The following is a 72,089-nucleotide window of genomic DNA, read 5'->3' on the forward strand; positions in this document are numbered from 1 at the left end:
TAGAACTTGTGAAATATATATCGAAAGGCTTGGTAGTAATGTTATTGTTTTGTGGACTGTTTTGCGTTGCTGTTGGGCTGCGTATTTTACTACTGTTTTGTGGAGTTTTGGAGGAGGAAGGGTGTGGAGAAATACCATATATATGTAGGGTTGTGGTATGATAGTTATTCGTAACATTTCCGGTTCGTTTGACACGACTACGGTGGTCGTCGTAGGTATGGAGTGATTAGGCTGTGCGTGGACTATTTTGGGAGGCTCAATATGTTTATTATTGATGTTGTTTGGGCTGTTTGGTGATTGTTTTGAATGGTGTAAAGTCATATATATAGGGGAGGTGCTGTCCGTTTCATCGTAAAATAGGTTGTGGTCGATACATAATAGTTATGACGCTTAAATGATAACGATAATATCGTTTCTCTTATTGTAGACTAAGGAGTTTTGACAATTTCATAGCTTGAGATTGGGGCAGTATATACAAGGTATGTGAGGCTATCCCTTTACTTGTTTTGCACGACTCTGATTGTACATAATGTAATGAACGAGCTTCCAAGATACTCTACTCTTAGAAGGTAGCAGTACTTACATTGTTTTCCCTCTTATGGAACGATTGATGTTAATGTTGTTTCTCTTATTCTTATGTTATCAATGTTGTTGGTACTTCCTGATTCTTATAAGGTTCATAGTGAAGAGTTAATCCTAATAACGTGTGCAGAGGATGCCGATCTTATGTCACTCCGAAAGGTTTAGAATGTGATTCCATGAGTCGAGCATGCATTATATATATGTATCTATTTTACTCTACCGAGCCACGCTATAGTTGGCCGGGTACGACACCTATTGTGCAACCACTGACCAGTTGGGTTTTACCGAGCTCCACGTGGCCGGGTACGATTCTACAGAGCCTTATGATGGCCGGGTACGTTTTTTACCGAGCCTATTATGGCCGGGTACGATATGATGATGATGATGCCCATAGAGGCGAATGTTTTAAAGGTTTATGTATTTATACATATGTATCATGCATTTCATGTCAGTAGCCCTCAGAGGTACTAAGATGTTACAGGTTGTATATTCTCTATCCTTGCTTACATTACTGATCGTATTTATGGTTCCCTGCCTTACATACTCAGTACTTTATTCGTACTGACGTCCTTTTATTTGTGGACGCTGCATGTCGTGCTGCAGGTCCTGATAGACAGGCAGGTGCAGCTCCCCCACCACAGTAGGCTGTCCAGTTCAGCGGTGATTGGCGAGATCCCTTCTCCGGACTTGCCTTGGTCTTGGTATGCATTTTTGTTATAGACATTATGGGTATGTCGGGGCCCTGTTTCGGCTATGTTGCAGCACTTATGTTCCTTTAGAGGCTCATAGACAGGTGTCGACTCATGTATAGTTTGGTATGCCTTGTCGGCTAGTTTTTGTTGTATAGTCTTTCATAGTATCGTGGTAGCTCATACCTTATATATAGTTTCTTGATTGTCTGGTCATCCCATATTATATATGTTCATGCCATCAGTTTTTATTATTGGTTGTCCATGATCCATGTCTACCATTTATATTGATCTCGTCAGCCGTAAAAGATAATAAAGAAGGTTAGATAAAATGTACGTTGGTATTCGGCAAGTATGGTCGGGTGCTAGTCATGGCCCTCCAGTTTGGGTCGTGACAATTACGTGTGCAGATCCAGGTGTTTCTGGACACGGTAGTCGTTGATATCATGCACAGTTAATCTCTGGAGACTACGAGGTAGTTGTCATCCTTGTTTCTCCTTCCTTATCTTTATTTATTTCTATTTTATCCAAACTTTCATAGACATTCCTTTTCTAAACTGGTGATGTATAGATGCTCATGAGCTCAGTGACACCCCGATTTGGGAGTTGTTTTCTGCATTTTCTTTTAGATTTTAATTTCACGTATAGCAGTTATCGGAAATTGCATAAGAACACTAAGAAATATTGCAGACTAACATTGAATAATCAGTGAGACAAGAGTCTGAAGGAATTAACCAAGTGTAAATCATACTAAAATAAGCTCACCGTTATCTTTCGTTGTCTACGTGTATCGTCTTCAAAGCCACAATTTCCCATGTTCTAATTTATTTAGCCATGTACACTTGATTGCAAGGTAAAAGCTATGTGTCACACCTCCTTTTTCCGCACCCGCGAGGGCGCAAGGGAGTTTTTTCCAATTAAAGGACAATCAGAACGGGATTTGTTTATTTATTTCAGAGTCGCCACTTGGGAGATTTAGGGTGTCCCAAGTCACCAATTTTAATCCTGAATCGAGGAAAAGAATGACTCCATATTACAGTCTGCGCACCAGAAATCCGGATAAGGAATTCTGTTAACCCGGGAGAAGGTGTTAGGCATTCCCGAGTTTCGTGGTTCTAGCACGATCGCTCAACTGTTATATTCGGCTTATTTATCTGATTTTATACGAATATGAACTTATGTGCAAATTTTAACTTTTAACCGCTTTTATCATTATTATTATCATTTTTACAAGGAATTGCAACGTTGTGAAAATGTATCTCGAACCGCGTTATAATCAATGTACCCGTGGTCGTCGACACACTTTGACTCCGTTGAGATTTGGATTTGGGTCACATCAATGTGCACCCGAGTTTAAGGAAATTAAATTATTAAAGGCGCGCCTAAAGCGACTAGCGTATCATTTACTTTGGGTAAGGCCGTGGAATTTTACTAAACGGTCCATCCCGAAATCTAAGCAATTTTTAAGGCAAATATTTATTGAGGGCCCCACAATTTTGTATTTTTATTTGGCGAGGCTCATCTCATTCTATTTTAAAAGGAATTTGCGACGTCATGGACATGCATCTCGAACCACGTCACAATCAATGTACCCGTGATTAGAAACACATTTCGGATCCGTCGAGATTTGGATTTGGGTCACATAAATGCACACCCGAATTTAAGAAGGTAAAACTATTAAGTACGCGCTTAAAGAGGCTATCGCGTTATTATTCCGGGAAGGTCGTGAGATTTGCTAAACGACCCACCTTAGGGACTGAATGCTTCAACATATATATATTTAACAAGGGCCCCGCAATTTGTGCGTTTTTCTTTATTTTTGTCGAGGCTCATCTCGTCCTTATTTTAAAAGGATATCCTATAGCAACTACGTTTCTTGTTGCGTTTGTCTCTACTAATTGAAAACAGTAGATAGCCCTAATTAATTACATGCTTGCAAGTTATCTATACAGAGTTCCGAGTGCTTGCACAAAATCAGAAACACGGCCACGTACACAGTCGGCTGAGCAAAAATTAAGGGCCCAAATCCAGCCCATGCGTGATGGACCAGACCTGGGCCATTGTTCGTTCGATGCAGGCCTGCTTGGTCTGTTTCGACCCGGGCTCGACCTTCGTGAGGTTGAGATTGCAGTCTCCGCGTTCTTTGTCTTAAAACATGATTTACCAGTTATATGAAGCGGTTTATCAGAAAGGAAAGAACTTAATTAATAGAGTACGATTTTCATACTTGGCCTACATTAAAGGACATATTACAAAGTAAAACTAAGTCTGAGATACAACCTATTTCATTGGGAATATTTTCACCTATCAGCATACATATGTAAACTATCATTCAGCTAATCTATATTGATATACACTGGGCATACAGGCTACTTCTATTGTCAACACAGGAATGAAAATTATTATACAGTACATGATATCTAATGTAACAATCTATGTATGAAAGTCAACTTCAGGTCTTTTCTTTTTGTATTCATGCTCAATGTTCCAATTACATTTGACAGTGCATTGGTTGTGTACCTGGTATAGAGGACAAAGAAGAAAGGAATGATCAGCTGGGCAGTATGCAATAAATACAGCAACAGCAGATACACAGCAACAACACAGCAACAAACCAACAACCACAAGTGTTTTCCACAGTCCGCAGACAACCAGCAACAGTTTCCAGAACAAAGAAAACCAACAGATGGTCGAGCACCAAACAAGTAATCCCAGAAAAGAGTAATGAAACAACAGAAGTAACAGAGTGTTCGATGCAGCAACACCAGCAGTCCAACAATCACAAGCAGCTCAATCAGTGCAAACAACAGAACTTGGCCAAGACAGCTTGACCAATATGAACTCTTATGTAGCTTTCAGACAGTGTTTGGTTACAGTGTTTACTGGAAATTTCCTTATGTTTTCAGTTTTCTTTAAACTCACAAGACCTCTCTCAAGACTAAAATTTCCAGCCCCTTTTAAGTTCTGAAAATGGCCTATTTATAAGCCAAACCACCAGTGCAGTCAAGCTGCCTGGATTCTGCCAATTTTGCAGACTGCCCATACCCTTTAAACCCATGCCTAAGCATCTTTTGATGCCAGCCATTTGTTCCCCACGCCTGGCTTATTCTTTAATCAAGAGTTATGGGCTCATTTTAGTATTCATTTTAAACCCCATACTCTTGTGTCTTGTTCCCCATTGGTATTAGTTTAATCCCAAATTAGTACCCTACTTGTCAGCTCATTTAAACTAAGTTTTCTGTTCTTTTCAAACCCCAGACTCCCCCTGTTAAACCCTGATTATTACTGCCCTAAACCCATAGTAGCATCAGGGCATTTTGAACTTCTGAAAGTTCAATTTCAGAATTGCCCTAGCCTGATTCTTTTAATTGTTTACAATGCAGTTACAAACAGATAATGTCCAACATTCAATTCACAATACAGGTTCGTTAAGTCATGTGAGGTTGTACGCATTAGCATATCTGAACATTCAGTCGTAGGAAGTTAATCGACGACATTTATCAAGTCGACTATATTAATTACAACAGGTAACAATCAGTCGTTCATATAAACAATACGTACATGGACCCAAAGGGCTTCGGACAACTTTTGTGCAATTATTGGGAACCTATATAAGTTATTTATGCGACGACTATCCTAACCGGACATGCTTATCACAGGATACATTCAAATCATACACAGAAAACAATCGACCAAATAAAAAGGTCTTTGACAGAGATGGAAGAAATTAAGAAAACTATCAGAAAATAACAAACAATCACAACAAATCATGCTAACGACTTAATTAGCAGTTGAATAAACAAAAGGGAAAAGAAAAACTTACCGAAAAATGTTTAAACCAAACTGACCCAAATCTTACTCAACTTTGACCATTTGAGGCCGAACAAACTTTAACCAGGGTGTTCTCACATGAGAACACCTTGGTTAAGGTCTATTAGACCTCAAACCCCTGTCAAGACTGGCCGGATTCCACAGGTTCATGTGTTCTAGGGTCTGGATTTTCAGATCTGGTTTTTTAGAAGTTGTGGGTAGATTCGGACCAAACCAAGCTTGGTTTGGTCACGAGGGAAGTCATGGGAGTGTCTGGTACGAAGATGGTGAGGTTTGGTATAGATCGAGTTTTGTCTCGAATCTTCAAATCCAGATTCGAGACGATGGGGGGTGATTCGAGGTACATGGTTAGTGGATTCGTGTTCAGGGTGGTTGGATGTTTCAGGGGTGTGAAGGGGGTGGTCACCGGCGTTCATGCCGCCGGGTTCTGGTGAAAGGGAAACTAGGGCGGCTGCTAGGGTTTGGGGGTTTCAGGGCTTGGGGAAGGAGATGAGTGAAGGGTGGGGTTCGGATAGGGGGCGTGGGGTACGATAGAAAGCTTATATACGATCTAGGGGTTTAGATCCTGGCCGTTGGATCAAATGAGATCTATGTCCAGGATCTATTCACTTAGGGAAGACGGTGTCGTTTTGGGTTTGATAGTGGGTGAGACCGGGTGAGGCTGGATCGGGTCAAAGTTTGACGGGTTTAGGGGGAATGGCCTAGGTCCGTTGGATCAAGGGGTTGGACGGCTTAGATTAATCTGCCTGAAACGACGTCGTCGAAGTGAAGTGATCAACCTGATCAGGACCGTTTGTTTGAGTCAGATCAACGGTTCTGATAAGGACGCTGATACGGCGTCGTTTGAATCAGTGTTTGGGCAGGCCTGACTTGGACTGGGTCCTTGTGCCGGTTTTGGGCCTATTTTTATTTCATTTCCTGGGCCCAAATCACTCTTTTCTTTGTTCTCTTATTTTAAAACAAAAATGAAATAACAAAATAAATAATAAAACAAATGAAATTAAAACAAACAACCATGTGACACTTCAACACAATTATCACACCAAATTAAAATATTTAAGTAAGTTAAATCACAACCTAGAACGAACGATGCATATATATTTTTTTGAATTTTCGTTCTTTTTAATGACCGAATTATGATTTTAATTACCCTGACATACATGCTTTGTATTTTGATCGGTAAGATTAAATGCAAAATGGACAGACCTACAAATGACTAACAACACATGTCACGGAAAACTCGAAACATTGTACAGCGAAGTCATTTGTCACTATTTTTATTTGCTTTTGGAGCGATTGTCCGTGAAGCAAAAATCTCGTGCTTACACTATGCAACATTAACAGTTAGTACATATAATGATAAATTTCACGATTAGCTTATATTGACAAATTAAGAGATAATAATCTACCAAAATAACATTCGAAACTACGAATCGAACACCAAAACACATAGAAACTATAATGAAACTCAAGAAATTCTAAAATCACAACCACTCGTTCGATTCCTACCAAATAGTGGCGGATGCAGGATCTCTAGGAAGGGGGTTCAGAAATTTTTTATGTAGCTAGTAGGAATTGAACCTATGGCCTTATGAAGGTTTTGAACCCCCTTGACCACTAAACTACACTTTTGGGTTGTGTTAAGAAAGTTCAAAACTTAATATATAGAAGTAACAAACAGATTTTGCCTTATATATACAGTGTAATTTTTCGGCGGAAGGGGGTTCCCTAAATCTGCCACTGCTACCAAACTAACTCGGAATGACACCAAACTTAGCACATAAGTTTCAAACGATAAAATGGATCTATTCTAAGCCTGAAATCAAAATCCAAACCCGATATCCATAAAATCAACCCACAGTGAAGCTTAGGAAAATTCTAAACCTTCAAATTGCCAACTTTCGGCAAAAAGAGCCAATTCATCCTAGGGACCTCCGATTCAATTCCGGGCATATGCCTAAGTCCAAAAGCACTATTCGAATCTATTAGAACCATCAAAATATCGTTCCAGGGTCGTTTTCACAAAAAGTCAAACCTCGGCCAACACTTCTAACCTAAGCTTCCAAATCAAGAACCAAGTATTCTAAATCAACCAAAAACCTTCCCGAAACCAAATCAACCATCCCCAAAGTCAAATAACCACAAATACACATACGAGAAACTTCAAAAGAGAAAACATGAAAAAAAAATACATAAAACGACCGATCGGGTCATCACACTACAAAAAGAGCAAAACATTTTGAAAATCTTGTCTTACATGTTGAGTTTCTAGATTTTTTTTTTCCCGAGCAACCAACATTCAACACTCATATCTACTTGGTCCAATATCAATTTTTTTACAATATAGCGCTGAAAAATTATCTAAAGAAAAATTTGACTTTTCCTAAATTTTAACCTTGGAAAAAATACATATATAACATGCTCTAATACCAGTGAAGGAAGAACTTGGTGACTTATGTAGAATTAAATACACCTTCTTCTATGGTCGGTTGTTTGTTGTCATTCGGAGTGGCAAATGAGCGGGTCGGGTCGGATATGGTTCGAATCGTGGTTCGGATCGAAAACGGGTAATGAAAAAATGGATAATTTATCCGACTCTATCCATATTTAATATGGATAAAAAACGGGTTAACCGGCGGGTAATATGGATAACCATATTATCCATGACTTCTTGCATATGATCACTTTTGGGAAAATTCTTAGTCTCATAATTTGATGAACCCCCAATTTGAGGCTTTACAAATATAAAAGCTAGACCCATTGATTATCCATTGGTTATCTATTTTCTAAATGTATAATATGATTCTTATCCATATTTGACCCATTTTTAAAAAGTTCATTATCCAACCCATTTTTAGTGGATAATATGAGTGGTTAACTGTTTTCTCTTAACTATGTATCTTTGTGATTTTTTTCGCAAGATCACTTGTAGAGTCTTTTAAAATTTTCACACAAACACTCTTTAATCTAGAGAATCTCACTCCTAAATTTAATGTATGAATATCCTCCAGTTACTCCCTTTTATAAAAGAATTATGTGACTCTGACATTTTTAACTCCCACTTTATTAAAAACTAGTGTAGTTACAACTTACTTATTCATGAACTTGGTAAATTATGAATTACCAATCATAATTTGTGTATATGATAGATGCATTAAATCATATAAACTTAATTTGATTAAATAATAAACTATAATATATATATAAATTAAATAATACAATTAAGTACTCTCTCCATTTTGTTTTAACTGACATAGTTCAAAGTACGAGGGCCAAACTAACGAAAATTTGAGCATAATATCTTCAAATTTCTAAAAAATTAATTTAACATATTTAAAAAATATAAGAAAATTACTATAAAGTATAATAATTAATAATTTAAAATCTTTTGTCACATAAACTGGAAACTGGGGAGGAAATGGACTATAGCCTATAGGTCATCACACGGTAAGGTGCAAGATGAATGGATACAAGCAGGAATGGAAGCCAACTAAGACAGCCGACAACCAGCCTAGATTTGGAAATATTCTTACCACGCTGTCACCGTGGCTTATTTGTAGATAATTCCCCTGAAACCCAAATCCACCGACGGCCTATCTTCCCCCTTCCCTTCTTCTTTCTGCCGGAGATAGGAAAAATACGACAAGAAAATGCAGAGGTCACGAGATCAACGGTCAAGATCCTCTAGATCCACAACCATTCACGGGTTCGCTCAATCTGGGGATCTACTTGCCTTTCAAAAGCTGCTTTCCGGAAACCCTTCTCTTCTCAATGAACGTAACCCAGTTGTACGATCTCCTTCCTTACCTTTTTCTTCTTCTTTTTATTTTTATTTTTTTTTGTCATTGTTTCTGTTTTTTTTTTTAATTTTGTGTATGAATTCGCTTGCATAAATGAAAATGTGTGTTTGCGGATCCAGTTTTGGGCCAAACAAAATGTGGGTTCTTGGGAACTACTCTGTTATACAATCTGGTTTGTGGTTTATGCGTTCATTTGCCAATTCCCCATATCCGATTATGTACACTAACAAAAATAACATATCCAATATAATCCCATATAGTGTAGTCTGGGAAGGGTAGTGTGTATGCAAACCTTATCCCTACCTGGGGAGATAGAGAGTCCAATAGACCCTCAGCTCCGATTATGTACCCTAATATGCAACAATATTTCTGACTGTATGGCCCGTAATATACTCCAACACAGTATCTGCTTTTAATGTTATGTATAAAACGCGTTAAAGCACTTGGGAACTGTCTCCTCCACAACAGTTTATTTCCTTGGGAAGATGCTTACCGAATTAGTTAACAAGAGAGTATATTGGAAAGGGAAAATTAGTCAAATCACAACTTTGTCATTAATAATAAATACTCGTCCGTTTCAATTTATATGAACTTATTTGACCGGCATGAAGTTTAAGAAAAAAGAGACAGACTTTTGAACTTATGGTGTAAAATGAGGCACATTATTTTGTGTGACTATAAATTATTGCATAAAGATAAATTGTTGCCAAATATCAAAAGGGGCACGAACTAAAAAGAGAATAGGTTTACATAAATTGAAACGGAGGGAATATGTTAAATGAATTGTTATTAAAAGAACAAGGGAGGTTATCATATTATGGTAAACTGTAAGAAAGGTTAGTGTTATGAAGCCAAACGTGGGAGATGTCTGGGAAATTATCCCTAAAGAAATGGTCTGATGATGGCAATAGGCACGTGAAAAAGTGTATATCTCTTATTCAATTTCTCCGAGTTCATTATCTGCAGTGCCAATGATCAGACATCAAAGTGGCAGTCCACTTCACTAACAACTAGAATTTTAGCAGATTGATCTTGTTCACCTTTTGGATTGATGGGTAGTTTTTTTCTCAGCATTAGCACTAAAGTAGGGATGACAATTTGAGCCCAAACCCATCTAACTCGCCCAACTAGCCCAAAGATTAATGGGTTGGACTACAAACATTTTAGCTCATGGGTCAATTTGGGTTGAACCCAAGTTAACCCATTATTTTTTATAGCCCATTCTGACCCATTTAACAACCCAAATACAACCCATGAAACTCACCCAAAACAAAGGATCTCAACCAAACTTATCTAGAAATTTACTTAGTTGCCCCAATTTTATTTATTTATTTATTATTTATTTTTTGTATTTTTAATTTTCTGTTCTTTTGTTTTTCTACACCACCCACCCTACCCCCATCCCCCATCTAACCCAACTAGCCTAGAGATTAATGGGTTGGACTACAAACATTTTAGCTCATTGGTCAATTTGGTTTGAGCCCAAGTTAACCCATTATTTTTATATCCCATTCTGACCCATTTAACAACCCATGAAACTCATTCAAAACAAAGGATCTCAATCCAACTTATCTAGAAATTTACTTAGTTGCCCCAATTTTATTTATTTATTTATTTATTTATTTTTAATTTTCTGTTATTTTGTTTTTCTACCCCCCACCCAAAACTGCCCAAAAAATTTTTTACTTTTTTTTTTGTATTTTCAATTTTTTTGTTTTTCTGCGCCACCCAACCCCCCTCCCCCCGCGCAAAACCCCTAAAAAAATTTCACTTTTTTTTTTGTATTTTTAATTTTTTTTTAAATTTTTCTACACCACCCACCCTACCCCTACCCTCCCACCCCCCCCCCCCCCCCGGCGCAAACCCCCTCAAATTTTTTTTTTCTTTTTTTTTGTATTTTTTATTTTTCTGCATCAGCCCCCCCCCCCCCCCCCCCCCCCCCCCCCCCGCGCGCGAAACACTTTCATTTTTTTTTTACTTTTTTTTATAATTTCAATTTTCTGTTTTATATTTTTTCGTTTTTCTGCACCACCCACCCCCACCCATAAAATATTTTTCAACTTACACATTTTAAGGTAAAAGGTTTTTTTTATGCAAGATGAACATGATTCTAAAACATGGGTCAAATTGGGCGTGTTGGGTTATGACCCATTGTTTAGCCCATCTTAACCCAAATACAGTTTGGGCTGGGTTGGGCAATGACCCATTTATTACCTAACCCATCTTGACCCGCCCAAATTCAGTCCAACTCGCCCATTTGCCACCCCTACACTGAAGTTATGGATACGACCTATTCAGTTAGATAAAGCATGCTGTAAAAAATGTACTACTGAATTCTAGAGTAGAATGTCTTTTTCCAGAAATAGAAATATCTTGGCTAGCTATGAACCATTGATTTCCTCAACTACGCAGCATTAGTAGTCCTATCATTGCTACCTCTACCTGAATTGCCTGTAAAAATCATAGGAACACTAGGTCACCACTGTTATATAGGTATGCTTGTTGGAAAAAGAGTGATTGTTTGGTTGTTATAACCAAAAAGAGAAAATGAAAAAGTGAAAAACTCAGAATTAATTATGTTAAGATTTTAATGTAGATGTGTTATCTTTTGGTGGCTCTGTGACTCTTATAGCCTGTTTGGCCAAGCTGGAGAAAATTGCTTCTCTCCAAAAGTGCTTTTGAAAAAAGTACTTTTGGAGAGAAGCAGTTTGTGTTTGACTAATCAGTCTGAAAAGCACTTTTGAGAAATAATTTGTGTTTGGCCAAGCTTTTTAGAAATTGCTTTTATGTGTCAAATTACGAATAATGACATGAATAGATTTACTTCATAATTAATATTATAAGTAAATAAATAATATCAAAATTTTGTTATTACATGCAATAATTAAAAAAAATTCATTTTATTTAAGTAAAATATGAAAATAAAATTAAAAGGTACTTAATTCTTTTAATATAAGTTAAATATATTAAAATTCCTTCAACAAATATAAAAGCATTCACCCCTAAAGTCACTATATATTAGAAAGTTTTCCTAAAAATAAGAAGAAATATTTATAAATTAATATCCTAAGTATTAGGTTTAAGGGTTATTTTGGTATATACTATATTTTGTTAAGGGTATATTAGGTAAGAAGAAAAGCCAAAACTGCTTCTGCTTCTGCTTTTGAAAAGAAGCTACTTTTTTCTGCTTCTCTCAAACTGCTTCTGCTTCTTCCCAAAAACACTTTTTTTTCCCAAATAAGCTTGGCCAAACACCTCAAATTAGGAAAAAAAAGTGCTTTTGGGAAAACAAGCACTTTTTTTCTCTTGAGAAGCTTGGCCAAACAGGCTATTAATGTCTATGCTACCAAGTTTTTCTAAATGAGTATATTGATTTTTCTTCCAGATGTGGACCATCTGTTAGTCTTTAATATCTGGTCTCCTACACCCTTTTGACATTTTGATTGCGGAGGTGGAGATATTTCTTGTTTTGGAGGTGCTTTTGCGTCTAAAGTAGATGACTATTGTTCTCTTGATTGGAAAAAAAGATTACTGGTATGATATATTTGAATTATTATATTGTCAATGTGACTTCGTCTCTGATATCTAATCCTCTTTAAAGAGGATAATATATTATCTTTGACTTTTAATCTTCTGGGCTTTTAAGTTTTCATATAAATGTCCTAGAATGAAAGAATAAAACAAGGGGATTCATGTTTCAAAACAGTTACAAGGGTAACTATATGTAACTTTTATTTGATCATAGTCTTTTGTCAGAGCAAGATTACCCAAGTTTTTGCGGAAAGCACTTTCTTTATGTAATTTCCAATTTATCGGGGGTGCAGATGGTGCAGACACCACTTCATGTTGCTGCTGGTTACAATAATGTTGAAATACTCAAGTTTTTGCTTGGTTGGTCTGGGCCAGAAAAGTTGGAGATGGAAGCCAAGAATATGGTATGTGCATCATTCTATTAATTGAGTATTTTTCACTTTACTGCTTATTGTTTCTGCTTGTGGAGCCGGGGGTCTTATCGGAAACAACGTCTCTACCTTCACAGGGTAGGGGGTAAGGTTTGCGTACACTCTACCCTCCCCAGACCGCTGTGTGGATTACACAGGGTTTGTTGTTATTGTTGTGGAGTATTTTTCACATTGTCAGTTGTAACAAATGGACTTATTTTGTGTATTGCAGTATGGAGAGACCCCATTGCACATGGCAGCCAAGAATGGTAGTAATGAAGCTGTAAAGATGCTTCTTGCTCATGGTGCTCTCGTTGAAGCGAAAGCAAATGTGTGTATTCGTACTGCTTTGGTTATGATTGAGCTTGAACATGGCTTTTTTTTTTCTTTTTCTATTATTTGATTTCTCACTTTTCTGTGGCTGTCTTGCAGAATGGGATGAGTCCATTGCATCTTGCTGTTTGGCACTCTCTACGAGCTGAAGACTGTTCCACAGTCAAGACATTGTTAGAGCATGATGCTAATTGTAGTGCTGAAGACAATGTATTATAGAGTATTTTTCAATGATTTTGAGTTCTTTTTATGACCGTTACTAATTGTAGGTATATGGAATGCAGGAGGGCATGACTCCAATAAATCATCTCTCTCAAGGACCGGGCAATGAAAAATTGCACGAACTTCTTAATTGGCATCTTGAGGAACAAAGGAAACGTAAAGCTATTGAAGCATGCGGCCAGACAAAAGCAAAAATGGATGAACTTGAAAATGAATTGTCTAAAATAGTGGGCTTACATGAGCTTAAGCAGCAACTCCGGAAATGGGCAAAGGGGATGCTCTTGGATGAGAGGCGTCAGGCGCTAGGACTTAAAGTTGGTGCAAGAAGACCACCTCATATGGCTTTTCTTGGAAACCCTGGTACAGGTAATCATGGTTATGTCATTGCATTTAAAACATAGAGTTTGAGCCGTACATTCTAAAGCATCAGTCATCAAACGGAGCAACTCGTCTATTCAATACTGCATAATGCTTTGTCTCAATTATCATATCTCAAAGACCAGATGCATAATCATTAAGAGACAAATGTTTAGGTTCACTAAATCATAAAAGAAAATAGATACCATGTTAATTGTGGTTATGTTACTAATGGTTTTCATTGTCGTATTGGCTCGATTTTTTGGCCAGACGTATTTATTGTTCTGCTCAAGTATTTGATGAATATCGTCCAGGTTGATTTCTTATACATCTGTGATATACTATATAGGTAAAACTATGGTTGCTAGGATTCTTGGTAAGTTACTTCATATGGTAGGGATTCTTCCAACTGAAAAGGTGACGGAAGTGCAGAGAACAGATCTGGTTGGTGAATTTGTTGGTCATACAGGACCAAAGACGAGGAGAAAGGTACACTTCTGTGATTCTGAAGTTTTTGATATTTTGCTCCTATAAATTTGGATCACATGTGAACGAGTACCTGAACTTATCTGCAGATCCAAGAAGCTGAAGGGGGAATTCTTTTTGTTGATGAAGCCTATCGGTTAATACCTATGCAGAAGTCAGATGATAAGGATTATGGTTTGGAAGCGCTAGAGGAGATAATGTCTGTCATGGACAGTGGAAAAATTGTGGTCATTTTTGCAGGCTATAGTGAACCAATGAAGCGTGTAATCTCCTCTAATGAAGGCTTTTGTAGAAGAGTTACGAAGTTCTTTCATTTTGAAAACTTTAGTTCGAAGGACCTAGCTCAAATTCTTCATCTTAAAATGACTAATCAAGCTGAGAGCAGCTTGTTATACGGATTTAAGTTGAATCATTCATGTAGTGTTGATGCTGTTGCAACGCTTATCGGGGAAGAAACCACTGAAAAGCTGCGCAAGGAGATGAATGGAGGTCTAGTGGATCCAATGCTGGTTAATGCAAGAGAAAATTTGGATTTGAGACTCACTTTTGACTGTACAGACTCAGATGAATTACTTACAATCACATTAGAGGATTTAAGAGCTGGTTTGCAATTGCTGTCTCAATGAATGGAACAAGTAGGAGGGCAGCAGAAGTTATGACTTGATTTGCTGGGGAAGGAAGAAGCATAGAGATCTTGACATATTTTGGTATCGAAAAAGATCTTATTTAGATCTTTTAATCTCAGGCGTCCTTTCTCCATGGATGACTTCCTCATGATTTTTACTGATTCACATATTGGAAGCCTGTTGTAATTAGTTCCATTGAATTTATTTATGCTCTATACGATCTTACCACATTCTTTATTGTGTTTACTAAATTCTTTATGTTGTTTGTTTATAGGTAGGCTAGACCGTAGCAAGTTAGGTAAAAACTTGTGCGGAGCTACGTTAATTGATTGTGTTGTTCGTATTATTTGATGAGAATATGTAATTTTCAATTGATGGTAGTTCGTGCATTTTTCATCAGTTCCGGTTATTTTGAGTTCTAGTATATCGTTGTGTGACTTGAAACCTCGAGTAGATTTATACGATGTTTTATGGCTTGCATGTATAGTTGGTTCCGGTTCTGAGAGGTTTAGGAATGATTTGAAACACTTGGTTTGCAACTAGAGGCTTTAAGTTTAAGATAAGAAGAGTTAACCAAAGTCAACATTATGGGTAAACAATCTCTGATTCATGATTTGAAGGTCCCAATAAGTTCATATAATAATTTAGGACTTGTATGTATGTTTGGTTCTAGCCTCGGGCGGACCCGAGTTAATTCCATACTTCTAGTCGAAAGTTGGAATTCATGAACTTACCAGAGTTTCATAATTTGAATTGCAGAGAATACAGATTTGTTAGGATGATTGAACGGGGTCTCGAGGGGCTCGGGTGAATTTCGGAGTATTTTACATTGAGTTTGGATTGCTAGTTTTTTGATGCACAACAGTGCATCACGATCGCGGAGCTACGTCTCGCGATTATGTACAAGAGATTTGGGGCCAGGGGCTATATGTTTAGCGATGCGTGGTGGGTCTCGCGATCGCATAGGGAAGGCTGGCAGTGATTCACGATCATGTGGTCTCTAATGCGATCGCGTAGAAGGTTTGGACGGAGGTGAAGTATGTTTCGCGATTGCGATCGAGGATTTATGGCAGAGGACTTCTGTTCCGCGATCGCGAGGGTGATGGTCGCGATCACATAGAGTAAAATGTCGGTATGGGTATTTGTCCATATTTTCGGGTTTAATTTATTTTCACCATTTTGAGACCTACACTTTGGGAGGAGAATATGTTTTAGGAGATTTTTACCCCAATCTTTAGGGTGAGTAATTCTTACTTGGTTATGATTATATAAGGCTGTATTGTGGGCCAGGCCCGGGCCTAAATAGGCTAAACGGGCTGGGCCAAACGGTCCCGAGTTCTGGCGGTCCCGGGCTTAGCGGTCCTGGAGGGTGGAACCGGCCCACTACGGGCCTGAGCCCACATGGTCCCGGGCTAAATGGGCCGGGCCCACGGGCCTAAACGGGCTAAACGGGCCTAAGTGTTCCGGGCTATTTTTTTTGAATTTTTTTTATCTAAAGCTAAGCAATATATGTGTGTGTATATATATATATATATGTGTGTGTGTGTGTGTGTGTGTGTATATATATATATATAATTTACAAAAAAATGTCTTAAATAATTTTTTTTTAAAAAAAATAGTCAAGGCCCGTTTCTTCTTTATTTTAACAGTACAACACAAACACAAACATAGAAACTTAAAATAACTTAAATTCAGTACAACTAATGAAAACACATGACATGGGGAACATAAAGATAAACTACTAGGCTCAACACATACATGTCATTGTTTAATCACGACCGCCTAGTATTCTCTGCTCCAACCACTTAAATTTGTCTTCCAACTTATTTTTTTCTTTTTCCACCTCTTTAAGTTTCTCCTTCAATTCCGCAACTTCTTGTTTGCATTGTCGCTCTCTTTCCCACTGCTTCAAACACAAACAATGAAGATACTCCAACTTTTCTTTATAGTATTCCTGCTGACAGGGTTCATCAATCCATACCTCAAAATTGCAAATAGGTTCGTCGGGAACCCTATAAAACTTGTTCATGCACGCCCAGTAGCAGCGTCCAACTTCACCATCATCCTAACAGTATTGCATCATGCATTTTTTGTCGCACTCACACCTTGGCACTTAAAGGGGTTCAGACATTTGTTAAAGCGTAAAGAAAAACTTGAAGACAACACATAAAAAATAGTCCACCACCACCTATACATATTCACTTTTTCTGAAATGAAACAGTTTTTTTGCAGCCGGTCAACTTTTCAGACCGACAAGACAACACAGAATTTATGCTATTAAGTTGATTTGAGACATTTTGTGTTAAATTATATAGCTTGTATATATATTTTATAGCTAACGTTATATCGAAATTCGAATATAGCTTATATACTATACACTTAGTAGTTAGTATATTGCCGTATATAGTATATTGCCTTATATAAGATTGTATACATTAGCTATATTAAGACGTATATATATATTAAGATGAACTCGGTATCAAAGCTACAAATTAAAGTTTACATTTAATACTTCAAATTAAAGTTCAATGCCTTCAACATAATACTTCAAATTAATCTAACAAACTAAAACATTAAGCATAATACGTCTAATAATTTTAAATAACACAAATTGTCTCAAATCAACTTAAAATCTTAAATACGAATGTCTGGAGAACACGCAAGACAACTCTTTATATGCCTCCTTAAACTACCAAAATTAAATACGAGTTGTTGTTTCTTTAATTATTCTTGTCCTTTAATGTTTCCAAAGGGATTAGCTAACCCTAGGACTCGCCCATTAACTCCAAATTAATTTTGGAAAAGATAATTTGTGGTTGGAAAAGATTAATTAACAAGAACTTGAGGTTTTAACCCTCATTTTATAGATTCTACCTAGGGATAGGATTGAACTACTTGTAGCCATTCCCGGTGTGCTTAATCTCTTAATTGTTTTAGGGATAATTCAATTAGGAAGTCTTGTTAGTCTTTGGAAGAAGCTAATATAGAATTATTATCCATGACTAATTAACATAAACTCGCTCATATTTGTAAAATCGTGAAATGTATTGGATCGTTACTTGAGTGTAATTCCCGATGCAACCATACTTGTAGCCATTGATCCTTTTACTTTCTTTCTAAGTTAGTTTACATTTCCGCATTTAAGTATAAAACATTTTCTAAACCAAAATCTAAGTGTTTGGCATTGCGCGATAAGTGATAATTCTCTTACATTCCGAATCGCCTACATATTGTTCTCTGTGAAATTTGACCTCGACTCATAGTTGGGTAACTTATATTGCATGCAACCGTGTCAAACTCCGGAGGTGCGGATCCTGCCCAAAATCTAATCAAAAGCCTATAAGGCCTGATGCAACGTGCAACCCGATACACAATAATAATAAAGCCAATAAGGCCTGCTGTAGTGTGTAGCCCGATCCACAATAATAATAATAATAATAATAATAATAATATTACTATAATAATAATAATAAATAACAATAAGAATAACAACAACAATAACAATAAAAACAATAATAACAATAACAATAACAATAACAACAACAGTAACAATAAGAATAACAGTAACAACAACAACAAAAACAACAACAACAACAACAACAATAATAATAATAATAATAATAATAATAATAATAATAATAATAATAATAATAATAATAATAATAATAATAATAATAATAATAATAACCCGATCCACAACAACACTCTCAACTTGGCTCAACGACCCATCTCAGTCATCAACCTCTTAAGTCTCAAGGGCTCACAATCTCATATCACTCAGCCCAACAACTCCACATATGGAAAAATAATGATAACATGTGATGTAGCGATGAATGATGAACAAAGACTGAGATATGATATGCAAATGAAGAACCATAATTGAGTATATAATTACAGTTCAATCAGATAACTCAAAACAACATAAATAGCCTCATTAGGTCTCAATTTAATAAGAAAATAGCCTAAACATGATTTTAAACATGAATCACAGCTCGAATAATCAATCAAGTAGGGAAAAATATGGATATAACAGGATGTGATAGTAGAACAAGTTTGATAATAGTCTAAAAGTCAACTTGAGTCATGATTACCCTGGTGCATGTCCACACGCCCGTCATCTAGCATGTGTGTCACCTCAAAACATCAAAATAACATGATTCCCAAGGATAATTACCCTAAATTCGAAGTTTAGAAATGTTACTTACCTCGAATAAGCTAAATCAAATACCGAGCAAGCCAAACAACACTCTAGAAATGCCATCCCGCGCAAATCAACCTCCAAACAGCTAGAAACTAACCAAAAGCAACTCAAAAATATCAAATAATGCCAAAAGAAACAAACTCAATCGATAAAGATTGAATCTTTAATCAAAAGTTCAAAGTCAACCAAAAGTCAAACCCAGGCCCGCACCTCGGAACCCCCACAAATTCCGTCAACTCATTCAACTACGAGTCCAACCATACTTATTTCACTCAAATCCGAATCCGAATCAATGTTCAAACCTCAAATATTCACTTTAGAAAAATTTAGACAATCCCCCCTCCCCCCCACGATTTCTCTTCTAAAATCATCAATCAAATGCTAAAATCAAAGATGGAATCATGGAATATAATTAAAACCAAGTGGAAAATACTTACCCCAATCCATGTGGTGAGAATCACCATCAAAATCGCCCAAATGCGAGCTCCAAAACTTTGTGAGAAAATGTGACTAAATTTCGAAACGAGAAAAAAAGATACAACAGATATTATAGCTCAAATGACATCCTAGATTATCCCGAAACTTATATTTGATAAGCCCAACATAATCCTTGCAAGATTACACCCAAGATAGACTTTTGAATCACTCTGTTTGGCTTTAAAATGAGAGAAATATGATATTTTGAAGTTTTAAAGGAAGTCTGTAAATTTAAGGAACAAAAATGACATTTTCATAATTATTTTACACTAGAAAATCAGAAACAAAAGAATCTACGTTTTAGCACCCAAAACTCATTCGGAACCTCCCGGACACAAACCATATATGCGTTTCAATCATTAAACATACTACGAACCTGCTCGCGTGCTTAAAACACCGAAAAAAGGTAATCTTGACCCAGTATTGACCATGGTCAAACTCCAAACCCTTAATTTAATTAATTTCTCAACCAATGATCCAAAACACACTCGAACCCCTCGGGATTCCATCCAATCATACCAATAAGTACAAATACATTATCCAAACTTATTCTAAGCCTTGAAACACCCAAGGGAATATCACAACAAAGAATTAAGGCTCAAACCAAATAGAATTTCTCTTAAGTTGTTAAATCTTTATTCTTTCAAAAGAGTATTCAAATCACACTTAAACACTTTGGATTACTTCCAATTTTTTTACACAAGTTAAATTAAACTATATAGACCTATCCAAAGTCTCGAAACATCAATTGGTGCACAATAACATCAAAGTCAACTCTAGGTCAAACTTATGAACTCTTAAGTTCTTCAAATTGCCAACTTTCGACAAATAGTGTCAAATCCTTCTAGGAACCTCCAAAACCAAATCCAAACATACGTACAAGTCCAAAATAATCATACAAACCTATCAGAACCATATAAACTCGATTCCAAATCCGTTTACCCAAAATTCAAACCTTGGTCAACTCTTCCAACTTAAAGCTTCCAAATCGAGAGTCATTCTTCCAAAATCAATCCCGAACCACTCGAAAACTAAAACGGACTATACACGCAAGTCATAATACATGATATGAAGCTATTCAAAGTCTCAAACCGCCGAACAGGAACTAAAGCTCAAGATGACCGATCGGGTCATTACATTCTCCCCCACGTTTGTCCTCGAACGTGCCAAGAGTTGTTTCAAATCCATCAATTCACTGTATAAGCCCATCATACAAATACTCATGGGTGATCCCACTTTACCTCAATCCATAAAAGCCCATCGACACAATCTCGACTGAAGATTCTTCCTTTAACCTTAACTGATAAGCGTTAAAACCAAAATTCAACATCCAGGACTCATTCTAAGATTCGGATCTCAGATACACACACTGTAGCGATATCAACCAGCTGCAACAAATCTTATATATATTAACAAGATATAAGCACACAATGTAGTCCACCGCTCATATGCCCATAGCAATATCTCTGACCACATAGTTGCCTATTACCAAGTCAGGTATCGGTAATAAACTTCATATCAAATAAAAAATTGTTCCAAATATTCGTACTCTGCTAATAATAAAAGAAATATGTAAAAACTCATAACCGCTCACCCAATCAATAAGTCGTGGAGTTCTCTCGTTCGATAAGGACCATTGACAAATTCTGAGCGGAAGTATAATATTATTCTTCCAAATATTCCTTACCCCAATATGATAGCACGGATACCAAGTCCAAAAACCTCGTCTCACCATATACAAACATCCTAACTGACAAGTCACACCAAAATTCAAATGGAACCTCTTACAATGCGAACCCGTACACCAAACAAGCAATAACTCAGATATATCCAAAAATGGAAGGAAAACAAGGTGCGATGATTATCCAACAAGTACAAATAATATAACAATAAATGCATAATTTTGTGAACTCATCCCACAAAGGGAAAACAAAACACACGAAATAAATACAAGGAAGGGTATCCCACATAACTCTGTTGCAGCACACAACCCGATCCCAAACATATCAATCCATATAGGGATACCCATCATCCATAATGCTTGTGCTCACTAAGCACATGTGTTTCAATATCAAACATGATAGAGTGCACAAATATAATTGTGGGGAGGTGAGTAGGCATAATACAATACGGAAAAAGGCAAGCACAACTATGGTGCAATAAGCAAATCAACATCGTGAGGGCCATCTCGCTCATATCGCCATAAGGCCTAAATGGGATCACAACATGCATGCAAATAATCATATAACCTCACAACCCGTCATAGCATAAGGGAGAAACACATGAGCAACCCCGATATGATATAGAATACTCATTCTCATTAGGCCTATAAATATCCCCCAAACCAATTGCGATCATCCCCAAATAAGTAGATAACCTCCCAAAAGCCCATATTAACCTATCCATAACACATACCATCAACTATTCAATTTCTTTTAACATATCTTTATAGTTCACAATCAAGGAACAATTTGCCCACGAGAACATCTAGTCTCTAAACCTCATGAATATTGAAATCTCCATATCCGATCCCAACTCCACAACTCAATTACTGATACATCTCTCATACACAATCATTTTATAGAAAATAACCACCTACATCTCCTGCGCCACATAGCAAAGTCCGAGCCTCAATAGCTCAAAACCAGATGATCATCGTAACACTAGTCAAGCATTCATAGGTCAAAACACAAGGCACCTTCTAAAATGCACACCCTTCCCAAGTAATACCAAATAGTGCCAACATTTTCTTAAACATCTGAAATCATCCATGCCATCTAAAACTCATGTCCTTCCCTTCAAAAATAAAATGCAATCTCGTACTCGCAACTTCTAACCCCATATGGTGCACCATCAATCATCACGCTAATTTGCGAAAATATGAAAAATCTCATAATCAACTCTGAATTACAAGTAGGATGAACACCTCATTGATCAAGAACCATCCATTTAACTCAATCCATTTAGCTAAGTAATGGCGGTGTCTTTTGACTAGACACTGCCACTACTTAGTTGAGGTTAGTTTTGATACTTACTGAGTACATAGGGTTAGTTGTACTCATACTATACTTCTGCATCTTACATGTGGATTTTGGGGCTGAGTTATTGTAAAAGCCGAATGCTAGCATTGAAGATGTACCAATGTTCCAATTGCAAGCTACCATTTTGTACATGGCAGTTTAGGACATATACAAATTTAATTGTTATCCGTTTTTTAGAGTAAATAATATTCATACCAATATCGCATTTCTTAAACTTAGTGGCTCATGACTTGTACTACTAGTTCTTGGGGATAGTTATATTAATTTTTGCATTCTCATATTGTTATTTCTTTGATGATTTTCAGTTCGAGTTGTTATGTATGTTGGTTGAATTATCTAGATGGTTGGTTTATGACTTGGTGGGATTTAGGTTGTGACAAGTTGGTATAAGAGCTCTAAGTTCATATGTTCTATGAGTCATGAGCAAATATCTCATAGAATCTTACGGATCGGTATGATGATGTCCATACTTATGTTTGAGAGGTTATAGGGCATCTAGGAAACTTCTCTTTCTTTCTTCCCTTATCGTGTGACTTTGTTTCATCTTGAAGTCTTCGATTTCTTTCTATTCGATCATGTGTGATGTTAAGAACTCGATATTAGTAGGGCACTAGTGGCATGTGATAATATCACAAATGTGGTATAAGATTTTTCCCTTGTGATGTGAGGGTAGACTAGTCTAAAGAACTTGTGGCCAGGTATGGACTACAACTTCGGCTCGTTGGACTTAGGTACGTGAGTATGTAATTTTAAATTCTTATGTTTGATAGTGTTCCTATAAATGGGAGTGAATGCACAATGAGCGGTACGATAGCTAAGTTTTCACTATTGATTGCTCTGAAATTTAGTGGGTGCTCTTACAACCTTGAAATAAAATGGAGAAAATCTTTCCAAAGTGAAGTGACAGAGTTAACGAGGCAACTTATAAATACGTGTCATATGTCTAAGGACTACACTAAGAGGGTTTGGATATTGGGAGAAGGATTTACTTGAGATGCAAAGGGAATATAGACGCTTAATTATCATCTTGGTGTGTAGTATAATCTTAAGGTATGGATGTATTGATGGACCTTTAAGTTGTTCATTAATGGAATGAAACAGATTCTTCCATCTTGTGGACAAGTGTAGACTCGGAAGGATCCATTGATTTCATAGAGGTTATAACCACGGTAAAGTCACAAAAAGAGACTGCATTAGGGCTAAACATGTGAGTTATCTTCTGTGAGAAGGTTTGAGGTTATTTGACTTCTTAAAGGGTTCTTTTTCTATCTAGTGAAATGTTCATTCTAAGATGAAGGTTTGGATCGCATGAGGAAGATAACATGATTGTCACAATGATAAGTATGTATTTGGCCGACAATTTGGAATATGTTATAATTAGAACTACATGAGCCAGTGAGAAGATTGGTTGAATACCATTGCGAGATCATTGTAGATACCGAGGAGAAATTATTTTAGGTTCTCGGATCATGTGATTATAGATTTGAGCTAAATAGGGGAATCTAACATCGACGATCAAAGAATATGGGCATGTGTTGTTGTAATTCCTAGAAGAAAGCATGCTTATGGATTAGTTATGACTTGAGAAGGGTGACATCGAAGATGTCTTGGGCAAGGAATTTGCTGGAGGTGTGATATACTAATTTTATTGATGTGTGGAGATCATTGAATGAATCAAGTTTGATATTCATTATGGATATCATGTGCTAGGTTAAAGGACCCACTCGATTTCCTATGTCATGATAAGTTGGTATTTTACCAACTTATCTTGTCTTTAAGCCTATATTTTTGCTATGATTGATGTGATAAAATCACATATTTAATGCCATTTACTTCTATATTACAGGTTCTATGTGATTTAGAAGTGATGTTGAAGAAACCAAGTGAAACAAGTCAAAAAGAAGCTAAAAAGAGGAAAATCTGGGCAATGCCCTTAGTGGTCGCAATTGCGACAAAAGCCTGGGAAATGCGAAAATGACAGTCTTGGGTATTGCGAGGAAAACATGGGAATTGCGAAGGAAGTTGATTTAGGCAGTCTTCGTAAATACGAAGAAGACTTCGCAAATACGAAGTCAACTCAAGCAGTCAACCTTCGCAAATGCGAAATATTCATCACAAATGTGAAGGGAAGCAATATAGGCATAGTTGGGAATTGCGAACCTTTGTTCGCAAATGCGAAAATCGTGCATCAGACCTGGGCAGTTCTGGAATTTTACATTTTTGACCCCAAACCCTTTAATACCCAAACCAGCTCATTTGTAAAAAGATCTTTGGCTTATTTTCAGTTCTTAGAACTAGAGAAGAACAAGCTTTGGAAGCTAGGGTTTGCACACACACTTATGTTTTGAAGATTTCAAGCTTGTGGTTAAGGATTTCTTACCCATTTATGTTTATTTCTTCATTTCCTTGCTTTGTATTGAATATTTAAGTGTGTAATATTTATTTCCTACACTTGAATCTTGTTTACGGAAATATTCATAGTTAAAGTGTGGATTAAATACCTTGTTGTGCTTATGTATTGAATAATTTTCATTTATTTATGAAGTGAGTTGTTGTTTCTTTAATTATTCTTGTCCTTTAATGTTTCCAAAGGGATTAGCTAACCCTAGGACTCGCCCATTAACTCCAAATTAATTTTGGAAAAGATAATTTGTGGTTAGGAAAGATTAATTAACAAGAACTTGAGGTTTTAACCCTCATTTTATAGATTCTACCTAGGGATAGGATTGAACTACTTGTAGCCATTCCGGGTGTGCTTAATCTCTTAATTGTTTTAGGGATAATTCAATTAGGAAGTCTTGTTAGTCTTTGGAAGAAGCTAATATAGAATTATTATCCATGGCCAATTAACATAAACTCGCTCATATTTGTAAAATCGTGAAATGTATTGTATCGTTACTTGAGTGTAATTCCCGATGCAACCATACTTGTAGCCATTGATCATTTTACTTTCTTTCTAGGTTAGTTTATATTTTCGCATTTAGGTATAAAATATTTTCTAAACCAAAATCTAAGTGTTTGGCATTGCGCGATAAGTGATAATTCTCTTACATTCCTAATCGCCTACATATTTTTCTCTGTGAAATTTGACCTCGACTCATAGTTGGGTAAATTATATTGCATGCAACCATGTCCATTTACTTTTTAGTAGTGGATTTGGACGTCATCATGTCACAATCAAAAAATCTACCAAAGGTCGTGATGGCGCCTAAACCACTTGTTAGAAAAACCAACACTAACCAACAATGATATAAACAAATTATTAAGTATTTAAAAGAGTTGTGATATAAAAAGGAAAACAAAATAAGTCTCAAATACATAAGTCTATGACAGGGTCTAACACAACCACAATTGTCTCTCAATCTCCCAAAACTTGGTGTCATACGAGCATATAACAAGAGTAAAATATCTTAGCTGAACAACAACATCTGTTTGAAAGAAATAAATAGACAGGGGTTGACATGTAAGGAAGGGAGATTCCATGTGCTGCAGATCAGATCAAATGAGGCAGCTCAACATGAAGTCTCCAAGTAGCCTCCTACACTGCTGGATAGATACCACTAGTACCTACCTCAGAATCTACACAAAATATGCAGAAGTGTAGTATGAGTACAAAACCACAGTACTCGGTAAGTATCAACTCTAGCCTCGAAAAAGTAGTGGCGAGGGATCGACACTGACACTTACTAACAGTCCAACAATCATGTGGAAATATAGATAATATATGAAATAAGGCATGGTAACATCAAATATGTACAAAATATAAAGGATATAATAAGTATGGAATTTAGATATGCTTTTTAGATGAAAGAGATCGACTACGATGTCAAATACTTCAATTCTTGCGTAAAACATGAGTGCTTCAGTCAGCATTTACATAACAACTACTGCTTGAGTCCAAGATATATATGCATGCTCAGGAATCACTCTCAATACCTCACAACAAAAATCTATATTCCTGACACAATCCACATATACAAAGCAGTACCAATTTGAGTGCCTATGCGCATAGGACCCAAAGTAGTATGGTAATCACATGACTCCGGAAGGACAGATTCTGTAACGACCCGGCCGGTCGTTTTAAGAATTAATGCCTCGATCCCCTGTTAACTATTTTTTCCATGTTTGTTTTTGCTATTTTGATTTACCGGGATGTTTGGTTTTGAGTTTCGGAGTGTTTTGGGACACTTAGTCCCTAAAAGAGAGGTTAAGCTTTAGAATTCGGACCGTAGTCGGAGCAGTATGAAGATGGCATCAAAATGGAATTCCGTTGGTTCCGTTAGTTCCGTTGGGTGATTTCGGGCTTAGGGGCATGTTTGGATTGTGTTTTGGAGGTCCGTAGCTAGTTTAGGCTTGAAATGCCGAAAGTTAAATTTTTGAAGTTTCCGGTTCGATAGTAAGACTTTGATCTAATGGTCGGAATGGAATTACGAAAGTTGGAGTAGCTTCGTAGTGTTGAATATGACGTGTGTGCAAACGTTTAGGTCATTCGGATGAGGTTTGATAGACTTTTTGATCGAAAGCGAAAATTGGGAGTTTTTGGAGTTCTTAGGCTTGAATCCATGGTTAATTCGATGTTGTTTTAGGTGTTTTAAGGATTGGTATAAGTTTGGATAGTGGTATATGACTTGTTTGTGATTTTTGTTGAGGTCCCGGGGGCCTCGGGATGATTTCGGATAATTGACGGGAAGTTAGGAATTTGGAGTTGCAATTGAAGTTTATGGCTGCTATCATAACCGCATATGCAGTTGAGAGGCTGCAGGTGAGACTCCCCCAGATGCGGAATCAAGCTGCAGAAGTGGCCAAAAGGAAGAAGAGCTGAAACCGTAGAAGTGGAAGGTGTACTGCACTTGCGGGACCGCAAATGCAGATTTTGGGTCGCAGGTGCGGCGAAGGGTATTTAAGTGGAAACCACAGAAGTGGTACCCTTGACCGCAGAAGCGGTCTCACAGATGTGAAAATTGGACTGTCGATGTGGATTTACTGGGCAAAAAATAAGAATTTCGAGGGTTTGGTTTCAAAAGTTAGAAAATTGATTTGGAGCTCGGGAGAGGCCGATTTTGGGAGGATTTTGAAGAGGAAATCAGTAGGTAATAATTCATAATCCCTTTCTAGTTGTATTCCTATAATCTAACCTTAGTTTCATCATTTAATTTCGGAATTTGGAATGAAAATTGGGGAAAATTTTGGAAAAGTTCTTAGGCCTAATTTTCGAGTTTTGATTGGGAATTTGGCATTGGATTTGGATAATTTTGGTATGGTTAGACTCGTGAGTGAATGAGGGTTCATAATCCGTAACCTTTACCCGATTTTGAGACGTGGGCCCGGGGGCATTTTGGTCATTTTACCTAATTTCGCGTATTAGCTTAGAATTTATTTATAGAATAAGTTACTTGAAGTTATATTTACATTATGCAATTGAATTGAATAGATTTGGGCCATTTGGAGTCGAGTACTCGTGGCAAGAATGTGGTTTCAGGTTGATTTTGAGCCGGTTCGAGGTAAGTAGCTTGCCTAACCTTGTGTGGGGGAACTCCCCTTAGGATTTGGTATTGTTGATATATGAAATGCCTTGTACGTGAGGTGACGAGTGCGTACATGTGCTAATTGTTGAAAATCCTGTTTCATTAAGTAACTATAACTGTGTTTTCTTCCCTGTTTATACTACTTGCAATTTAAGCCTACCGTTAGCTTAGGGAATCATGTCTAATTGACTTAATTGCTTTACTTGCTTAAACTGCTTTATTTGAATTCCGTGCAGCATGCTAGGTTAGAAATACTTGTTTTACCTTGGTATGAAATTTGGATTGAACTGAACATTCTTTGTGTTGCTGCTGTGTGTTTACTTTGGGACTACAAGACGGTATCCCGGTAGATCCCCCCTGCATGTTTACTTTGGGATTACAGATTTGTATTCCAGTATATCCTCCTGCACATTTATATTGGAACTACGGGACTACACCAGGTAGATTCCCCTAGTACTGAGTATTTATATTGGGGACTACGGATCGGGATTTCGGTAGATCCCCCGCGCACTATGAGTTGGACTATGGGATGACACCCGGGAGATTCACTGGACATTTACATTTGGGGTCTACAGGACGGTATCCTGGTAGATCCCTGGTTTGCTGGATATTTACATTTGGGGGCTACAGGACAATATCCTGGTAGATCCCCGATTGCTATCTCTGTGCTGAGCTGTACTCTTTCTGTGATGTTTTTCTCTGTTGCATTTGTTATTATTCGTATTATCCTGTGTTACTTCATACTGTTAACATTTAATTATATTGTCGTATTCTATACTATTTTACCTCGTTTTTCAGCTATAATCAGTAGGGCCCTGACCTTCCTCGTCACTACTCGATCGAGGTTAGGCTTGGCACTTACTGAGTACCGCTGTGGTGTACTTATGCCCTTTTTGCGCATGTTTTTCATGTGCAGATCCAGGTACTTCCACTCAGTCTTATCATCCTTGAGGTGAGGCGCTTTTTTAGAGACTTCGAGGTATATCTACCGCATCCGCAGACCGAGGAGTCCCTTTCTATTTTCTATACTAGTATAGCCCTTCTGTATTTTTCCTTTGATAGACATTCCTGGAGTTAGAGCTTTTATGTATCTCTTAGCTTGTGATTCATGGGGTTCCGGATTTTGGGAGTGTCAGGTTGGGATTCTTGTACTGTTATATGCCAGGCGACATCTTAAACCCTATTTCATTTTGTTATCTCAGTTATTCTTTTTTTGCATTTGTCAGGCTTACCTAGTTGTAGAGACTAGGTTCCGTACGATAGTTCACGGAGGGCGAACTGGGTTCGTGACAGATCCATACCCAAACGTTAATCAAATTACAATAAATGACCAATAGTCAATATCCGCTCACAGTATCATTAGTGCTAAAATCCTAAACTTTCCTTAATGTCCAACTCTCCAAACTCATACATATGTATATCAAATAATATAATTAAGTTGCATATGGATATAATAAAATGCGGATGAATGTTCACATGGATAAGAGATGGCTATGGCTAATCATGATTCAACTTATCATAAAATTTCAATACTCATAAGACTAATTATGAAACCTAACATGAATAAAGTAAGCCAAGTAGCTATGAAATCATAAATCAAAGAAAGCATGTGTATGACTACTACTAATTAGAAAGGTAAACTGGGCGAAAGAAATCCTTTATGCCCAAATCAATAAGTCATCACCTAAGTGTGATTTCGATTCATAGCTAGGATTTATCACATAGTCATAGAATGAAGGAAATATGGATAAATAATTTACACAATCCAAATAAGTTATACTCTAAATCTAAGTATACCCGGACATGGTCATAACCTAACTAACGTATATACACTCGTCACCTCGCATATACATAACTTCCAAATCAAGAAACAAGTAGCAAATAGATCAACTATGGGAAGATTTTCCTCTTACAAGGACATACAATAGGCTTACCACTTCCTAGGAACACCTTCAGCCTTCCAAAATTGCTTTTCCTTTTAAATACACCACCAACGACTTGAATCTAGTCAAGTGTTACTAAAATGAGTCAATAAAAGCTTTAGTAATTGACTTTATATACAAAAAAGATTCAGTTTTTAATCTAAATAAAAAATTCAACAAAACGTCAACCTCAGGCCCCGAGTCCAAACTCTGAAATTGATTTAAAAATCTAGATTACCCATGAACTCCCGAGTCCAAGTAGATAATTAGATTCCAAGTCGGGGTTCGATTTCATGCTCAAAATTCCCAAATTTACTCTTTTAAGTTCATACCAAAACTCCCAATATCTACAATTTAAATCCTTGATTTGGAGGTTAAAATCCATATAGATTCTTGAAATATAATCAAAAGTGAGTGAAAATGTCACGACCCAATTCCCGAACCTGGTCGTGATGGCGCCTCTCATGAAGACAAGGCCAGCCATTTAACCCAATTCATCCTTTTAAGACAATTAATTAATACAATTATAGTATAAACATGGTTTAATAATATCCAATAGCGGAATGTATAGATAAAATACGGAAATCCAACCCAACTCAGCCCTAACCGGGGTGTCACAAGTCATGAGCTGCTACAGAGTTTACTAAAATTCTACAAAGTATGGAATTAGGAACAAAGTCTGAAGATATCATAAATAACAAAAGATAAGGGAGAAAACGGGTCTGCGAACGCCATGCAGCTACCTCGACAACTCCGATGAAAACTGAACAGTAGAAAACTCGCTCTATGCCTCAGGAATACCTGTACCTGCACACATGGTGCAGGGAGTAATGTGAGTACTCCAACCCAGTGAGTAATAAATATAAATAATGACTGAAGGTAAGAAAACACGTTAAGGCACACAACATTCTATACAGAAGTAGTGAAATCATTTAAAATAACAATTCAGCGAAACATCATGTGAAATTTCTTTTAAACCAGTAAAACAGGTAATTCGGCAGTAAAATGACGAGTAGAAATCTGCCCCTCGGGCTCAATATCAAAACAACAAGTAGAAATCTGCCCCTCGGGCTCAGTATCAAAATATTAACTAGAAATCTGCCCCTCGAGCTCAGTATCAAAATAATAATTAGAAATCTGCCCCTCGGGCTCAATATCAAAATAATAAGTAGAAATCTGCCCCTCGGGCTCAGTATCTCAGAACAGTATCAGCCCCTCAGGCTCAGAACAGCATAAAGCAACCAGTCAATGAAATAAGAGCACATAATTATTATTGCAGATAATGCAGATAAAGAATAAATGCATGAGTGCAATGCAATGCATATGACGGTACCCTCTGGTACCCACTGCGGTGTGCAGCCCGAGCCATCCATATTTATTTATCGTCGACGACGCTCACTGGGGGTGTGTACAGACTCCGGAGGGGATCCTACAGCCCAAGCGCAATATCAAGCTATCTCGTGGCATCAAATCTGGGCCCTTGGCCTCATATCAATCTCAGTATAATCACTAAGCTCTCAGCCTCAATATCAATGTAATCAACCAGGCTCTCGGCCTCAATATCAATGTAATCAACCAGGCTCTCGGCCTCAATATCAATATAACACTGCTGCGGCGCACAGCCCGATCCATGCTCAGTCCATAAATCATCATAAGCCCCTTGGGCATTTGTAAAACAGTAGTTCTCAGCCCGAAATATCATTTAGAAATATCATTTAAGTTTTCAAATCTTAGAAAGATGGCTGAGTTTGCAAAACAGTATTTAAAACCTTGGACTGAGGTCAAATGATATGCAAAATATGCGAAAGCAGTGATATCAATCCCTGAAGGATTCAAATAATTGGCAAGAAGCCTACAATTGGAAACATGACTGAGGATATAAATTCTTTAACAAAATAAGTGAGGAAAACCAGTCAAAAATCCCCTAAGGGTTCTACAGGTCGGCACAAGGCCCCAAGCATGGCAACAAGCCCAATTCACAATAATAAAGTATACGTCTCAACCAAAAATGTAGTAAAATATCTCTCGGGACGGACCAAGTCACAATCCCCAACGGTGCTCTACCCCACGCCCGTTATCTGGCGTACAAGTCACCTCAATATAGCGTTACGATGTAAAATTCTGGGGTTTCAAACCCTCAGGACATCATTTACATTTATTACTCACCTCTAGCCGGCCAAATACTACTCCGCGATGCCCTTTCCTTTCGTATCGACCTCCTCGCGCGTCGAATCTTGCCAAAACCACAATGAATACATCATAATAGGCTAAGGAAATATAACCCAATCGAAAAGACTCAAAAAATATCAAAAATCACGAAATTTGCAAAACCCGAGCCCCGGGCCCACGTCTTAAAATCTAGAAATTTTTACATCAAAATGTTCCTTATCTTGCCACGAGTCTATACATACCAAATTCACAAGAATCGGAGTCCATTTGACCCCTCAAATCCCAAATTTAGAATTTCAATCTCAAGCCCTAATTTCTTATAATTTGGCTATGTTTTCATGGATTTCTAGGATGATTCTTCAATAAAATTATGTATTTAACTCATAAAACTTATCTCCAATCGATCTTAGTTGAAACTCCCTTCAATCCCCGTCCAAATGCTCTCAAAATGACTAAAAATGGTGTAGAAATGGGGTGTTTTTCGCGAATGAAATGTAAACATTCTACCCAGAATTTTCGGAATTACTATTCACCCAGTGTTACTGTTCACCCCGTGTTACTGTTCACGGGGTACTGTTACGAGGTACTGTTCACGGCACTATTCACGAATACTGTTACGTGGTACTGTTCATGTGCAATGTTCATAACTACTGTTCACAGTGCTGTAAAAAAATGCAGCAACTTTATTTTTTTCGTGCCTAAATCGATCCGTTAACCTTTCGAAATATACCCGAAGCCCCCGAGACCTCAACTAAAAGCACCAACATGTCTTAAAACATTATCCAGACTTGCTCCAATAGTCAAAACACCTCAACTAACGCCAAAATCATCAAATTATATCGAATTCAAGCCTAAGTTCTTTTAAAACTTCTAAAACACACATTCGATCAAAAACCCAACCAAATTATGTCCGAATGACCTGAAATTTTGCACACACATCCCAAATGACACAATGAAGCTACAACAACTCTCGGAATTTCATTCCGACATCCGAATCAAAATCTCACATATCAACCGGAATTCGCCAAAATACTAACTTCACCAATTCAAGCCTAATTCAACACCGGACCTCCAAAATTACTTCCGGTCCTGCTCCTAAGTCACAAATCACCTCCCGGAACTAACCGAACCGTCGAAATTCACATCCGAGCCCTCTAACTCATAAGTCAACGTCCGGTTGACTTTTCTGACTTAAACCTTCTTAAAAGAGACTAAATGTCTCATTTCTTATCAAAATCGCTACAAATAAATTCTAATGCACCCAATACCGATAATGAAACATGAGGAAGTAGAAAATGGGACGAACGAGACAGTAACTCATGAGACGACGGGTCGGGTCATCACAGAAAATCACTTACCTTTAAGCTTAGGCCAATATCCTTCTTGAAAATTGCCTCTCTTGTAGTCTAGGATTAATATGAAAGTATGGGAAAAAAATTTCCGAAATTCATCACTTAAATATTGCATAGGGACCTTAATCATGATCCTGATCGAGTCCTCGCGATTGCGGAGCACAGATGACAAGTGCCTCTACACAATCGTGGCTCTCCTTTTGCCATCGCGACCATATTAATGTTTATTATCACCGCCACAAGTGGCTCGTCGATAACGTTCTCCTGTGGTGTAGGACCATGTTTTCGAAATTTGTAAAATCGAGCAATATGCTCACTCTTACCACAGACAAAGTATGGTCTCGCATATTTGAACTTGTTGATTCTGTATTTGGTTGTTTGCACCATTATTCTTCATGGGAGGACTACCATAATTTGGCGCATAGTTTTTTGAAATTCCTTCTATGAAGGTGGAAGTTTATCTATTATGTCACAAACAATAAGATTGTGTCACGACCCAAAATCTAACCTCAAAGATGTGATGACACCTAGCTGAACTTGCTAAGCAAGCCAACTCAAAGATAAATAAAGTCCATTTATATTATTTAACAGAGATATATAAAACTAAAATATTGAAATAGTCTCAAAACAATGGTAATATCTGATAAAACCACAAGCAAGGCCTAGATAGAATTAGCATAAGGAATGAGGACTAGGGAACTGCGAAGTAGATCCATGAAGTGCAGCTCACCCCAAGTCTTTGTGAGATCTCCTAGATCAATCGAAAAGTGCTGCTAGGACCCACCTGAAGATCTGCACAAAATGTGCAGAAGTATAGTATGAGTACATCACAGTCGGTACCCAGTAAATATCAAGTTTAACCTTAAAAAAGTAGTAGCGAGGCCAGAGGATTCCTGGATACTTACCACACAAGTATAATAACATAATTTAATAACTAAACAATAATGTCATGCCCCAACCTTGGGAGGCATGGCTGGAACCCGGTGCCGTAGTGGCCCGACTGAACCACTCTGAAACTCATTCATTCCTTTTATATCATTGGCCAACATGGCCACAATTCGTAATGTACAATTGTAAGTGGGAAAATGTTATATTAATGAACTATCCTTCTTAAAGCATGAGTACATATGAGCCGTCAAGGCCTCTGAGATACTGCACAAAATGAACCTTTGTCTACAAAGCCTCTAAGATTATTTGACATCAAATGGGACAGGTTATCGGCCTACCCATAAGTGTGTGGCAAAATTCTGACACGATGACGCATAAAACTCGGCTGCACTCCGAATGAGGTGGAGTCTTACCGATCCTTCACCGAATGCTGACCTCGTCTATTATGAGAGCTCGTCAAACTGATTGTCTATACCTGTAGGCATGAATGCAGTGTCCCCAACAAAAGGACGTCAATACAAATAATGTACTGAGTATGTAAGGCATGTAAGTAAGTATATAAAGGACATGGACGAAACATGGAGTAAAGGACTCAACCTGTAAGTCTGGATAGCTTTGTAAATCATGGAATATTTATAATGTCATGTATATGCATATAAATGTCATGTGATGCATAGGTCTGTACGTACATAACATCATCAAGCCTCTAATGGCATCCCATCATATCATCTCGGCCACTGTAGGCAAATCATCATCGTATACCAGCTGATCAGGTGGTGATGCGTATATAACGCCGTAACCTTTTCCCATATCCCATATACATATATATATATATATATATATATATATATATATATATATATATATATACATATATATGCGTATATAACGCCGTCTGAGTCGTGGGTAAATGCACATGTATAAATAAATGCAATGCATAGTGAAGTAAGATAATATAATCTCTTGGAATGTTATGAGACCCATGAATAGACAATATGGTAGTAGGACATATGGGGAATCAGGAACATACTTTAACATGCTTGAATATCACTTTATAGAAAGGAATAATGTAGATATCCTTAACTTCTAAGAGTAGAACCACTTATGGAATAACATTATATTTACGTATCGTTAATTGGATCATGCCAAAAAGAGGTAAGTATTAGCCTTAACATACCTGAACTCCCATTTTGGCAGAGTTTCAATCGTTTATCAACAACACACTTTGCTTTGCTTACGTGATCCTGAAGTCCAAGATGGCATGTACGTACTTGCTTGGACATATTTTGTAGAGTGTCATGAGCATTCAGACATCCAGCTTCTACATAGGACGAAAGCCTCTTTGTTTCATTCTCTCTACTAATGCGCTCCACCAATCCGGAATTCTTTTCAATTGGACCATTACTTTGATGTTGAAAGTATAAATAAAACTTTACAAAATTACAATAAATAATAGATATGAACCCATAACTTTATAAATATAAAACTTTTTAAAGGTTGAACCCATAACATTTAAATCACGGATCCGCCTCTGACTATATGGTTTAGGATTTATAGTGGGGAGTTAAAAATGTTTGCTCATGAGTTGTATAACAAATATAACCTGTTACCATTGTTTTACTCTGGCTATTAAGATGATAATAATTTTGGATTATACGGTCACAACTTATATTTAGGGGTAGTACATTTCTGGGAAGAACATATATATATGTGCAGAAGACTAGCTTGAAAAATTGAAAACACTGGTCTCATGACTTCATTAGTTTGCTAATTGTTAATTATCTGTTTGCGAGGAAACAGGAAAGCTGGTGATACCACAGAGAGGTTCTGAAACTTTCATAAGTACTATTTGGCCATGTAGATGGTCGAATAAACTTATACAAGACTGAAATTTTAATGAAGGAAATTGATCGACCTGATTCCGGAGATAAGAAGATTCATGTGGGAATAGGACACAGACCTCTCATGGACTTATGTATGATGGCTTCAAAGTTAGCCTATGAGAATAAAACAGTTGTTAGGGATGTTGTAAATCTTCACTGGAAGGTATACTTTAGCTTGTTTATCCAACGAACCATTGTCTTGTATTTCCGTGGCAGGAGAAAAGAAAAACCTTTTTTTCTTCTATTTCATAGAGGAGAAAAATCCAATTTTCACAGGAAGGAAGATAGCTACTGCATTTTGCTCAACTTTTGATGGAATTCTCTCTTGAAACCCAAAGATGGCCACCAAATAGTGTGACTTTAAGAGTCACTTGTTTGGTTTGTGGCATGCTGCCACGTTTTTAGGGAGGGGTGTTTTAATCTTTATCCCATAATTTATTAATTAACTAGATAATCTTTCGTTATTCGATAATTAATCAATTACATGTATCATTAAGAATTATCTCAAATTACTTAAAAAATTATACTTATTTTATTAATACACTCTATATAACTTGCTATTACGGTAATGTGGTACCATATAAAATAAATACATACACTTATTATTTCATTAAAATATCCATGTAAAAAAATGCACATATTTTCTCAACTTCTAATTTTTCTAATCTCACATAAAGAGTACAAATTTTCGTACGCTTAATTTTTAAAATGGTAAAAAGATAACCTTCTTTTCATGTGAGAAAATAATTTCTATCTTTATAATAAAGAAAATCTCATATATAAAAAATCACGTTAGAAGGGTACGCAAATTTCACAAATTAATATCAAATGGAGGAACAAAAAAAAACTCCCAATATTTCATTTTTATATGATACTTTTATTCTTTCTAGTCTTTAAAAAATGGTACTATCATATATGTGATGATGTTTAACTTGAAAGAATTTTATTTCACCTTTATATTAAATATATTTAAAATCATAAAGATATTATGACATGTTTAAAATTACAAATTATAAGTGAAAATGCTATAATATGTTTAAAATTATAAATTCTAAATGGAGTAATACTTTTGATACATGTGAAAATATTTCTTAAACATCTAGTTCAATCAACTAAACTAATAAGTACTATGGAGTATCATAAAATGTAACAAGAGATATTAGAAAAAAAATATTGATGTTACAAAATATACGGGGTGTAACAAATAAGTAATATCATAAAAGACAAGAGTCATAGATATTAACTGATAAACATTATTTTCTAGCACAAAAATAACCCTATCGTTGCTTTGATACAATAATAAAAGATAACATGCTCAAATAATGGAGCTAAGACTCCTAATTAGCAAATAAGGATGTCAAGTAACAATGTACAATTGAACAAATACTTCAAAACGAGTTAATAGTAAGAATTCATGCTCAACCGGTACAAGGTCCATGTACCCCAATACATAATCCATGTATCACATAACCTGATACAAAATTCATGTATCGACCCGGTATAAAATTCATGTACTGACCACGCTCATAGGGCCCAAAGTAACATGGGTTATTACCTGACTCCGGATGGACGAATCCAAATCCATGCGCAAAAAGGGAATAATACCATCCCTCATAAATCAATATTCGATAATCATGTCCAATGTGCCATAAATGTACCTTGCCTGCCTGCTTATCCTTCGTGCTAAAATTCTCAACCTAAATCGCGTATCCATTATTGAAAATGTTTGTATATGCTCAAGAATTATAGGTAGAAGGTGCACAAGGACTTAATAAATACCATACGGATATGTGCTCATGAACTCTCTATGTGACTACGGATAATTATATATTTCAATATATCGTGAATAAGTTCCCATGCCTTCATATTTAGTCATAAACCTAGACATGATTTCTAACATGAATGGGAGAGCAAACGTAGTCACATAAGCCAAAGAAATCATGAATAATTGAGCACATAGTCAAACAAAACATGAAATATTCTAATTTCTACCTTGGTCATGATATAAACTCGATAAATGCATATACGTTCACCACCATATATGTACACTACCTCCAATGCCATAATTACATAGCTAACAAGTCAAATCCTGGGGGTTTCTCTCTTAACAAGGTTAGCAAAGAGACTTACCTCCACCCGATAGTCTTAAAATCACCAAAAGTGTGTAATCCTCAAATATCCAATGCCAAATGACTCGAATCTAGTTAAATACAACCCAATAAGGTCAAACAAGGCGATAAAAACTGAACCCAAACAATAAAAATTAAATCTTTAATCAATTGTTCAAAATCAACCAAAAAGTAACTCGGGCCTTCCTCCCTGAACCTAGCAAAATTCATAAATGCCAAACATCATTCCAATACAAGTCCAAATACACAAGTTTCATAAAAAACTGACTCCAAATCGGGGTTTAAATCTCAATAATTTATTTTTCAAAAATCCCTGAAAAAATCCCAACTTCTCCCTTGTATTTCATCAACCAAATGCCAAAATCAGAGATGGGATCATGAAATAAAATCAAATCTAAGCCAAGAATACTTTCCAATCCAAGTGGTGAAAATAGCCTAAAGAATCTCCCCAATCCGAGCTCGCAATCTCAAAATATGATAAGATAAGATAATCCCTCAAAAAATATACTCTGCCCAGCGATGCCGCTTTTGGGGACAAAAAGCTCGGTTCTGTGACACCGCTTCTACAGAATTGTGCTCGTATGTGCGAGCTCACTAACACTTTCGACCAACCGCTTCTGCGATGCAAGACCTCCCTTTTACGAGCCGCACCTATGAAAAAACCTCGCAGGTGCGCGACCGCTTATACACCCCAAGCTACGCACCTGTGTACTCCCTGCCCTAGGCCTAAATCCGCTTCTATGCTCTCCTGTCCACATCTACGGACTCGCACCTGCGCTAAAAACATCGCAGGTGAGAAAATGCTAGACTAGAACTGCCAACTAGTTCCAAAATATTTTGAAACTCATCTGAATTACACCCGAGCCCCTCTGGACCCTGTTCAATCACACAACCAATCCAAAAACATAACAAGGTCCTTCTCGAGGTCTCAAATCAAACAAAATAACTTTAAACAATAAATCACACCTCAATTCAAGCTTAATGAACTAATTAACTTCCAACCTTCAAAATTCATGCAAAACCATGTTTAACCAACTCTGAATGACCTCAAATTTTGCACACATATTTTGAATTACATAAGAAACATACTCAAACTATCATAACGACAAAAAAAATCCGATCACACCAAAGTCAACTCTCGGTCAAACCTATGAATCTTCCAAACCATCAAATTTTCAACTTTCGCCAATATAGCCAAATCAACCAAGGATCTTCCAAATCCAAATCCGAGCATATACCTAAGTCAAAAATCACCATACAAACCTATTGGAACCTTCAAGACACCACTTCGAGGTCGTGTACAAAAAAGTCAAACTTCGATCAACTCTTATAATAAAAGTTTCCATATATGACACTAAGTGTTCTAAATCACTCATGAACCTTTCCAATCAACCCCGCAAGTCACAGAGTAATAAATACACATATGGAAAATATCGCATAGGGGAACGAGGATCAAATACACAAAACAACCGGTCGGGTTGTTACATTATCCCCTTCTTAAGAAAACGTTCGTCCTCAAACGAGTTTAGAAACATACTTGGAATGCCAAAGAGATGTGGATATCTGCTTTGCATAACATTCTCGGTCTCTCAAGTGTCCTCCTTGATCGGTTGACCTCTCCACTAAACTTTTACCGATGAAATATCCTTCGATCTCAGCTTCTTAACTTGCTTGTCTAAATGACTATTGGTTCTTCCTCATAAGCCAAGTTCTCATCCAACTGCACCGAACTAAAATCTTACACATGTTACTGATCCTCATGATACTTTCAAAGCATGAAAATATAAAACACATGATGAACTCCCGATAAGCTGGGTGGAAAAGCAAGCCTATAAGCTACCTCAGCCACTCTCTCTAAAACCTCAAATGGACTAACGTACTGAGGACTCAACTTGCCATTCTTCGCGAAAGTCATCACACCCTTCATAGGAAAAATGCTGAGAAGTGCCCTCTCATCATCAATGAAAGCTACATCGCGAACCTTCCTATTAACATTACTCTTCTGTTTGGACTGCGCTATACGAAGTCACTCCTAAATCAACTTCACCTTCTCCAAAGCATCACGAACCAGATCAGTGCCAACAACCTCTCATTCCCAGGTTCAAACCAACAAACCGTGGAACGACATCGCCTCCCATATAAGGCCTCATATGGGGCCATCTAGAAACTCTACTGGTAGCTGTTTTCGTAGGCAAACTCATTTAACGGTAGAAATGAATCACACTAACCGAAATCAATGATGCATGCTCTCAACATATCCTCCAAGATATGAATGGTCTTCTGATCAGAGCCAACCCTACACCACTACGAAGTGGCGAGAGCGGTCGAAGCAGCTTTTACCCGAGATGGTCAGGATCGAATCCACATGGAGCTAGAAGTGGGAATTGGATTCCTATCTAAACTAGAGATGCGTAGTGCTCTTAATTACTCTTCCAATAATCTTTTGGTTGGATATTACTTCTAATATTTATGCTAATGATAAGCTAAATTAAAATAAGAATAATTGCTTGTAGGGTTTTCTAATTAGTTAAAGAGAGGCACTAGGGAAGTGACTTTCTCTTAGGTGAATACTTGACGGGATCTAAATCCTAAGGCAAAGACGTTATGTTGGGGATTATGATATAGCCAATGCACAAAATTACTCACTCTATACCTCTCGGTAGCTTGAGTGATTTTTCCCTAATTGACTTTCTCAAGACCAATTGGGTGTCAAAATTGTGCAAGCAATATAGGCTCAAGTCGGGTATTACTATCTCTAGGTTTAACCCTTTAATTGGGGCTATCAATCTCTTGATTACACCCCAATTCCTTGTTGGACTGATTTTTCTAGACTCAAGCTCTCTTTCTCAAGAAGAGCCCAAGTCAAATAGGCACAAATTAGTGTTTGCAACCACTAATTCAACATGGAAAACATAAATCAGTCCAAATATCAACTACTCATAAACATCTAAGCCTTAAATCAAAAGACCCATCAAATACCCACACTAGGGTTGAGCCATAACCCTAGCTAATGGGTCTAGCTACTCATAATAATGAAAGAAAATAAATAAATAGATGAAGAAATAACCCATAAGATTCAATTACAAGCTAATAATTGAAGATTCAATGATAAACCCACTGTAAAATTACCCAAAATAGTCAAAAACCACCGTTCACGTGCTCAGCTGAAAGTTAGATTACAAAAGATGACCTAAAAATGGGAAAAGAAAGTATTTATACTAGGCTAAATTTTCTGGACAAAAATACCCCTGCAAAGGTACTGCGGACCGCAAGAAATGGAGTGCGGTCGCGGTGAGGATTTTTGTTTCAAGTCTCTACTCTCTGAACTAGGCCACCGTGGGCCACATAAAATGCACCGTGGCCGCGGTGGCTTCAACGTGCGGTCCACACAAAAAGGACCACGGACCGCATTGGCATTAACCTCCATCTCCCAACTCTCTGAACCCCCATCTTTGCGGACCGCACAAACTCGATTGCGGCTGCGGTGAGGCCACTGCGGTCCGCACAAAATGGTTTGCGGCTACAGTGCTTGAGTTTCCAAAATATGCACCTCTTTGAATCTCCTCACTGCAGACCGCACTAAATGGAATGCGGCTGCATTGGATCTGTTGCAATTGTGCTTGGACTTGTTCTTGGTACTTGTGCATGTTTCACTCCTTTTTGAGCTGGTTTTGACTATTTGTCACCTTTTTGACTAAACCCTGCAAACAAGTACAACATATAAGCCTTTGGGACTATTTTGTACACATTTTTAATCAAAACTCAAGCAAAAAGGAGTGTAAGATGAACTATAATCCCTAGTTATAAACTCCCCCAAACTTAAGATTTTGCTTGTCCTCAAGCAAACAAAATAAGACCCACCTCTTAAGAGTAAATCCAAGAAAATTTAGCTGACCTAAAGTGACCTCATCTAGCATCAATTGGGACTAACAAATGCCCTCAATTCAAATGAATCATTAACAACATTTGACCTTCTAAACACCATGGATTTAGTGCGATACAAGAGCATCAAGAGTTGACTCAAACCATCAAAGAAACTCTTTCTACTACTTTGGTCATTGTGGAACCCAAACTCATACTCCTCAACTTTTCCTAAGCAACCCTCACTTTTAGATTGTAGCACTCAAAACGAGGATTGTGGAAAATACACTCATCTCTCTCAAAGAAAGGTCACAAGTCCGGCTCTAAGTACCATAAGCTTGCACCTTATGTGAGTCACTACTAATGTAAGCTTCATTCAACTCAAGATCATATAGGACTTTTGTGGAGATATAATGAAGGCTTTTGGTTTAGGGTAGGAAATATTTGGTCTAGGTGAGTTCCATCTTCCCTTAAGCACTTCATTTGCTTCAATTTGGCACCCATTCTCTTGACTTTTTGAGTCATTTAACTTCTTTCTTAGGGGTTAGAGATACACACTATCACTCTTTCTTGTTCATTTCAAATCTTTTTCTCCTTTCTCAACTTTCCACACCTTTCATCTCTTTACTTTTATTGAATCCCTTCATTTTTTTCTACATTGATCATTTTTTTTGACTATTTGATTTTCTTTCTTTTTCATTGCCTTTCCTTTTCTTCATTTTGTACCTTTTACCACTTTGTTGCATTCCTCATCTCTCCCCCAAATTTATGCTTTTGCCTTGTGATAAGGAAAGATCGGGTGCCAAGAGAGGGTATTTTTAGAATGGGTAAAGGCTTGTATCGTGGTTTTTTTGAAAGAAAAAGGTGTATGGCTCAAAAAGGTTGACTGGGGATATTATCATTGGTAGGCTATGAAAGTTTTCAAGATATCATTCGGATAAAGGAGAGCCTATAATCACATCTCAAGTCAAACTACACTTAGAATTTCACCTAGACAAACATTCAGGGCAAGTTCTAGACTAATGGCTTGGGACTTGGACTTGTACTTGCAATTCAAATTCTTACCACACAAGCTATAGGATTGCTAAAGAGATAGAGTCGGGGGCCCACAACAACCTTAGCTAATATTTGAGCAACATGAATGGTCCCGAAAAATCACTTGATGATTATCGGCCAATACAAGAGTCTCAAAGTCACAACATTCACCATTCTATACATAACAATTTATTTTTGACCATAAGATCAAAGGTAAATGTGTTGGGCCCAAGTGAAGCTTTGCTTGAGGCACCCTTACTAACTAGCTACTATTTATACAAAAAGCAAAAGAAAATGGACTCAAACCCTTAAAAAGGTTATCATGCCATCCATCATCGGGAAGAGCCACCCAGTTCACACAAATTCCACCTTTGAAAAGAACCGTGACATTAAGAAAACCAAAGGCTTATTTAATGTAAAACTCAAAATAAGAAGCTATCAAAATGAAATAAGAAGCTATGAAATAACAATGCAGACAGTAGAATGAATATGTACAAGAAGGGATTTAGATGAATATACATAAGGGGGAATGAACATATACATCAGAAAGTAACTTTATATACAGACCACAGTTGAAAAGTACGAAAAGTGAACTAAAATGGTAAAATTATGTACATACCAAAAATAAAAGGAAAGCATAATAAAGAGAAAGTAATGTCATATATACAACCCAAATTATCCAAATAGGGCTACCCCCTCAAATGAGAGCTAGCATTGTCCTCAATGCTAACTAACCAAAAATAGCTCAAAATAAAAGATAGAGAGTAAAAAGAAACTCCCTATTGGCCCTCCGTCTGCATAGGATCATGAGTCTGGGTCCCTAGGTCCTCGAACTTCTCAGGAACCTATGACTGGATCCTTGTAATCTGTGTCTCCACTGGGGCCTGGGCCTGCACTGGGTCTTGAGGCTGGCTAGAGGAACCTCTTTGCGGCTCCTCCAACTCTATTATAACATCATTAGCATGGGGAATCGCCTTCTTCCTCTTTGCTGTCCTCTCTATCTCCTGCTCCAGCTCAGGCTAGGCTGCTGGAGCCGGGTCATGCAATAAAAGGTCCAAAGTCAAGTGATCGGCCTTCAACTTCTCTACCTCTACCCTCAACTCCTTCACTGACTCCTTCGATGCCCGAGTCTTTCTCATTTTCTTTGTTTCTTTGGTCAACTCCTTCAATACTTTTCCATGTGAACCCACAACGTCCAATATTAATTACTGGTTCTCCAAGAGCTTCTTCTGGTTCTCCAGAAGCTCCTTGAGAGTGTCCTCCACTGACCGTGGGACCTGTGGCTGAGGAGGTGCAGACTGGGCTACCACCAAAGTAGAAAGTATAGACAGCTTAGAAGTGGCTGCCTGCATCTAGCTGTTAATACTACGAGGGTTTGGCTCAAGCGGTGGGCAGTTAATGGGTAAGCTGAAGAGGAGGGGATATCTGGGGCATTGATAGTAGAGGGACCTGGGGCCATATCTAGGGTAGCTGAAAGAGGCTGAGTAGGAGCCACTACTACTACTGGCTCTTCAGACTGGCCAGTAGAAGCAATGGCTTTGCCTTTAGGTCCTTGGGGTTGTCAGGACCTTTGGTGTTGTACCAGGAGAAAGGTGCCTTGGGTTTCACTTTCACATTAAATTTTCTCTTTTCCACATCTTGATCCTCAAAATACATGGTCAGGAAATTTGGGAAGGGGTAGGATCTATCACCTTCATTCGCCACCCGTGTAATCACCCTGGACATAACATTCCCGATGTTGATCAGGTTCCCCTCCATGATAGACACCACCAATATAGCCTGGGAGATAGGAAGAGAATTGTTGTGAGTGGTGGGGTCTAGCCTGCTACAAACAAATGTCTCCCACCCTTTTGCTTCGAAGTTTAGGTTTCTCCTCAAAATTTTTACTCCCGCTGTCAACCATGCTGGGGTGGTACCTGGGATTGCCAAGTACTCTGCTAACCACGGACGGACATCCTCCCCCAAGGCTACCTTCTCTAAGTACAATGTCTCATCCTCCTCCAGGAAGCCCATGTAGTCATTGATCATTTTTCCATCAAACTTTATTTTCAAATTTCGCACCTTAGTCACTGTAGTGCCCTTTTTAATATGGGCAACATTGGTGAAGAACTCCTTGACTAAGTGCTCATTTGCATCCTCCAAATGGCCTATGAAATAGTCCCAGTCCGCTCTCTCTCTGAACTGTCTCAGCACATTAGGGTTTTGAGGCAAAAAGTCCTTTGTAATGAATTTCTGCTCAGGTATCAACTTCCTCTCGGGCTACCATTCTCTGAACTTGTGGTAGACCCACTTCACTCACGAATCTATCTTGCCATGCTTCCAGTTTCCTGGTTCTCTCTACTCCTCCTACTTGGGGCTCACCCCCTCCTTCTTATTTTACGGTATCCTCACCGGATATTGAAGCTGTAGGTGAGGTAGAATAATCACTGTCACTGCCTGCAGCTAAGTCCTCAGATGACTTAGAAGAAATTTGCACTGACGCTTGGGAAATAGGGGTGCCCGGAGGTGTATCTCTCAATTTGTTCCTCTCCGGCCGGTCAGGAACATATTCTGGTACGGAGTCTGAGTCGGATGCCTCCCGGGAGGGCACATACTCACTTCGCGAATGAGAAGCAGCTCTATCAGCAACCCTTATTGTCTTCCTGGTATCTTTGATGGCTTGCCGGACTTGGGGAATCAATTTGATCATGCCTTTTCCTCTACCCTGGGAGGACCCTCCTTTTCCTTGTTGTTTTCTACCACCGCCTTGTGATTGAACCATTTTCTGCAAGTGGAATTCAGTTGAAGCTTGTTAGTATCACAGTATCAGATGAATCAGAAAAGAAAACAAATGCAGACACAGAAGAAAATAGTTGTAGACTGCAGACTGCGGACCACACAAAATGTAGTGTGGCCGCAAAGATACCACCGCGAACCACACAAAGTAGTTCCACGGTCCTCATTGAGGTGGGTGTCAGACTACCCACACTCTGATAAAGGCCACTGTGGACTGCATAAAATGGTACCACAGTCCGCATTAAGGCACCGCGAACCGCACGAAATCCACCGCGACCGCGGTCCTCAATTCTCCAAAATTTGAAGTTTCACTACTGCGGTCTACACAAAATGGCATTGCGGACTGCGGAGAAGCACTGCAGACCGCAATAAATCTACCGCGGACCGCGATAAACCACACCCAGTAATACCAACCTAGGGTTTTAGATTTTGCTCAATTTAAGCCTAAATGCACATATTATGATCCCACTAGGTTGTTAATCGTGGTATTTAACTAATTAATCCTAAACTAAACACAGTATGTAACCCTAAGCTAAAAATTTAAAGAATAAGGGAAGAAGAAGCCATATTAAATAATCGATTAAAAGAAAATAGACACAATTAAAGACTAAGGGAAGATTAAAAGTACCAGAAATGAGTTGCAATATAGATGAATGTGAGTGAGTGATTGAATTAGTGTAGTTAGGGCTTGGGTGAACAATATTTTTTACTATTTGAGAGCAAAGGATTGAAAAGTTTGAAATGAGGGCCTCAAGTCCTATTTATAAAAAAAGGAGCGGGGGCCCGCTTCACCTACCCACCGCGGACTGCACAAAATGGCACCATGGTCAGTGATAATCAGAAGTCAGAGTCATTGGGGAGATGTCCACTGCAAACCGCAAGAAATGCTTCGCGGCCGCAGTGGTCCACCGCGGACCGCACAAAATGCATTGCGGCCGCGGTGGAAAACTTCAAAGATAGTTCCTTTTTGACCAATCCACTCTGCGGAACACATTGAAATGTTGCCCCCGCACTAAGGCCTTTGCGGTCGCACAAAATCCAATGCGGCTGCAATGCAAACTTCAGAGAGTGTACATTTTTCCCAACTTGGTCCTGCACTACATAAAAACAATCCTACATGCATCTCACAACCCGTTAGTCCAAAAGCAAATCCTGCACTAAAAAGAAAATCAAAGAAAAACAAAAAGAAAGACACATGGGTTCCCTCCCAAGAAGCACCTGATTTAACGTTGCGACACGACGCAGGTTACCATCAAATCACTTTAGATGGAGCAGTGCCACCACGTGGCTGTCATCAATTTTGCCCAGGTAGTGCTTGACCCTGTGCCCATTAACTCTGAAAATCTCCCCATTTTTGTTCTTCAAGTCAAGTGCACCAAACGGAGTCACAAACACCACTTCAAAAGGTCCACTCTATTTTGACTCAAGCTTTCCCGAAAACAAACGTAACCAAGAATTGAACAAGAGAACCAAATCACCCATTTTGAACTCCTTGCCATGAGCATATTTATCATGAAGGTACTTCATTTTGTCCTTGTACAAGGAAGAATTGGAGTAGGCATGGAATCAGAATTCATCAAGTTCATTAAGCTGCTCCATACGAAGATTTGCTGCCACATCCCATTCAAGATTCAACTTCCTCAATTCTCACAAGGCCTTGTTCTCAAACTCAATCGGTAGATGGCAAGCTTTCCCAAATACCAATCGATACGGAAACATACCAATCAGAGTCTTGTAAGCAGTCTTGTAAACCCATAGAGCATCATCCAATTTCTTCGACCATTCAGTCCTATTTGCATTGACCGTCTTTGACAATATACTCTTGATTTCCCAATTTGAGACTTCAACTTGGCCACTCGCCTAAGGATGATAAGGAGAAGAAACTTTGTGATTGACACCATACTTTGCAAGCAAAGTGTCAAAAGCTCTATTATAAAAATGAGACCCCCATCACTTATGATTGCACGAGGAGTACTAAACCTAGTAAAAATGCTTTTCTTGAGAAACACAACAACACTCCGGGCCTCATTGTTGGGTAAAGCCACGACTTCAACCCACTTTGAAACATAGTCAACCGCCACAAGATTTTATGTGTTCCAACACGAGCTAACAAACGGGCCCATAAAATCAATGCCCCATACATCAAAAATATCAACTTCAAGAATGGTATTGGGAGGCATCTCATCTTTCTTCAAAATTCCACCTGCTCTTTGACATTTGTCGCATCTCTTCACACGTTTACTTGCATCTTTGTACATAGTTGGCCAATAAAACCCACAACTAAGAACTTTTGAAGCCATCCTCGCCCTGCCATGATGGCCGCCATAAGGAGAGGAATGACAAGCCTCTAATATACTCAATTGCTCCTCCTCCAGGACACACCTTCAAATCACACCATCCATGCAGATCTTGAACAAGTATGGCTCATCCCAATAGAAGTCCAAACTATCCCGTTTGAGCTTCTTTCTTTGGTTAGAAGAGAGCTCACACGGGATTATACCAGTCACAAGGAAATTAGCAACATCCGCAAACCATGGCATACCATTCACCGACACAGAAAGGATTTGCTCAGCGGGAAATGAATCATTGATCTCTAGGCCATCACGTGGCCTCCCCTCCTCCTCCAAGCGGGACAAGTGGTCCGCCACTTGGTTTTCACTACCCTTCCGGTCCACAATCTCCAAATCAAACTCTTGAAGTAACAAGACCCATCGCATCAGTCTAGCTTTAGAATCCTTCTTTGTCATCAAGTACTGGAGTGCGGCATGATTGGTATGAACTATGACCTTGGCACCCATGAGATATGGCCGAAATTTCTCCATTACGATCACAATAGCCAAATGCTCTTTCTCAGTCACCGTGTATTTCACTTGAGCATCATTCATTGTCTTGCTCGCATAGTACATCGGATGAGACATTTGGTTCACTCGTTGACCCAAGACTGACCCAATCGCAACATCACTCGCGTCACACATGAGCTCAAAAGTCAAGCTCCAATTGGGTACGGTAATAATAGGAGTGGTAGTCAACTTGTGCTTGAGAAGTTCAAAGGCTTGCATACATCTTTCATCGAACACGAACTTGACATCTTTTTCCATTAACTTGCATAAGGGATTCACTTCCTTTGAAAAGGTACTTCATCTTGTCCTTGTACAAGGACGAACTGGAGTAGGCATGGAATCAAAATTCATCAAGTTCATTAAGATGTTCCACACAAAGATTTGTTGCCACATCCCATTCAAGGTTTAGCTTCCTCAATGCCACATGGCCTTGTGCTCTAACTCAACCGGTAGATGGCAAGCCTTTCCAAACACCAACCGATATAGAGACATACCAATTGGAGTCTTGTAAGCAGTCCTGTAAGCCCATAGAGCATCATCCAACTTCTTTGACCAATCGGTCCTATTTGCATTGACCGTCTTTGACAATATACTCTTGATTTTCCTATTTGAGACTTCAACTTGGCCACTCGTCTAAGGATTATAAGGAGTAGAAACTTTGTGATTATACCATACTTTGCAAGCAAAGTGTCAAAAGCTCTATTATAAAAATGAGACCCCCATCACTTATGATTGAACGAGGTGTGCCGAACCTAGTAAAAATGCTTTTCTTGAGAAACACAACAACACTCCGGGCCTCATTGTTGGGTAAAGCCACGGCTTCAACCCACTTTGAAACATAGTCAACTGCCACAAAAATGTATGTGTTCCCACACGAGCTAACAAATGGGCCCATAAAATCAATTCCCCATACATCAAAAATATCAACTTCAAGAATGGTGTTGAGAGGCATCTCATCTTTCTTCAAAATTCCACCCGCTCTTTGACATTCGTCGCATCACTTCACAAGTCACTTGCATCTTTGTAAAAAGTTGGCCAATAAAATGCACAACTAAGAACTTTTGAAGCCGTCCTCACCCAGCCTTGATGGCCGCCATAGGGAGAGGAATGACAAGACTCTAAGATACTCAATTGCTCCTCCTCCGGGACACACCTTCAAATCACACCATCCGTGCACATCTTGAACAAGTACGGCTCATTCCAATAGAAGTCCAAACTATATCATTTAAGCTTCTTCCTTTGGTTAGAAGGGAGCTCACACGTAATTATACCAGTCACAAGGAAATTAGCAACGTCCGCAAACCATGTCATACCATTCACCAACACAGAAATGATTTGCACATCGGGAAATGAATCATTAATCTCTAGGCCATCACGAGGATCCCCTCCTCCTCTGAGCAGGACAAGTGGTCCGCCACTTGGTTTTCACTACCCTTCCGGTCCACAATCTCCAAATCAAACTCTTATGGCCGAAATTTCTCCATTGCGAACACAATAGCCAAATGCTCTTTCTCAGTCACTGTTGTCACACCTCTTTTTTACTACACCCCGTAACGGGTGTAAATACAAGGGAGTTTTTCCAATTAAAGGACAATCGAAATGAGATTTGTTTATTTTAAGATCAGAGTCGCTACTTGGGATAATTTAGGGTGTCCCAAGTCACCGATTTTAAAATCCCGAATCGAGGAAGTTTGACTCTTTTATCGGTCCGCGAACACAGAAATCGAGGTAAGAAATTCTGTTAACCCGGGAGAAGGTGTTAGGCATTCCCGAATTCCGTGGTTCTAGCACAGTCGCTTTGATTATACTTGGCTTATTAAAATTGTTTAATTACTGACTTTAGATCCTATGTGCATTTACCCTTTACCGCTTTTAAATTAAAAATTATCTTGAAATGCGTCACGCGTACATGTACCCATTTGTTTGGCGCGTCAAGAATCATGTCACGCAAATGTGTCCACAATTAATAACGCTTTATTATTGTCAAAAGTTTAGCCAAAGTTACGCGGACGTATAAGCAATCAAGATAGTGTATTAAATGTGCCTAGAGCAAACTACCAACTTTTGTCATATTTTTTTTATCTAGGTTATTAACATGAGGGCCATGAATAATTAAATTGTAGACGACACGCTTCAAAACTCTTAAAATTGATTAGTGTCCTATTAGCAATTGTTTCTATGGTTAAAGGAAATTGTTCGAAGTTGCACGAATGCATACTCCAATTTTATTTTTAGAAACCGTAATCATGTCACGCGAACGTGTCCACAACCACGATAGTATTTTTAAATGGCACTAAAGGTTTCTCTACGAATATTCAACTTTGTGAAGTCCGTACAAATTCAGCTAAACGGCATGCCTGGTTACTAAGGATTCAAGTTAATGAAGTGAGGATCGTGCCTATTGCCTGTGCGGGTATCATTTTCATTGGCTTTCAGGCCTTTGGACCATGCCTATTGCGAATGAGATTGGCAGCAACGGTCAAATAAGAACTGGGCTCAAACGGTCCAAGGAATGGACTGCATGCACCCACTCAGAAATGGCCTATGAGTCTAGGCCCAAGTGGGTTGCAGCGTGCTATATGTGTCAAGGACACAACACTGATGAAGAGATCTGGGCTCTAGACTAAGCCCATATATGGAGGAGAGCCAAATGCCATAGCCCAATGCCAAATCGGGCTCAAGCCAATGCGTTGGTCAGAATCATATGCCTTTAATCATTTCCAGAAGATTAAACAACAAGACGCAAAGAACTAAACTAATCTGAGAATTATCAAGTTTAAAAATTAGACCCTATATCTATTTGAAAGCCATTATGAATTCATGCATGAGTCAAGTAAGGCTAGGTAACAAACTGAAGTACTAAGCTTATTCAAAAAGCTAATGGATGGACAACAGAATACAAACCAGATTTGCTGAGGAAAAACAAATAAAAGAACTATTTTGAGGGATGCTTAAACACTACTAAAGAAAAACATTTTCAAAGTTTAACGAACTTCAACTAAATCAGACCAAACGAGTCATAGTCATCAACTCATACATGTCATCCTAAGCCTAAGAACATTCTTGAGTCCAAACATCATTCAAAAGAAAGCCACATATTCAGGCCTTGTAACGAAATACCATACTAACACATGAGCGAAATATACAGAGTAAAGCTAAACACATAAAATACAACACATTCAAACAGTTACTCGACAGTAGAAAGCTAGCCTTTGCCATTTCTTTTCAATTTGGTCACATGGCTCACATTTGCACCTCATATGTTAATCGAGAGTCGATACATACCTGGGAATAAAGAGAAACAACAAAAGAGAAGAAATCAATAGCCAACAACAATAGAGAAGCAATGGAACAGTGATAGAGTCAGCCAATTAAACCTAGAGAATTCAAGCTGAAACCCAAACTATACAATACTCCACATGAACAAACTCAAACCCAACTTTCAAACCCAAAATGAGGTGCAAAAGTCCCAAAAACCAATTTCAGTCGAACAACAACCCAGCAGAAATCAAACCCAAACTTTAAGACTCGAACTCAATCCATTTCAACCCCAAATAAAGCATAATTGCCTCAGGAATTGAAAGCCTCAAAGCAGGAAGTTCAATGGAACAATGTGTTTTTTCAAATTTTTTAATTGTTTGTGATTTTTCTGGGCTTTTCTTCTTTTCAGCTCTTGGGTCTACCTTGAAAGGCAAGAAATGATGCCTTTATAGGCAAGAAACAGGGCAGCCTTAAGGGTTCAGTGTTTTATTTTAGTCCTTTTCAAATTTTCCTTTTAGCTTAGGAGCCCTTATCCAATTTTCATTTTTGTTTAAATACCCTTGGTTCGAATTTCAATTTGTTAGGCAGTCCCCCTCCCCAGCTTCCTAGAAGCTTGCCAATTCTGTTACTCATAGATTCTATTCCCCAATTTCCCAAACTACCCCTCGAGCCATGGTTATTTGCCCTAGTAAAATTCCCATGAATCATGGGTCAACTTGACCCAGTATTAAACTAGTCCAACACGGGTCATTGGGCCAAAGCCACTTTTGGCTTTATAGATTTCAGGCTCAAATTGAGCCCTAATTCAACATCCCAATTTAAAGAGCCATAGGCAAAATTCGGAACCCACCAGAAAAACCCAAAACCCAAAAGAAAAACAGTGACCTAATTAATTTCAAACAATAGTCAAATGAGACAGGTGGATTGTTAAGCACTCATGCATGGACAAAAGGACGACTTTAAAACACTAAGAAGTCCAGAAGAAGAGGAAGAAGCAAAAGAAACGTAATGAAAACCAAGGAAATACCTAAAAGCACGGACAAATTTGAAACAATTTGAAGCCTCCGTCAACTTTCTCGACAAGAACAGTCTTTAATCGGGTATTTTCGTGTGAAAACACACTATTAAAGGCCATTATAGCCTAGAACCGTCTGAAACCTTGTTGGATTTGGATTTGTGGAACTAGGGTTTTTTCTGATTTGAGATTCGAACAGCTCCGGGGAGATTCGAGGGTAGTGGGTTGGGTATCTGGGATGAGGAGGTTATGGTGATTATTTAGAGTTGATTTGGTGGGAAAAGAAGTCGGCGCCGCCGGGCAGGGGTTGGGAATTCTAGGGTGGCGGTTAGGGTTTGAGGTTTCGAATTGAGATTCGAACAGTTGGGGTTTGATTTGAGGGAAAAGGGGTGCGGATCTGGGATGTGGAGATGGAGGAGGGTATTTGGTGTAAGTTTCGGGTCGATCGGAGCACCGCCGCAGACGAAGACAATTTCCGGCCAGCGGTTCCGACGGGGATGATGAGAGGGGTGAAAGAGATGAGAGGGGGGGGTAGGGGCACGTTTGGACACTTAAATATCACAGGACCCAAGCTTCAAGACCGTCCGATCAAGAAACCTCGACGGTCCTAATCTGTTACCCATGAAACGGCGTCGTTTGGTTTACTGGGGGGAATCTGACCGAGTCGTGATATGGGTTTGGGCCGGGTTTCAGGTACTTTCCGTTTGGGCTGGGGACATTTGGACTGGTTTCAGCCCAAATTCCCTTTCCTTTATTTTGATTCTTTCCAATTTCCTAATTTCTTCTAAATTAAAATTAAAATTAAAATAAACCTAAATTGATTTCTAATCAAATTATCCTACCAAATTAAATTAACATACTCTAAATAATAATTACCACAGCTAATTAAATACCAAATTAAAGAAAAACCACCAAAATTCGAAATTAAAATTAAAAAGTGCAAAATAAACTATTTTTGTGATTTTCCCATTTTTTATAAAACATTAAATTACTAATTAATTCAAGAATGCAAAATTAGATCCTAAATGCAAATGCAGTGTATTTTTGTATTTTCATGAATTAAATAAAACAAACATGCATAGACAAATGCAAATAATTGTCAAAAAATGCCACAAAATCCATAAAAATTGCAAATAATGAAAAGAAGTTATCTTGTTTTGAATTTTATGGGAATAATTCGTATAGGGAAATAATCACGTGCTTACAGCCGCCCCTCTTTTCCCGGAAATACGAAGAGTTTTCATGCAAAGATAAGTGAGCGGATACGAGGGATTTTTGCCCGTTTGAATACTCCGTGGGAAGTATTTTTGAAAGATTTGACCGCACCCTGCTTCCGAGGTTGCCTACATATCCTTGGCTAAAAAGGAATCAGGTCAGTGTAGTTCAGGAATGTCTGGTAGCTAGGACTACCATGGAGCTGTGATTTCACTGTTGTTGTTGTTGCTGCTGCTGTTCACTGAACCCCTTATTACACCATGTCAAAAATAAAAGAAGCTAGACTAGACTATGATCTATGCTTTACAAAATCCTATCTAGATCTTCAAACTTGATCTTGTGTTTCTTGTTGCCTTGTTGCCTTGTATTCTCTCGGTAAAATTCCTTCGTTGCCGCCTTGAATTGTAGTGTGAGATGTTTTCCCCTTCTTCAGGTGGGTGCCTGACTGCAGAACTTGATATGCATTCCCGTGGTCTCCAGGCGGGCTCCTAATTGTTGAACTTGAATGTATTCCCATGCTATCCAGGCGGGCTCCTGACTTCAACATAGGCAAACCAAAGAAGATTTTTCTGCCCTAGTTTGGTGGTTGGGCCCATATGTAAGTGTAGAACGAATCATATTACCGAATATCAATAAGAATTTCGAAAAACCAAAACTTGAATTATACTCCCTTGTTCTCCAGGCGGGCTCCTGACTGCTAAACTTGAAAGTATTCCCTGCTTTCCAGGCGGGCTCCTGACTTCGACTTGAAAGTACTCCCTGCTTTCCAGGCGGGTTCCTGACTTCAAAAATAGAAAAAAAACAAAGAGTTTGAATGCTACAACTTGAATTGTACTCCCTTGTTCTCCAGGCGGGTTCTTGACTGCTACGCTTGAAAGCATTCCCTGCTCTCCAGGCGGGCTCCTAACTTCAACTTAAAATATATTCCCTGCTCTCCAGGCGGGCTCCTGACTGCTGCATTTGAAAGTATTCCCTGCTCTCTAGGCGGGCTCTTGACTTCAACATGAAATTAATTCCCTGCTCTCCTGGCGGGCTCCTGACTTCAAAATAGATAAAACAAAGAATATTTTTCTGCCCCAGTTTGGTGGCTGGGCACAAATGTGAGTGTAAAACTAAATAGTATTACCAAGTATTACTAAGAATTGAAAGTTAGGTCCCATTATCTAGGAGGGTCCTGAAATTCCTAGTTAAACGACAATTAAAAATCTAAGTTATATCTTGTAAAGTGTGACTTCTGCTAAATCTTGTTATCCAAGAGGGTCTTCAAACTACTCCCCATTATCCAGGAGGGTCCTGACAATCGAAAATCGAGTTTTATCTTAAGAATGACAGCTTTTATGGCTGAATTATACTACCTTACAACAAAATTTTACGCTAAATGTTGCTATCTAATCGAAATTTCACAGCTAAGTCCCATTATTCAGGAGGGTCCTGGAAATTCCTAATTGAATCCTATCTCGGACATGCAAACTTCTAAGCTTACTTACATTCTTTTGGGATACATTTATGCTAGATTATGCTATTTCTGGACTTTAAGCTAGGTCCCATTTTCCAGGAGGGTCCTGAGAGTTTACGGTCAAACCTGTTTTGATGCTTGCTCTTTCCCCTGCGGAGAGTTTCTCCGAAGCAAACAAATTTTCTGCCCCTGTTTCAATCAAAGAAAAATTTGTCAGTTTAAAGTGGTGGTTAGCTGATGGCATTCTTGCTGGAGATCTTTCCACTGCATTGTTTTGTTCTGAATGGCTTTCCCGAACTGGCCCTGAACCACTTTGACTTTCCGACTGACTTTCAAATCCCATGACCTTTGACGAACCGAGTGTTCTATACCCATATTGCTTTCTAAACCCCTAACCTCTCTATCCTAACCTTTGCCTCTCCCATGACATTACCGGACCATTCCACCGATGAAACGTTCGGTGATTCCTTGTACCTCACCTTACATCATGCTGTCTTCAGTATGCTCTGACCAGATTGTGATTTGCAATTTTGGGAGTTGGTAGTGAGCTTTGAAACTCTTTTCCACTTACTTGGGACAAGAGTGACATTAAAACCTCTTAGACAAATAAACCCAAAAGAAAATGAAATGCAATGACTTTGCGGGTTAAGGATAAGAAGAATCCAAAACTAGCTAACTGCTACAAAGGGAAAAAGAAAAAGAAACTTATCTGAGTGGAACAGCTGATACCAATGATCATGACATGTATTTCGGATTAATTGGCCCAATCTGTCCAACCAATCAACTTTCAGTTGCCGTACTTTGTCACCTCAGAATTTTCATGACCTGATTACTTTACCCAAACCTTGACCTTGTTCATCCTGCGGTGCCTTGAAACAATTTTCCACCAACAGGACTTTCTCACTTGTTGACTTTTCAACTCACTTTCGCCTCAAGGTGCCCGTGAGTGTTTTCACCAATAAGACTCTCTCATTTTAATTTCTCTCAACTCCCGTCGCCTTACGGTGCCTGTGAAGGTTTTCACTAATAAGACTCTCTCATTTTTATTTTTCCTGCTTGAACCAGAGTGTTGCCCCTGACATGAATTACCTTTACCCGCTCAACTTGACATTTCTCAAAGACTAATTAGAAGGTCTTTCTTTGGACCGTAATATGGGTTTTTGGACAGGGTTAGGAAGAAAGAGTATAAAAAGGCTCAAAACCATTCAAATGGGTTAAAGTTACAACTTTCAGAATCAGGTTTCTCACAACAACCACAATTTCTGCCCCAGTTTCTTACTTGGGGGCTTTTGGATTTTTGTTTGATGAGACCGAACCATGAGGCTGCCTACGTATCCCTAAAAGGAATCAGGTCGAACGTAGTTCATGACATAGGAATTACTTTGTTGTTGCGATTTTCTCTTTTCTCTTTCTTTTCTTTCTCTTTTCGCTTTCTTTTCTCTTTTTGTTGTTTTTTCTTTTCTACTCTATTTCTTTTCATTCTTTCCTTTCTCTTCTTTTTTCTTTTTTTCATTATTTTATTTCTCTTTCCTTTCTTTCTCTTTTCTTTTCTTATCTTTCACGCTTATGTTTCTGATATTCACTACTGATTTCGAAGGAGGGGTAAGAAAGAAAATAAATAAGGCTTAAAAGGGGTGACGAGGGATAAAGTGTTTTAAATAGCAGAACAAAACGCCTTCGTCATTTCAATCTTCAAAATATGCCAAATACAAACAAACAAAGAAATCATACATAGTATCTCTTGACTGCATCGGAATTGATAGCCATTTCCACACATTTCCCTTCCACATCTGTCAAATATAACGCGCCATTGGACAACACTCTAGTTACGACAAATGGCCCCTGCCAGTTTGGGGGAACTTTCCTTTTGCTTCAACCTGATGAGGCAAGATACGTCTCAACACTAACTGACCCACTTCGAACTTCCGTGGACGTACCTTATTGTTATATGCTCTCGCCATTCTTTGTTGGTATAAGTGGTCGTGACATACTGCTACCAATCTCTTTTCATCAATCAGGCTTAATTGCTCCAAGCGGGTTTTGACCCATTCCACGTCATCAATTTCTGCCTCAGCGACAATCCGAAGGGAAGGGATTTCGACTTATGCGGGTATTACTGCCTCCGTGACATACACCAACAAATAAGGAGTGGCCCCTACTGAAGTGCGAACAGTAGTGCGATAACCCAACAATGCGAAAGGCAACTTCTTATGCCATTGTCTGGACCCTTCCACTATTTTCCGAAGTATCTTCTTTATGTTCTTATTGGCTGCCTCGACTGCTCCATTCTCCTTAGGGTGATATGGGGTGGAATTACGATATATAATATTAAACTGCTGACATGTCTCTGTCATCAGATGACTGTTGAGATTAGCGCCATTGTCTGTGATGATTACCTTCGGAATCCCAAACCGACAGATGATATTTGAATGCACAAAATTGACCACTGCTTTCTTGGTCACAGATTTCAAAGTTATCGCTTCAACCTACTTGGTAAAATAATCAATGGCTACCAGAATAAACCTATGTCTGTTTGATGCTGCTGGCTCGATTGGCCCAATGACATTCATGCCCCAAGCAACAAAGGGCCATGGTGCCGACATTGCATGTAATTCAGATGGTGGGGAATGGATCAAATCTCGGTGCACCTGGCATTGATGACACTTGCGCACAAAACTGATGCAATCTCGCTCCATAGTGAGTCAGTAATAGCCTGCTCAGAGAATCTTCTTTGCCAGAACGTACCCACTCATATGCGGTCCGCAAACTCCGGAGTATACCTCAGTCATGATAATTGTGGCCTGTCTGGCATCTATGCATCTTATCAATCCAAGATATGGAGTTCTTTTGTATAACACCCCTCCACTAAAGAAAAATCTTCTTGCCAATCGTCGAATTGTTCTTTTTTGATCACCCGTGGCCTGTACCGGATATACCCCCATCCGGAGGTATTCTTTGATATCGTGGAACCATGGCTCCCCATCAAGTTCTTCTTCTACCATATTATAGTAAGCATGCTGATCACAGACCTGAATCTGCAAAGGGTCCACATAAGACTTATCTGGATGATGTAACATTGACGCTAGAGTAGCCAAAGCATCAGCGACTTCATTATGGATCCTTGGGATATGCCTGAATTCTATTGACTGAAACCGTTGACAAAGATCATGCAAACATTGTCTTATGGTATGAGTTTCAAATCCCGTGTTTCCCATTCTTCCTGAATTTGGTGCACCATGAGGTCCGAGTCACCCAAGACGAAGACTTCCTGGAAACCCATATCCATAGCTAACCTCAAACCCAGAATACATGCCTCGTACTCACCCATGTTGTTGGTACAATAAAAATGAAGCTGAGCCGTAACAGGGTAGTGGTTCCCTGTTTCAGAAATAAGTACTGCTCCTATCCCCACGCCCTTCATATTTGCAGCCCCATCAAAGAAAAGTTTCCATTCAGGCTTCTCGACTTGTTCCAACTCATCAATGTGCATCACCTCTTCATCAGGGAAATAAGTTTTCAAATGTTCATAATCTTCATCAACCGGGTTCTCGGCCAAATGGTCCGCCAAGGCCTGTGCTTTCATTGCAGTTCGAGTCACGTAGACAATGTCAAACTCTGTGAGTAGGATCTTCCACTTTGCAATCCTCACTGTGGGCATAGGCTTCTGAAAGATATACTTCAATGGATCCAAGCGAGATATGAGGTAGGTAGTATAAGATGACAAATAATGTTTCAGCTTCTGTGCCACCCATGTTAGGGCACAATATGTCCTCTCAAGCTGAGTGTACTTAATCTCGTACGATGTGAACTTCTTGCTGAGGTAATAGATAGCCTGCTCCTTCCTGCCAGTGATGTCATGTTGACCCAATACACAACCGAATGAATTGTCCAAAACCGTCAAATATAAGATCAAAGGTCGCCCTGGTTCTGGCGGGACCAATACGGGTGGATTTGACAAATACCTCTTTATCTTATCAAACGCCTCCTGACATTCATCTATCTACTTGACTGTAGCGTCTTTCTTTAATAGTTTGAAGATTGGCTCACAGGTTGCCGTGAGCTGAGCGATGAACTTGCTGATATAATTCAATCTCCCCAACAAACTCATCACCTCGGTCTTGTTCCTCGGAGGTGGCAATTCCTGGATGGCCTTGACCTTCGATGGATCCAGTTCAATGCCCCAGCGGCTGACTACGAACCCCAACAACTTTCTAGATGGCACCCCAAAAACACACTTTGCAAGATTAAGCTTGAGATTTGTACCTGCGAAGTCTTTGGAAGAACTTCCTCAGATCCCTGACATGGTCAGACTGCTTTATAGACTTCACGATCACATCATCCACGTACACCTCGATTTCCTGGTGTATCATATCATGGAATATTGTTGTCATCGCCCTCATGTAGGTTGCCCCAGCATTCTTCAAGCCAAATGGCATTACCCGATAGCAGTATGTTCCCCACGGCATGATGAATGCCGTCTTTTCTACATCTTCTTCGTCCATTAAGATCTGATAATAACCCGCGTAACAATCCACAAAAGAACCAATCTCATGTTTGGCGCAATTATCAATCAAGATATGGATGTTATTCAATGGGAAATTGTCTTTTGGGCTCGCCTTGTTGAGATCCCGATAATCAACACACACTCTGGTTTATGCATGATGGACAGAAAAATAGGGATCTGGCGGTGGGTAATAGTGTTGTGGTGGGTTATATGGAGTGTGGGGGTAAGTTTGGAGATAGGGTCACAGCTGTTTGTAGTAACGGGGAAGGTTCCTGGATCCAACCCAAGCTCCCGACTCAATTGTCGCAACGTCCTCCTCCTTCTTCTTCCCGAGCACACGCCCAGTACCGTTTTGAATGGCCTGAGTGGTCGCCTTGATTGCTGAATAACTCATGATTTTGTTGGACTTGAGTCCCTCTTCAACCATGCCTCCCATTTACACAACTTCATTAAAGGACTTACCTACTGCTGACACCAAGTGACCGAAATAAGTGGGTTCCAAGGCCTGCAAGAAATAATCAACCATCTCGCTTTCTTTCATCGGAGGGTCAACCCTCGTTGCTTGCTCTCTCCAGCGGAATCCATATTCCCTGAAGCTCTCACCGGGCTTCTTTTCCAGCTTTGTCAATGACAGACGATTTGGGATAATTTCGAGGTTGTACTGAAAATGGCAGGCGAAAGCTTGGGCCAGATCGTCCCATGTGTACCACCTGTTGTGATCTTGTCTAGTGTACCATTCTAAGGCCGATCCACTTAAACTTTGGCTGAAGTATGCCATCAATAATTCATCTCTTCCACCTGCTCCTCTCATTTTGCTACAAAATCCTCTTAAGTGTGCTACTAGGTGACCATGCCCATCGTACAGATCAAACTTGGGCATTTTGAACCCTGCTGGCAACTGAACATATGGGAATAGACATAAATCCTTATAGGCCACACTCACTTGACCTCTCAGCCCCCTCATATCTCAGAACGATTGCTCTAAGCTTTTGACCTTTCTGATCATCTCTTCCTGCTCGAGATTTTTGGGCGGTTTCTCGATCTCTGCCGGGATATCAAGCTGAGGGGTGTAAGGATATGGTTCAGGAACTTTGAAAGTGGGTTCAGGGGGATAGTACTGGTTGTCATGAGTTTGGAACAGGGGTTCACTAGAAGATCAGTGTAATGTAGTAGATGGAGGTGCCATAAAAACAGGTGTAATTGGTGGGGGAGGGTATGGGACTTGTTTGAGTGGTGGAGCTTGAGAAGTATGGGAAGTGGTGCCATGGCATTGTTGGTAGAGGGGAAAGGCTAGAGATGAGTTCACAGTGGGAGGCTCCGGAGGTTGGGCTGATGGTGGGATATAAGTAGGGTTGGCGGGATAAACTGGTGGTGGATGCCCCTTCGCCCAGGCTTGGTACATTTCAGCCATCTGTTGCTTCAGCTTATACATTTCTTCCCTCATCGCATTAACGTCCATTTCTTCACCTCTTTCGATGGGTCGACAATGCTTGTTTCCGATTCCTGGTTGACCATATTCAGCCTATCTTTCGATCAGGTGTTGTAGGAGTGAGTTGCCATAATGCCAGTCAACTAACCACCTGCCTGGACTTAATACATCAAACAACAACCTTGTTAGCGATTAGGCTTTAACAGATTGGTAACCGCATATTGGGCATGAATGCACCTAAACAGTTAACCGTCTCTATTATATATTTGATCAGTTGCATGCGTCATTCCGGCCTTCTCTTACTTTCGATTGCAAACCTCCCCCTTTTCTTTCTTTTCCTTTTTCTTCCTTTCGTTCTCTCTTTGTTTTTATTATCTCTTGATTTTATTTTCTCTCTTTTCTTTCTTATTTTTCCGCTCTTTCTTTCTCTCTTTTATTTGGTTACGGTCAAATCCTATAGAGATTACCTACGTATCATGACCCCGCATGAATCAGACCAAGCATAGTTCTTGGGGATAAGTGTGAAATAAAGTAAAAACATTTTGGGATTTTCAGTTTTCATATATATAAAAAAATGCTATTACAAAGACTGAAACTAACAGACTCGAAAGAAGCTAACAGACTCTGACGAAATAACGAGATGCAAACTCAAAAAACAAATAACCCACATACTTTGGTAACAGAAATACAGACTCCAAAACAACTGGCAGACTTTAACGGAAAGAAAATACAGACTCAAGAAATCACGAATACATCAATGCCTCGATTGTCCCCGGGACCCGCGGGGTGTCATTCGGCCTTGCTGCGGGCCGACTCGCTAAATCCCCCGAAGGTGGTAGAGATCTTCCATTACTCGGCGAGCAAAAATCATCACAATAGCGAAGAACATAGATCCCGTCATATCCTCACAGCTACTGCATTTCATTGCGATATAGTTGGCGACCCTTTTGACTCGCTCTCTTATGATGCCCTTCTCTTGCAACAAACGGCCAATTTGTTCGGTTCTGGCTTCCAAAGTTCGTTCGGCTACCTGGTTCTGCTCTTGGAGTTGTTGCAAGTCCCTTTCTAGCCGTGCCATTAAGGCGTAGCAATGTTCTCTTTCAGCCTTAAAATTTTTGGCTTGTTTAGCCATTTCACCCTCGAGGTTGCCAATTGCCTTTTCCTAACCCGTGACCCCTCTTTCATATCTTTCTTTCATCTGTTGAATGAAAGTTGCACGCCTTTCGGTGCTTTTAGCCAACCTTGCCCGTGCTTTTGCTAGTTTAGACTCAGCTTTCTGCAGGTCATCTTCATAGTCATGTACCTTTTGAGTGAGGTTGTAAATGATTCTCTCATCTTTCCTGCTTAGGCCTGGGTTCTCGGCTTCAATTTTCAACTGTCGAACCTGAGATCTGAGGGCTTCATTTTCTCGCACCAATCTTCTCCTTTCACCTTTGGCCTCTTGTGCTTGCAAATCATTGTTGAAGGTGACATTTCTCAATTCTTCTCGTAGACCATGGATGATGGCCTTATATTCCTTTTCCTTCTCCCCCCAAGCTAACCTCTCTTGAATTTTATCATCAAAGGCTTGAACATGAGGCCTTTTGGCGGGCCTCTCGAGCTCTGGCTCATTGTTTACGTAAGACATTTTCTCAAACCAAGCAACATAATTTGGATCTACTTCCCCCTTGGCGATGTCTGGTACCTGGGTGCCATTTTTTAGATACCGGCAGCTATTCCAATCCTGCTGAACTACAGCCTCGGGCAATGCAGCTTCTGGATGTAACTCTATGACTTGGGTGCTTAGATCTTCATCTTCAGGCACAATCTGATACCTTCCCAATTGCATCAAGACCCTTTGTGGTGCATATGGCTAAATACTCCTTACGCCCATTAACCTTAGGTAGCCTTTGGTGGCAGTCATATAGATGGCTTCTGTCCTTGGGAGCCATCCTATAGTCCACTCGACCTAACCTGCGTTAAGAACTTTCAAATGAGAAACCCATGCTTCAAATCCTTCTGGTGTGTTGTAATCTTTTATCCTCTCCTCATAACTAATGATGAAGTTATTTGGGATCGAACCGTAACTCATGAATCTGGGATGATGGCGAAGGTGCTCGATCAACCACATTTGCAGAATGATGCTACAACCTTCAAACAATTGAGCCCCTGCTTTGCATAAAGTCAATGCTTGATAGATATCTGCCAGCACCAATGGGGGCAAGGGTATGATCTTCTTTGGTAGTAAGGATTTGTGCAATTCTAGCCATACGAATGTCCACCGTCCCTTTCTCATTTGGAAAAATCATGATCCCCAAGAATGCCACAATAAATGCGAACCGACGATGAACCTGCCAAAGGCCCTTGTTTTGTTTATTGCTTAGACCCTTTTCATGCGTTTCAAAACCAGCAGAGTGCCCGAACCTGAAATATAAGAAATGGATACTGCAACATCCGTTGCTCACACGTTCCTTATTCGTCTGTTTACTAATATTCAGGAGGTCAAAGAACTTGTGCACCGATGGAGCCCTTGGGAATATAAGTTGTTGCTTCCTCAAATCCCGTCCGATTTCAATGTACCCGGCTATCTCCTCCAAAGTAGGGGTGATCTCGAAATCCGAGAAATGAAAGACATTGTGGACAGGATCCCAGAAAGTTACCAAAGCTTTGATCAGATCCTCCCGTTGTTTGATTTCAAAGATGTCTATAAGAGCACCCAAGTGCTTTTTCACCCATTTCTGACCATCTTCATCTAGATCATTCCACCAGATACGCAAGTGTAGCCGAGCCTGTTCCCTGACCACTTCTGGCGGTTCCTGGATGGTATTCATTTGTTCCTATTTGGTATAATTTCTACAGAAAAAGAGGGCTACGCGAACGTATGCACCATTTCCAGAAGACTCAGATGGGTGGCGTAAGAAGACCGTTATATACAATTCAGATAATATTAAAGCGGTAAATAGATAACATTTAGCACAAAAGATTCACAGAATACAGTAATATTAACAATAAATAAAGCCAAGTAAAAATCATGTTAACAAGCTCAAATTCTTGAACCCTGAACCAGAGATTCTGGGTTCGATCCCCAGCAGAGTCGCCAGAGCTGTCACACCTCCTTTTTACTACACCCTGTAAAGGGTATAAATACAAGGGAGTTTTTCCAATTAAAGGACAATCGAAACGGGATTTGTTTATTTTAAGATCTGAGTCGCCACTTGGGATAATTTAGGGTGTCCCAAGTCACCGGTTTTAAAATTCCGAATTGTGGAAGTTTGACTCTATTATCGGTCCGAGAACATAGAAATCCGGGTAAGGAGTTCTGTTAACCCGGGAAAAGGTGTTAGGCATTCCCGAGTTCCATGGTTCTAGCACAGTCGCTTTGATCATACTTGGCTTATTAAAATTATTTAATTACTGACTTTAGATCCTATGTGCATTTACCCTTTACCGCTTTTAAATTAAAAATTATCTTGAAACGGGTCACGCGTGCGTGTGCCCATTTGTTTGGCATGTCAAAAATCATATCACGTGAATGTGTCCACAATTAGTAATGCTTTATTATTGTCAAACGTTTGGCCGAAGTTACGCGGACATATACGCAATCACGATAGTGTACTAAATGTGCCTAGAGCAAACTACCAACATTTGTCATATTTTTTTATCTATGTTATTAACATGAGGGCCATGAATAATTAAATTGTAGACGACACGCTTCAAAACTCTTAAAATTGATTAGTGTCATATGAGAAATTGTTTCTATGGTTAAAGGAAATTGTTCAAAGTTGCGCGAACGCATACTCCAATTTTTTTTTTAGAAACCGTAATCATGTCACACGAACGTGTCCACAACTATGATAGTATTTTTAAACGGCCCTAAAGGTTTCTCTACGAATATTCAACTTTGTGAAGGCCGTACAAATTCAGCTAAATGGCATGCCTGGTTACTAAGGATTCAAGTTAATGAAGTGAGGATCATGCCTATTGCCTGTGAGGGTATCATTTTCATTGGCTTTCAGGCCTTTGGACCGTGCCTATTGCGAATGAGATTGGCAGCAGCAGTCAAATGAGAACTGGGCTCAAACAGCCCAAGGAATGGACTGCACGCACCCACTCAGAAATGGGCTATGAGTCCAGGCCCAAGTGGGCTGTAGCGTGCTATATGTGTCAATGACACAACACTGATGAAGAGATCTGGGCTCCAGACTAAGCCCATAGATAGAGGAGAGCCAAATGCCATAGCCTAATGCCAAATCGGGCTCAAGCCAATGCGTTGGTTAGAATCATATGCCTTTAATCATTTCCACAAGATAAAACAACAAGACGCAAAGAACTAAACTAATCTGAGAATTATCAAGTTTAAAAATTAGACCCTATATCTATTTGAAAGCCTTTATGAATTCATGCATGAGTCAAGTAAGGCTAGGTAACAAACTGAAGTACTGAGCTTATTCAAAAAGCTAATGGATGGACAACAGAATACAAACCAGATTTGCTGAGGAAAAACAAATAAAAGAACTATTTTGAGGGATGCTTAAACACTACTAAAGAAAAACATTTTAAAGTTTAATGAACTTCAGCTAAATCAGGCCAAACGAGTCATAGTCATCAACTCATACATGTCATCCTAAGCCTAAGAACATTCTTGAGTCCAAACATCATTCAAAAGAAAGCCACATATTCAGGCCTTGTAACGAAATACCATACTAACACATTAGCGAAATATACAGAGTAAAGCTAAACACATAAAATACAACACATTCGAACAGTTACTCGACAGTAGAAAGCTAGCCTTTGCCATTTCTTTTCAATTTGGTCACATGGCTCACATTTGCACCTCATATGTTAATCGATAGTCTATACATACCTGGGAATAAAGAGAAACAACAGAAGAGAAGAAATCAGTAGCCAGCAACAGCAGAGAAGCAATGTATCAATGATAGAGTCAGCCAATTAAACCTAGGGAATTCAAGCTGAAACCCAAACTATACAGTACTCCACATGAACAAACTCAAACCCAGCTTTCAAACCCAAAATGAGGTACAAAAGTCCCAAAAACCAATTTCAGTCGAACAACAACCCAGCAGAAATCAAACCCAAACTTTAAGACTCGAACTTAATCCATTTCAACCCCAAATAAAGCAAAATTGCCTCAGGAATTGAAAGCCTCAAAGAAGGAAGTTCAATGGAACAGTGTGTTTTTTTAAAAAATTTAACTGTTTGTGATTTTTCTGAGCTTTTCTCCTTTTCAGCTCTTGGGTCTGCCTTGAAAGGCAAGAAATGATGCCTTTATAGGCAAGAAACAAGGCAGCCTTAAGGGTTCAACTTTTTATTTTAGTCCTTTTCTAATTTTCCTTTTAGCTTAGGAGCCCTTATCCAATTTTCATTTTTGTTTAACTACCCTTGGTTCAAATTTAAATTTGTTAGGCAGTCCCCCTCCCCAGCTTCCTAGAAGCTTCCCAATTCTGTTACTCATAGATTCTGTTCCCCAATTTTCCAAACTACCCCTCGAGCCATGGTTATTTACCCTAGTAAAATTCCCATGAATCATAGGTCAACTTGACCCAGTATTAAACTAGTCCAGCATGAGTCATTGGGCCAAAGCCACTTCCGGCTTTGTAGATTTCAGGCTCAAATTGAGCCCTAATTCAACATCCCAATTTAAAGAGCCATAGGCAAAATTCGGAACACACCAGAAAAACCCAAAACCCAAAAGAAAAACAGTGACTTAATTAATTTCAAACAATAGCCAAATGAGATAGGTGGATTGTTAAGCACTCATGCATGGACAAAAATGTTACACCCCAAGTTTTCATACATGGGAGTACGTCGTAAGTCATTGAAGTAAGCTCGGAAATGAGATTCTATTTGGAAGAAAATAAAGTAAGTTAATCATGTTACCTTGGAGGTTACAAATATTTAAGATCATGAATAACGAGTACCAAGAGGGTTGGAAATCTTAGAAGCTAAACCAATTGAAGAAAATAAGTTTCGTCGAAAGTCGACAAATTTCGAATGTTATAACATGTACTTTGGGGTAAGACTAGGGTTATTAACATGATAAGGAGGTTATTCTATGAGTTATTTTAGTCGTATGATATTCATTTTCTACATTTTGAAGGCAAGCAAGTTGTGGAACAAGAGTTGGCAAAGGTCATCATAAGTTACATTCATAAATTTGCTGAAATTTAGGTCAAATGTATCTGAGAATTTCTCCAAATATACTTGGAATAATGGGGTGTTCTACCTACCAAATGGAAGGTATACGAGTTTAGTTTCTAACGCATTAAACCGTTCATCAATACGCCATCGGAGTAGAGAGATATTCGCGTTTTCGCGACACCGCGCAAGCAGCTCCCAATGGGACCCACTTAGGCGGTGGTTGACCTACTTCAATTTATAAACGATTTGGACGCCTATTTTTGCTCATTTTTCAACTAAAATTCGTCTCCAAACTTCTCCTAACCCTCCTAAATATATACCACAAGGGTTTGAAGTGATTCCAAAGTGATTACACCATATTTCAACATCAAAACTTAGTTCTAGTGAAGAACAACACCTCTTTGAGGTTGTGTAGTCATTGAGGATTGTTGTGGGCTGTATTTGGATGAAATTCCAAGTTTTTGCTGCTGTTTAAGGTGAGTATAATAGCCTACTAATTGTGCTTAATCTTGCTTGTATGTTGGTTAAGTTGTTAGGATGATAAACTATAAGATAATACTTGGATTAGCTTAAGTCACTTCTATGGTGTTGTATTGCTATTAAGGGTTGTTGTAAACTGAATATAACTTGGATTTTGACTTGAAGTTACTGTATAAGGTATGTATATTGTGATCTTTCTTGTGCCTAAGGTTATCTTGATGTTGATTAAGTTAAATGGATGGGCTAGACATGAACTAGTGAATAAAGTTGCTAATTGAGGATAGTTGAAGTTGTGGATTATTTTCGTTGTTATAAATATATGGTATAAGGCTGGAATCATTGATTAATGACTTCATTATCATGTTAATGATACTTTTATATTGAAGTAAGAATTCTATAAGGATTGATAAGCGGTATACGGATTCCAATCGGAGCTTGCCGCTCGTCGTAATGTAGTTGTGACTTGTTGTTGTTATATGGTGTCTTGATATTGATAATTATGTATTGATGGATTTCTCTGATAATTGTTGTTGGTATATTGTATTGGAGGAGGCCCTTGTTACAAGGGAGATGCTGCCCAAATTTACGTAAACGAGCTACTAGCTTAAGTTATAGACTTAGCCTTTGCTCAGCACTGATTTTGAATCTCCTTATACTATGATAGATTGAGTTGACTTGTTTGAAGAGTTTCTTGGAAGGGATTAGGGACTCAACGGGTTTAAGGTATGTTAAGGCACTTTCTTCTTTCTTTTGGCATGATCTAAAGTGAAATGAATACGCTACTTCATAACGGATCTACTCCTAGCAACTAAGGTTGTCCATGTTGTTCTTTCCTTATAAAATTATTCTAAGCAAGTGTGTATGATCCTTGAATCCTACTAAGGTTCATATTGAGGGTATGGATGTCCATAGTGCTCTTAAGTCACTCCAAAAGGTTTAGAAGGTAATTCCATGAGTTGAGCATGCATTATATATATGTATCTATTTTACTCTACCGAGCCGCGCTATAGTCGGCCGGGTACAACACCTATTGTGCAACCAATGATCAGTTGGGTTTTACCGAGCTCCACGTGGCCGGGTACGATTCTACCGAACCTTATGATGGTCGGGTACGCTTTTACCGAGTCCTCTTTGAGGCCGGGTACGATATGATGATGATTATGCCCACAGAGGCGAATGTTTTAAAAAGTTTATGTATATATATGTATTGTGCATTTCATATCAGTAACAACCAGAGGCACTCAGATGTTACATGTTGTATCTCCTCTATCTCTCTCTTTACATTACTGTTCTTGTTTATGCTTTCCTGCCAAACATACTCGGTACTTTATTCATACTGACGTCCCTTCTGCCTGGGGACGCTGCATTTCATGCCCGCAGGTCCCGATTAATAGGTTGACAGTCCTCCTAGTAGGCTATGAGCTCAACGAAGGTGTTGGTGCACTCCACTTGCTTCGGAGTTGCCTGTTTGGTCAGTATGCTTTAGATATATATTGATTGGTATGGCGGGGCCCTGTCCCGACCTTTATTATTTTATGTACACTTAGAGGCTTGTAGACAGATGTCAGGTGTATGGATAATTTTATGGCCTTGTCGGCCTATGTTTCGAGTTTACTAATGGTCATGTCGGCCTTATAGGCCCGTATGTCACATATATTAGTTTGTATATCATGTCGGGTCTTCATATGTTGAGTATTCCCTTATGTTTTATTCTTTTTATCTCATGACGGGTTTTCTGGCTCATTTACTCATGATAACATGATAAGAAAGATATGTTACGTTGGTACTCGGTTGAGTAAGGCACCGGGTGTCCGTCGTGGCCCTTCGGTTTGGGTCGTGACAGAAGTGGTATCAGAGCAGTTTTGTCCTAGGGAGTCTACAAGCCGTGTCTAGTAGAGTCTTGTTTATGGGTGTGTTGTGCACCACACTTATAAGCAGGAGGCTACAGGGCATTTAGGTCTGTCACTGTTTCTTCTTACTCTAGATCGTGCAGTAGAGCTCAGTTGTAAGAATTCAAACTCCTAAATTCGACTTTAGTCGTAATACAACGATACATACATCCACAATGACAGTTGGTAAGAGATTTCATATGGATGTGGAAGAGTTGAGTCAGAGGAACTCGATTTCACATCATGCTTATGATGAGTAAATATGAGGTCTTCAACAGATCATGTGTGTACTAAGATGTGTATGCTTCTTAATAAGGAGCCTTAAGCCACGAATATCTATTCACGAATATGGTGAAAATCTATGAGGAATTCAGAAACTAGATACAAGTTTTAACAAGTAAAAGAAGTAAGGTGAAGAGGGGTACGAGACACCCAGATAATGAAGATTATCAATATTTTCAAATCAGGCAGAGAAATATAAGCATTTTGGTACCTTCATCAATGACAGAGGTAAGTACAATTGGCCACACCCATCTCAATGATGTTCTATGGGAGCTAACAAATATTATTTAAGAGAAAGATGGGATATCAGGATCCAGTTGGAGTTAGAGTAACCCAAAAATTGTGGATGGGTTGTTATCATTAACTAACGTTTCCGAAAGATGGTGCAAATATGGTAATAGATCTCCTTCTAAGACACCCAGATGGTGAACTCTAGAGTAGTACACTCAGATACGAATACTGGAATATTCAAAAATTTCAGAAGATAGGCAGTGGGATCCTAGAAGGGACAAATATTTACCTTAGTATGACTCTAGCCCCGAGTAAAAAAAGAATGTTAGACATTCCCAAGAGCCAGTGAGATGAATCTAGAAGAGCTTATAGGGAAATAACTTTTTGTTGAAGTTTTCAGAATAAAGTGATAAACAATAGAAATATTATCCGGAGAATAAGAAGAAAATAAATGAAGCATCATGAGTAAGATGTGATATATGGGTGATAACACTAAATCAAAATATGACACGATGACAGAGTCTATAGTCAAGTGAAGGAAAATACAAGAGGTGACAAGCCTTAAGGCAATAAAAGAGTATAAGCCATAAAGTCATATTCTTATTTCGAGAAATCAGTTGGTGACTTCAACGTGATTACCTGGAGGAAAGGTTAGACCCCAGAGTAATAAAAATCAGTATGGGCTGGTGAACAAGATAAAACCGAACATGAATTAGGGACCAGAGGATTTGATAATGGTCGACATCGTGAGAATTTCAAAGATCGTGCTCCAACAATAATAGAATAGACAACAGACGAATAACCTTTAAAGGTTATTTACGAAGTCGCTTACCTAAAGCAAGCATTCTGAGCAGAGTTAATCTTAAGGGACTAAGTGTGCCAGTTACCGTAGGTGTCACCTTCGTGCGTAATAAATTTAGTTATCCCTGGTACAGAAGGTTACCATAAGGTGATTAAGGTTCATTGATAATGTGAAAAGACGCCAAAGATGAAGAGGTAAAACAACTATAGGTAGATCGTTGTAGTACTAAATCTTAGTACTCCCCTGAAGGGGGAATATGGTGTGATATGGTATTAAGTCGGAGTTAAGCGGTGCAGTTAACTATGGAATGGTAAAGGAAGAATGTGGTAAAAATAAGAAAGGGATGATGTTGAATTTATTCAGTTCCTGCAGATATGTTGCGACTCCAGAACATTATACAAGCACGACACAGGGGAGAGGCA

General features: G+C 38.8%; 1 protein-coding gene across 1 annotated transcript; it reads left to right on the top strand.

Annotated features, from left to right (window-relative positions):
* Positions 1-8,492: 8,492 nt before the first annotated feature.
* On the top strand, positions 8,493-15,247 carry LOC107813123 (uncharacterized). Its single transcript, XM_016638338.2, has 7 exons — positions 8,493-8,890; positions 12,727-12,837; positions 13,076-13,174; positions 13,276-13,386; positions 13,461-13,764; positions 14,105-14,244; positions 14,331-15,247. The coding sequence occupies exons 1-7, from the start codon at positions 8,753-8,755 to the stop codon at positions 14,865-14,867; spliced, it is 1,440 nt and encodes a 479-aa protein (XP_016493824.1). The 5' UTR covers positions 8,493-8,752; the 3' UTR covers positions 14,868-15,247.
* Positions 15,248-72,089: the final 56,842 nt, after the last annotated feature.

The sequence above is a fragment of the Nicotiana tabacum genome, chromosome 18 (genome assembly GCF_000715075.1).
Source record: "Nicotiana tabacum cultivar K326 chromosome 18, ASM71507v2, whole genome shotgun sequence".
NCBI classification, from domain to species: Eukaryota; Viridiplantae; Streptophyta; class Magnoliopsida; order Solanales; family Solanaceae; genus Nicotiana; species Nicotiana tabacum.

Excerpts from the sequence above, each read along its gene's own strand:
- LOC107813123 (XM_016638338.2), top strand. The coding sequence starts at position 8,753 with ATGCAGAGGTCACGAGATCAACGGTCAAGATCCTCTAGATCCACAACC. Across the intron at positions 8,891-12,726 it reads TCAATGAACGTAACCCAGTT|ATGGTGCAGACACCACTTCA; the intron begins GTACGATCTCCT and ends TCGGGGGTGCAG. Across the intron at positions 12,838-13,075 it reads AGATGGAAGCCAAGAATATG|TATGGAGAGACCCCATTGCA; the intron begins GTATGTGCATCA and ends TGTGTATTGCAG.